The sequence below is a fragment of the Haliotis rufescens genome, unplaced genomic scaffold (genome assembly GCF_023055435.1).
Source record: "Haliotis rufescens isolate VD_foot unplaced genomic scaffold, xgHalRufe1.0.p SCAF_1, whole genome shotgun sequence".
NCBI classification, from domain to species: domain Eukaryota; kingdom Metazoa; phylum Mollusca; class Gastropoda; order Lepetellida; family Haliotidae; genus Haliotis; species Haliotis rufescens.
The window spans coordinates 33,491,233-33,563,321 of NW_025963779.1; the positions used below are offsets into that span (position 1 = coordinate 33,491,233).

A 72,089-nucleotide genomic window follows, 5' to 3' on the forward strand; every position below is an offset into this window, starting at 1 on the left:
AGGTTGTGCAGGTTTAAACCTTTTGGGGGATGAAGGGGGAGGTATATCGTTGTTTTGCCATTGTTTATTGCTTTTCGGTTCAAGTTCAAATACAATTTACACGATATAACGAATACAATCATGATATACGTGTATATAGACTTGCACAAGTCTCTAAGTCAATAATTATATGAATCATAACTTCTAGATTATATAAATAATAAGAACAAGTTGTCCCCATAAGAGAATGGCGCCCTTAGAACTGTGGATTGTACTGGGTTGTTATCCAGACTTGCCTATTTTAAGGCTAGAATTACAATACATCCATGGACTTATCTTTCAGTACAGCCTTGGAGCAAGGCTAACATATATACTAAAACGCATATTACTTGTATATGAAGATGTGTGATCGAAAACAATATAAGAGATGCTCCTTTGATCTGTGGGGGTGGGTAATGCATCTAGTTGGTCGTGACGTGGAAGGTGTTGGGGTGATGCAAGCTTGGCATAGTCGGCCTGGTGTGGAGAGTGAGAGAGAGGGGGGGGGGGGGGGGAGCTTTTTGATGTACCCGTCCTTCACAAGACGTTATGCAACGTCTGTATACGCGCGCACATGGCACCCCCTCCCCTAGGAAGAGGCCAAACAGCCCGGGGAGGGGGACAGGCGGGATTGTCATTTACCTTGTGTCCTAATTAGTGGAATTACGACATGGGATTATATAACTGACACTGTGCCAGAACAATTTTGATAAATTCGACAATAACAGAAGTACACCACTGCCTAAGAATGACATAATTCACTGTAAGACAACGATAACACAATTCGGAGGTTTACTCAAATAAACATACGTTATTTGTATTAATTTTGGTTGTCTCGCCTCCTGAGTAGACATATATATATTTATATGTTTAACTGGCATCTAACAAAATAGCTCATACCTATGTTTTTTATTATCATTATTATTGGTCAGTTTCATTCACCTTGATGAGGACCGATGAGAAAAGATAATGGTCAACATTGCTAGACTTGCACATGGTCTATTATGATTTTTTTTATTACACATTACTTTTTTCTCATCAAAAATATATTTTCTCATGCTCCGTGATACATGCCAACTATTATAATCTAGATTCTTTTCCATCAAACTAGATGTTTTTTTCGGTCATTCTGCGTGCATGGGAAGTTGTTTCTTTCACATTTTATCAAGCAGCATTTCCGTAAGTATTTGAGTTAACTAGAGTTAGGATCAACCTAATGGCATCACTAGAAATAGGTGACCTAGGTCATACTGTCAAAATCACCCTTTCAAAACAAAATAATGACCCCTCTAAAAGAATGGTCAAATTTTGTCGCTGAACCGTTTTCCACCTGTCTCAGCTGAGCTTGAAGTGAAAGTCAAAGTTGGGAAACGTGTATTTTCATCAGTGTAATAAATATAATCTGACATCATTTTCTTCATATATACACTGATGTGCATTGCAATTAACCTAAAAATATGTATAATCATATGTATGGAAAAGGTTTTGTCGATTATGTTTTCATGCTCTCATTTTATGTACTATCATTTGTCATGCTGTTATCACTGCACTGTATAATTGTCCTATTTTTGTACCATGTCCTAAGAGGACGTTATTGGACAATAAAAGTACCGATTTTTTTTATTCTTGCAGTTTATTGCACCACCGAGCTGACGGAACTGGAGACAATGTAACGACATACATCTGTCAGGTTATTGATAGTAGAATTCATCTATTTCACGACCGTCAGTTTAATATCGCCACACATTGATCCAGCATGGAAACAGTGGGACAGGTAGTAGATATCTATGTAGTTATAACGTCACATAAATTCAGTTCATACTACAATGTATCCCCGTTAAACCGGACACCGTTATTCCGGCATATCGCCTGTTGAGCGATTCCCTTTGGGAATGAATATTCAAATAAACGTTGTTACTAACCCATACTTTTCTTTCGTTAATCCGAAATTATGGTATTCTAGACGCTTTCCACAGGGTAAGTACACTCCGAATAAAAGAGATTTCACTTTCTGTTCTTGTAATACAAATTCATTTTATTATCTTCAATTAAACTTGGTTTTAATAGAAGCGACAGAAACCTTTCTATATCCATCTTAAGGCATATCTCTAAAAGTAGAGACTGCGATTCCAACTGTATCGTGATCATGTGTTTATGAATCACTATCAAATAGTGAAGATAGCAGGTCTTCGCGAAAAGATGTTCGTATCATGTGCCACCCACCACAAACACATGCAAAGGCAAGTCAATTATTCTTCTGAAATAAACATGGGAACACGTGGTATAAGTCAAGGAATTGCATAGGGCATCATTTTTGTCACCGATGCGTCAAATTTGGTTTTGTCCTCCATACGTCTACCAAAAAACGTTTTGAAAGCTTTACTGCACGAGGCATTGCATATTTAAACCTTGATCAAACAACTTTTGAAAAGTTGTATGACGCTCTTTGACATTTCCTTAGAAATAGCCACATCATGTTGGCGCAGAATCATATTGATGGATTTTGGCGCAGAATCATATTGATGACTTACTGCTGTCTCCTGTTTTTCGAAAACAAATGATTCTGGAAATCTGATATCTCTTCAATTAAAAAACAACACCATTTTACAAATCTATTTAGTTATTACAGCGTAATAGTCAGCCCTGATACCCATCTACACGGCTGGAACACACAGCTTGACCACTGTATACCGCTGTCTCTTCCTAGACCAACATCCCCCACCCCTACCCACCGCAATGTGTGTGGTAAGGCGATCCCCACCCCTGGAGCTCCCTGTCACAACAGGTTACAGTGGCTCTGGGTGAGACCCTGTTTTAACCCCAACCCTGCATTACTGATCATTAGCTTAGATCATCTCGCTCCTAAAGCCATTTGCACTAATCACGTCCATTTGTTGATGTACATGTCATACTTTAAACATGTGGTCAGATGAAATGTACACACATGCATGCGGTATGGGGTCAAGGTCGGGGCTTGGTGATGGACAATTGATAACGTGCCATTCTTTCTGCATTGTCAGCAACTATTTGCCTGTATACAGACTTGGTCATGTTTCTAAGACAATAATGATTAGTTTAAATAATAATTTCTAGATTATAAAAATAATAAGAACAAGTTATACATGTAAGACCTCCTTTTACTGTCGACTTGCCTATGATCAGGATAGAATTACTTCACATCCTGTATCTTTCAGTACAGCCTTGGAGCAAGGCTAGTCCGCATACACCATGTTGAAATGCCACAAAATACGTTAAAATAAAATTTAAACAAATATTGAACAAGCCACTGGGTGCAATTACGAAATAACCTTAACTATATCCTGAAATTCCTTCCATCTTGATTGAAATGTACAACCACACCTACCTGAGATAAATTAATGAATTTTATGTAAATATAAATTTAAGTAAATAGATTCCGAAGTTTTTTTTATTCATTTTAAACAAAACCATCACTTCAACCTCGATAGTTAGTATTGATAAAAAAAGGGATGAATCGAGGCCAGGGTAGATTATTTAGGTCAGTATCTAAACCTATCTGTTGCCAAAGGTGTATTTATTGTTAGTATAACATATTGATAATAAATAAGTAATATACGCGTGTTCACGTGACACTTGTTTATGTTTGTCTATTGTACAAATATATTAATTTATATGCCTTACATTGTTCACAGTGTGTATACTAAAAACCTATCAAATTGAACCACCAGATGTGATGGGATTCAAAGAGCGTTAGCTGTCACGTTACATTGTGATGTGTGTTTTCTCTAAATAAGAGTGTGGAACCGAGTTCGTACTTCGTGTTCTAAAGATGATCATAACAGTTATAGCTGTTGGTTAAATATATAAAAACCTACTCGCTTCTTTGCTTTCAGACACACTAAAGGGTTTTTCTTCACCAAAGTCGTAGCTCTGCGTGGATGGAAGTCGCGTAATAAAGACGCTGCGAGCAATAAAACGGTGTATTACTTATAAGTTACGATTTCAAATCGAAAAAAGGTAAGTTTGTACATAAACCAGTACAAGTGGGCCAATACTGAAAAAGTTAGTATACTTATTTACATGTGAAACCTCGTTAATCAGGACCCCGAGAGTCCGGAAACCTTGTTTATACAACGAATGTAAGTGGATATATTTACATATGAAGGTGCATACAAAGTGATGTTGAACCGTCTACCAATAAACCCTTGATCCGGAAATGTGTTAATCTAAACGATCTATAAAAATCTCTACCGTCCGGATTAACGAGGTAGAACTTTGTAATTGATTATACTTACCTGTATAATCCAAACAATGTGTTGTACCTCAGATAGTGTTCAGTTTAACATAGTGGCTTCATTTTCAGAATCCCATGCACAAGCCTAAGTGTAAACAGCCCTGGGTCAACGTATACATATCCCACGTATACATTTTAAGATCTATGTTGTTAGTTACCGTGGCAACAAGGTTTCTGCATTCATCAAAACATTGTCTGAAAACATACCTAGATTAACATGACCAGGAACTGAGAAAAAACGTCGATGCTGGCATGAGTTAAGCAGGTCGATGCTGCGTTGGCAGTTTCCTCGCCATGTAGTGATAGCACAATCATCATCGATGAGATGATATATATCTGTAAGGTGTGAATGATACCTATATTCGTGGTACAGTAAACTACGGTTATAACGAACTCAAAGGGACCACTTATTTTAATTCGTTATAACCGTAGTTCGTCATAAACATATGTACAGCATACATACAGCAAATGGACGGGACCAAGAAATAGTTCGTTTTATCCGTCAGTTCGTTGTAAGCGTGTTCGTTATAAACGTAGTTTACTGTAATTATTTTCCATTGAGATTCCTGATTTGTACTTCTGTTTCCATTCCTACTGATTCTATAATATAATTAAACATAATTTAAATCTAAAATGTGTTTTACTCTTATTCGTCCTGTGTGTAATAAAGATATTTTAAAAAACAATATGTGCGATAGTTCAGATAATTATCAAATACATTGTTAGATTTTAGTAGATTAGAATTTTAAAATACCTTGTCCATACAAGCCCCAAAGCAACATTGAAATATGTATGACTTGTGAGTTGGGTTTAACGCCGCTTTTAACAGTATTCCAGTTATATCACGGCGTTTCAGCTTAATGTGGGAGGAAAACCCGAAGTGATGCAGATCTCAGACGTTTACCACTTCGGCGGAACCCACGAGCACGGGTATGGTGCTGACAAACCTAGAAACATAATCGGGGCGAACCAATTTCTGGCGGGCCCAAGGGACGCAACTCTGCACAACGAATTGCGGTGCCTTAGACGACTGGGCCACCCGTGCCCCCGAAATATGTACTCCGAGGAATCATATTCCAATTCCAAGATATTGCCTATTATGCTCCATAACTATCAACTGCAATCTAGCAACTTCGCGGTCAACAATGTGTGTTATGTCGTTAAGTACATTGTCTTTATTTGTACATCATTTTTTTAATGTATCCCCCCTGTGTAAATACCCCGTGGAATGTATCTTGCTTAAAACACATATGTATACCTCTCCATGTGGGCATGCCAAGAAAAATATATTTCACATATACGTTTATGTGCTTGAATATTGATATTCCCACTTGAATGGTGCTATTAAGTTGGACGCCACGCAACTTTCAACAATTGCTTCACGCGTTCTACGCGCAATCGTAGAACACATCAAACATAAGTTCTTGTTTGCATCAATTATTTAACCAAAAGCCATTACAATTGAAATGCCTATAATTAAATGTGTCAGATGTATACAACTACAAGCCTTTCCAACCAGGACATTTAATGACCCATTGTCTTTAAATACCTGAAACATTATCCGATTAAGCTCATCCAGTTTCTAAGAAACAGATTTGCTGTTACAATATCTAAGCCTTTTCATTCCAAATTGAACTGATAATCAGACCTTGTTAGCGTAATTGAAATTAAACGACATTCAACTTGCAAATTCTTTGTGGCACTGACAGAAAAGAAAACATTGAAGGTGTACCAAGTGATATTAACATGATATCAGCACTTCTCTCTGTCGCTATGTATGTATCGTGTTTTAATGAACTGATGGTAATAAACACTACTAATTGTTATCAAATATTTGTTTTTTATTAGATTTCCCCTTTTCCGTTGCCAGCACGTGTCGAACATGGCGTAAATCAAAGTTAACTTGAAACACGTGGCGGCCTCACACCCGGCGATGTCGGTTTCAGGGGGACCTTGCGATCGTGTTGTCAATCAAGGGAACTATGTAGGGTTTGTTGCTACACATAACATCTAGTCTCGTTTTAGATTTAAATAATGGATTTCCTGTAAACCCCCATATCCCATCTGCTCTATTTGCGAGCTTGTAAGGGAACCTCCAGTGAACTATTGCGTCTTAAAGTGCATGGCATCGATGTTGAGTGATTGCTATGTACAACGAATATGCTCGTGTATATTTCATGGACAATTCGAACAGAAAAATTTGACGTATTTTACAAAGTGAATGTACATGTATGCAGCATCTGATGAAACTATTTACTTTGATAAAAGCCTAAGTTATATCTATATCCATACGCCGATTCAAGAACTATGTAACGGAGTGGTGATGAACAAGACGTATGAAGCTGTTAGAAGCAATACACGTTAATAGAAGATGGGAAATATCTATTCTCATTGCTTGACAAATATACAACCTGATTAAGGCAGCTGCGTAATCTGATATCACTGACCTATGATATTGTTATGAATACAAATAATCGATATATGTTCACAGTAGACAGGCGAGTTTCACTTCACGTAGTCAGTGTTTAGGTAAAGCCTATCATGCCTTTGAGTGACGTTACACCGGGGCCTGTGTATTCAACAGGCTCATGTCATTTTCATTGATTGACAGTTATGGCCTCTCACATATCAATATCAGCTTGAAATCAACATCGGCTTGCAGGAACATGCAATGTCTGTTTACACTGTGCGGTTCAATCATAACGCCATAAAATACGTTCTTGAACGTTAATGATACCAGATCGAAAATCGTCTTGTGTGCATGTGGCCTTAATTAATCACACATTGCTGTAGTGAACTGTCTGGCAATGTTAATGAAAAATCAATTCAACTCAATGCTGATGTACCAGCTGTAGAATTTGCAATGTTCATAATAAAAAATGCAATTAAATACAATGTTCTTGATTAATGATCCCAGCGTTCCATGGATGTGAATAAGGTTGGACTTTCATTGATGTTATATTAAATTTGACGACGTATCAGTGACATTGATAACACAGTTTGGTATGCGATCACATTGTATTTACCTCTACGCGTGCTGAATCCGAAGCATGACGCATATCTTTGTATTGGCTTGCACACTAGCAAGTGGGATACAAATGTATTGAACAAGTCGTTGAAAAGGTTCGTGTCGTGAATTTAAAAGAATAATTAATGCTCTAAATGTAAAAAAAAAAATGTGGCGCGTGGAGATTTCATAATGTTGGAGTTTGTTTGGGCTAACGCTAAGGGTCAATGAGTTGTTTATGTTTTATTGTGATTTTAACATTACTGTTGCATAGCAAACGTCACTCCCACATTACGTCAACACACCACACGAAGACCAAACCACGAATGATGTATGCGTTCTTCGAATGTGTGAGGCAATCATTTCACACAAACGAGACCCATGGGTTTCCAGAAATGGAAACAGTCACCTGAGAATGAAACCAACACGTCAAACACAACCCAAAGCCGAAGACAATGGCCCAAGTCATTCGCAAAGCGCCGTAACGAAAGAATCACACACATAACACACCTCTAGAATACAAGAAAAAAACTTTATTCAAAATCATATCGAATTTTTTTTTTTTGGAAAATGGGAAGCTGTCTACTGTAGAGTATAGGTAAAAATGTAATTAGTATATATCACGTCAAAAAAACAGAAACGCACAGCACTCTCGCTTACCTAATCGTTCAATAAAACAATCCTTATACAAATATCTTTGATAAATATCTATCCCAAAATAATCTTCCTCTAAGACATCGTGAAGATTGGTAACGATCCGTGAAAGAAAACGCCAAAGGCCTCCATAATGTGAAATTGTGAAAAAATGTTAGGTTCAGACAGGCTGAATGTCATGGCAAGGACGTTGTAGAGACGTCAAGTTTTTCACATGCAAAATGTGTTGATAAGGGTCGGTCTACCCCAACGTGGCTTTGGACCGTCGGTACGGAGCGCCATCTTGAAGCTGATCTGTCCCCGTACAGAAACAACTACGACAATTTTGACACATAGTTTGAAGGCCCGCTTAACAATGATTTGGCAGCCTTCCAAAACATAAGTTTAGCAGCTTATGTTTTCCATGTAGCTAAAATCCACACCTTCCGACCAAGAGAAAATACTGCTCTCTAGATGGCGCAAACTTTGATATTTTCTCTTCACCCTCTCCAGACGGAATAAATGGAATTCCATTCAGAGCACCACCATAGCACATCCTCGCAAAAATCTCCCTTTTTCCCATGCCCTGTCGTTCTCCAAACGCACAACAGAACTCTTGCAGATAATACGAAACGATATCGCAAGCGGCTTATCGGGCGGAGCTAGTTGGAGGCGGAGCTACTGCACGTGATTGTAATGTATGCACAGTGGGCGGAGCTTAGCTGAGCTGCTCTGATCGGGACCAAGCGTACAAATACACGTCCAGGTAGAGTAGCTAGCATTGACAATTTGGAAGGTCAGTCACTCGGAATAGCGAAGGAGTAACTGTCCATCTACCGTCCAACCTTACTAGTCGTTTGTTCATAGTATCTCGGACTTTGCTGTGTTTATTTCTCTATACTTCTGTCTGTCTCTCTCTCTCTTGTATTATATCATGGCGACTACCACCCCCACTACTGGCGTGCAGCAAAAGGATACCACTTTCACTAAAATATTCGTCGGAGGGCTACCATACCATACGACTGATCAATCGCTGAGAGAATACTTCGATAAGTTCGGCGATATTGAAGAGGCTGTGGTAATTACTGACAGACAAACAGGAAAAAGCAGAGGATACGGATTTGTAAGTATATTTGGTTCGTCACATGCTTGTTGATAACACGTAGGATGAGATCCACATATGAACTATAGCAGTCGTCGGGTTGTATCACTCCAGAACGGATACCAGTTTGTGAACCTGTTTATTCATTACACCCTGTCTTTGTTTATTTGTTCTGAACACTCGCCACTTCCTAACTATGTACGTTAGAGTAAAGATTGTGTAATCTCGCGTGTTAAACTCAAACTGTTTTTAGCCTTCCGTGTGGAGCTTCATATCTCAATTTGAAATCTCTCTTTCTAAGATCGTATCGGACATGTGTAACTTGAACCTTAAAACACGTTTCCAGGAGTTATCAGTGAAATGAGGTTTTAACAGAGCAGTGACGTTGGGACGTTCCCTGGGTTTCGGCTGTACTTTATTTGGGCCTGTCATGACACATTTTGTCCCGTCTGAAATTGACATGAAATTAGCAAGATCCATTCGGTGTAAATTTCACGAAAATATAAAAACAGAAAAAAACAGAATGATGCAAGTTATATCTCGTGCCCTCACAAACTGATGATAAATTGGACATTTTATGACTTCAGACAGATAAGAGTAATAAAGCTCCCTCACTCTGATAAGCAGGGCTCTGGCATGCTGTCAGTAGCATGCGTAGCGGCGCTTTACACCGTCATCAATTGCTTTGGTTCACAAGAGACAATACCAACTAATGTATCAGCGTTCGTAGTATTGTAATACGCAGATGCTGATCGATATCAAGTCAATCATGTTTTATTTCAATGCCATCCCGTTACTCATTGTCAGGTGCTCAAACAACTGGTATAATCAATTTCTGTCGGTTCAACTACACATGGGCCCTTAAAGCTCTATAAAGGAAAATGTTCCTTAATTCTCTCGCCTAGTTTCCCTTTACATCTGTCATATATACCTCTCGTTGTCTTTATCTTGTCAATTTCATTGTCCCCAAAGTACTTTCAGCTGCTTGTGCTTAATGAGGCGTTGCTGTCCCATGTAACTGCATTGTTGATTTCATGTATGAAATAGACATTCTAGGACAATAGAGAACGTACATATGTCACATCCAGACCCAAATAACCCCCTCGAGACGCCCCTCCAGGGTCCATTATACTGGTCACTGCTTTGAAAATAGAATTCGATTCGTTTCCATGGTGACAGCGCAACGAACTGTCCAAGCGTTATTACTTCTGAACATAGAGCTGCTGCAATCAGTATTTACAAGGGTGTTAATTAATATTAGATGTCGGGAGCATGTACGACAGCCCCCTGTTAATGAACGAGCCATGTGTTTATGATCAGACGAACAATCCTGACACGTCCCGTGATGTGCTAGACCGAATAGCGTATTCACTGGAGTTGAAAGCAATTTGAAATATGCACTTGATGGTCCGAGTGAATGTTGGCGAAGAAAGTGGGGCACCATTGTTCTAAAACATGTATGAATTTTCGCCTTTTAGTGACAGTGGTATTACGTTATCAATCATATGATTTTGACAGTAAACTCTTAAATGCACGTGTTTTCTATCTTGATATGGGTTGCTGTATAACAACAACAACAACCAGTTGTTCATTTCACATATGTATAGCACACGTGAATCTCAACTGAGTACTTGATGAATATTACATGTAGATTTCCAATGCTGTGTTTCGCTCGGTTGCAGGTGACAATGGCTGACAGAGCGGCGGCAGAGCGTGCTTGCAAGGACCCCAATCCCATCATTGATGGCAGAAAAGCCAACGTGAATCTTGCTTATCTGGGGGCGAAACCTAGGGGGAACCTCACATCAGGTAAGTTCCTCTCCCCCATACCCCACCACCACCACCAACTCAATACACTGCACGGTCATGTTAAGCCATCGTTCACGCCGGTCAAATCTCCATACACCATCTACACGTTGAAAGGAATCAATTGTTTACACGCAGTGTTATAAGTAGCAAGGAATGACCATGCATAATTCAGGAGCATGCATTACTGGCTGTGCATTCTGCCTGGTAAGTTGAACATGATATAACACATAACCAAATTTTGAAACATTGCACATAATGTAAAGATATTTTATTTATTTATTTATTTATGCTGGTATATCATATATCACTGCGCCAGCTGAATATCAACAGACGTGTGTGTATTGGTGGTTCGAAATTGAGTGGATCGAATTGCAACGTCTATATTACCATCATAGACACTAGTTCAATGCCATGGCTGAATTTATAACCCGATACACGTCACACATTCATATACACTGACAACAGGACAGTATGGCGTACTTTAACATGGGCGGCACACCCACTTAAGTAATAATTCATTTACGGCACAACTATAAGAAAACAATACTTCAAATAATAGACAAAAGGCTATGACGTCATTCAGAAATCCAAATGTATGGCCATCTCTGGCGTTTTTATATTTGGGTAGCCCCCCACCCGAGGTAAGGAATGTGAGAACCGTTATCCGTTGACCCGATCCACTTGGGTGATTCTCTATTGACGCGCGTTGCGAGTAATATATAGCTGACAGGAAAATAGTATGAACTTGAAGCTGTTCTAAACCAAGCCACTGTGACCGACCGTCTCTTTGGGAATGTTCTCAACGACGTTAATCCTCTCCATAAACGGCCGTCAAGTCTGGGTAAACAGGCATATATGGAAAGGAATGAATTGGCCATATAAACCTAATTAAACGTATCATAGAATCTTCACAGTCACTAACTGCTTGATGGTCCAAATAGTTATTAATGGAATCAGAGTTTTGATAAGACCGCTGCTTCACATAGTTGTTTATATTGAATTGTGTTGACGACTTTTTAGTGCACTTTCTTTACCGAAGTCATTATTAATACACTTACAGAAGTGATTAAATGTGATTAAATCTTTGACCTCTATTATATCTCTGTGTGAATCAGCTTATTAAACTGGCAACGTGAATGCAATTCAAAGTTTGTTAACTCATTTAATACCTCCTCGAAGTTCCAAAGCCAACGTCAGTTACCGTAGGAAATGCGAACGGTAGTAGATTTGTCCAACTTAATGAAGTTTGGTAAGGTAAAATGTCTTAATAACACTGCACTGAAGGTAACTTTTCTGACGTTGAAACGTCTAGTCGGTGGTATTGAACAACGACCGTAGCTTAGGGAAAACTGTCTGGGTGGGTTTCCTAACCTCGTTATCAGTTAATGCGAGCAAGTAATTAAACGTTCTACCAAAAGCAATTTCTACTTAGCGAGATTGGACGAGGACGCGTCGATGGCATATCTTGATGCTACTGCCGCGAAAGGCCAACGTCCAGTAGGGTAGCTCGTGACAGAACCCGGATGAAGCAACATGGCGCCGACACATGTATCCATAATTATGAGCTTTTCAATACACGTGCTTTTGATACTCCGTATCGTAAGAATTCACAAGTATACTAATGTGCACATCAAAACTACTATGTGGGATGTTATTTATAGGCACCATAACATCGTGTTAAGCGTGGAACCCGACATAAGCCAATAAACATGTCTACACTGTTTCTTATAGCTGGAGTCATGGAAATTAAATTTAGTAATTTAGCAAATGATGTCATGTGAAATCAAACGTGGCGCCTGCCTAGCTGATTTAGCGTTTTAATTCACACGATCTCACGTTCTGGGAAAATATTTGATTCCATGTTTGTTGCAACTAGTAGTGTGCTTACCGTAGGGAAGCGGTAGGAGAAACAGGCAAACTGCGCCGAAAGCAGCTGGCAGATTTCTCTCGTTTGCCATCTGGCCATAGCCTTTGGGTTAATGGTACCAGTCATCTCCCTCGGTCTCATCCAGCGCCAAGACAGCTACCAGATTCTATTTCCTAACAAAATACGTGATGAAAAAAGAAACGGAAAACGGAATGTGATTATTGACTGCCCAGGCACCCGCCGTCATAGCAGTAAATCCCAAACTCTGAAAGACTCCTGCTTGTTTTCCAAATACTTTTACGTATGTGTCCCAGATACTACTTATTTTACGATGTGTTTATATTTACGTTCCGTGTTTTCTTTCCTATAGAACCTATTCACTTATTGGCCAATTTCTTCCATTGTTTATATCCGTGATCAGTAATTAGGCCAATTTGCGGGGTTATCTCCCCTCCTACCCTCTAACCTCCTTCTGGTATTTGTTATATGGATCTCCTCGATTTATTCTTGGCTGTTATAAACTTGATGACATGCGTCTGTCGGTGCACTGAAGATGGTCATTTCTACATACTTCAAAGACAACGAATAAATATTTACACAGTTATCCGTTCTCATCTTCCTATTTGCGTATCCTTCCACGAGGCTAGACTTGAACCCAGAAACATGGCGTCATCTTCACAACAAACGTTATATTTGCGAACAATGTTCAGCATATTTTCATAAACAGATGGCGTCTGGTTTATGGCTGCAAACATATCGTATTAAATTTATCTATCACAGTGAGAAATGCTATAATATTCACCACGTCTGTAAATCAAATGTGATTCATGTATGTGTTGTATTTATGTTCAAAATAGAATAAATAAAGATCGATTCCCAAAAGGGTGGACAGAGTGAATATTCTATGCCATCTGATGCACTTGGAATTCGAAATAACTGACAATATTTCATTTTGATCTTTTGTTCATGTAGTATTTCTTATCACACAGTTTAATGATAGTGTAGTTTATTTTATCACACTATTTAATGATAATGTGGTTTATTTTATCACACTATTTAAAATTAATTCTAATGTATTGATTGTTTTCATTTCAGCGAGTTTACCGTTTGCAATAAAGACAGGCATTCCTATGCTTCCGGGACAATATGGGTGAGTTTTATAGTCTTTTCAAGCACTTCAACTCTCAACAGGAAACGCTATGCTCGGCGTACAAGGTTCCCTAACCCTTCTCTTATATGGTCAGGCTGCTAATTGATCCCCAGATATGTTTTGTTATAAGAGTGAATCTGGTTTTCATATGCGCTAGACGTTTCTCCAACCTCTGATATTTGAAAATGTAAACTCCCACCCCATGCGCGTGAGCGGCTGACGTCACAACATGTCTTCCCTTTCCCTGATGTTTCAAAATATTGGCCACCAGATGGCGCTGAGGATCAGATTCATTGTAGGAAAACATCCTGTGAATCCTTTGCCTCAAAAGTCTTGGTGCAGTGCGAAAAACATTTCAGAGGTGGGTGGGAACAAGATGGCGGCTATGACAAAGGGAAAGCGGGAGGTGTTAAGTTTTGGATTTTTTTTACAGTAAAACAAAAACGAATTAAAGTTTTCTGTTGAAGGAACTTTATCAATATTGAAATTTATAAAGAGATAGTTCTTGTAATGTAAGACTAGATAGTTTAGCCCTTATAAGAAAAAAATGTAAGATGTATTCCTTTTTATCCCATAGCGACAAACTGAGATGAGGGTAGCTGGCATAACGCATAACACTTCATCTAGGTCAGAAGACTTGACCTTAGGAGGTCACGTGGTGACCAGTGCTCGAACAAACGAGAACAGGGTACCTGGTGTTCTTGTGTTTTGTGCGAGATCCGATTTCGTTTTAACGTGGTTTGACTTTTTTCATTTTGCTTGCCGCGTGTGGTGAGGGCCTGATTCCTACTTTGTGTGACGCCGAATCCCCCGACGTTATTTTTTTCATTTTAAAGCCCGTGTGTTTGTAACTGGACTGTGTTGTTCCTTTAGTCTGCCGCTGTTGTGATCTACTAACAACACTGAGTCAGGTGACAGCAAGATATGAGACCTAACACCTGCATACACACTTAGTCTTTCACCGCCTAAAGGCTTACAGTAGGATCTCGTCGAGGACAATCAGTACTGAGGCTCCAATGTTAAGTCTTAGAACATCGTTTGTTGTATATATTGGCGTTTAATATCGTGAAAGTTCAAAGCTGGCCTTTACAATCAAGTATTTATAATTATCTGTAGGATTTTTTTTATAATCAACATCAAAGGTCGAGTAGGGTCAAGGTTAAAGGTCATTGGTTCCGTTATTCTTAGGTAATACAAGTAAAACGTTAAGTAAGTTTATTAGGTATCCCTGCATTGTGCAAGTTTGACCCAGGTGAAGTTCTATCACAGTTGCCCTGTTAGACTCCCGAGTTCCCAACAGTGGCGTGGTTAGTGTGATAGCCGGGACTTATCGGCCATATCTCTTAGCTCTGATAACCGCCATTAAGTTAGATTGTATTCTTCGTGTCACAGTCAATTGTGTTTCTCTTCATCCGACAAAGATAACTGTTCCTTCTCTCACCAGACTCCAGACTCAAAGGTCAAGGGTGAACACTCCTGATTCCGACAATGTCCACAGAACGAATATGAGATATCACTCGCTGCTTCCCCCATGTGTTCATTTGCCTCAAGCTGCCGGAGAGCAGATGCACGTTATGGCCAAACTGGTCTCCCATACATGTATCAGTTAGAGCGATAACGCGTTTCCTTTGTCCAGTTCAAACTTCGATAGCGAGTATGTACAAGAGATTAAATCTCCCTGCCAAGCTGGTGGGTGGGGAAGAGACGTGGTGATCGTTTCAAGGTGGTGAAATTCCTTCTGGACTGCTTAAATTAACTAATTTTATGGGTGTAATTTGGCTATTAGAAAGGGCCGCTTCTCGACTGACATTGATGTATAGTATTTCGTCATGGAGCCATCTAGCGAGGGGTTTTACTCGATTCTGACGCGCCCGCCTCTATTCTTATCCCCTCATACCTATTTCCAGACCCGTGACTTTACTTTACCGGAAACCCAAGGTTTTCTCAATATTAAGTGCAGTTATGGAAATACGGGATTACCCCTCAAATCCTTAAATGAAACTTACTAATTAGAACCTCCCTATCAAATCGGAAACAAATTCGTAAGGTCTGTTTAACCTTATAATTCTTTCAGTCTCAACGTGGGTAAACTTTCAACCATGAAACTCTCATACATGCTTGTTTCAAATGGGTTGCATTCCTATGTTAGGTTTATTGCGAATTTACGCATTTCAATTCGGCTACTTTCCTTGTTTGGGAGATTTCTGAGGCAGAAGCAATAATGCCTGTTGCGCTCTCGTGAGCAGCTGTTGAATATATACGATTCCCGTTCCCAGTTGTCTAGATCGCTGCGTGTTTAATTAAAGTTCGCGATGAGTAGTGCTTGGACTGTGTGTCTGTAGATTCGACATTAAGTGATTTTCTCTGTGTATGTAAAGGAAAACGGCTTCTCATCACAAATAGTTGCTTGAAGACAGAGATTAACTCTAGCTTCTCAGAGCATGTAGGGCATCCATAGTACATACGAAATAAAACAGATCTCCACACGTAATTGTTGGGACGAGTTCAGTGAAACCACAATACCATCCACCTGCTTGAATCTTCAGCCATTATTCCGCTCGGGTCATGCAAAACATATAAATCCCAACCCAACCCCTCTCCGTTACAATCCGTTGTACGAATACAACAACCGCCGCGCTCTCGTGAACACGGCTTCTCATAAGGCATTCAAAATTACTGCATAATAAAGTGGCGACAGCACTGCAGTGAGACCATTGCGTCCGCATGATTGATCAGGTACCCTGACCTCCATTTGTCTGTGACCCCACTGTGTATACCCACCCGTTACCCCGAACCCCGTTCCTCAGTCAACATACACATTTATTTACCGTTGAACCCCAGCCGCCATAGCTAGCCGATAACGTATATTCTCGTGGGGAATACAAAAACACGACCACAGCTTGCGTAATATCATGGCGCGGAGACGGATTTATTTCAGTTCCGCTAAATCGTTCTGTTTTTTAGATTTGTAAATACTGTTCTAATCATTTTGTTTGAACGGAAATTGTAATCGCTGGCATGACACACAGGATCACAGCGGCCATTAAACACGACCATCGCAAGCCCCTGACTGTACAGCAAAGAAGACTGGGAGGCTATCTCGTTATCTGTTTCGTGATCTATAGTCAGATCTAGGTTGTCGGGTTTTCTAACATGGGCTAACCTATATCGGGTAGAGCATTTTCCTGTTGGTATCCGAGGTGTAATCAGAGTGACGTGCTGTAAAACCTGTCGGCGGGACGTGTGCATAGTCTGAAGCGCTGTCGCTGTCATTCGGTACACATGTTTCCCGCCAACACTCTAAAGCAGACGATCAGTTATGGCGACGCAGACGCGTTGTCTATGTATAGCAGCACATGCTTCTGACCCGTCAGTAACTACCATGCCGTTATTTTGTGCATCGGTATCAATATCGCGATTGCTTATTAATAATGCATTTCCTTGATACTTAGTCATGTTTAAGTGATATTATGCCTTCGCTCTACAATGAATCTATTCAATAGCTGTACATGCCTATTTGCACTGTTTATGATCCAGCATCATTTAAAGATCAAACGTATACCTGTACTTGACAATAGGATATGATCTACTGTGTGGTAATTTTACGATAAGTTTTCGGCATAGATATTACGACATACTGTGAACGTTTCACCTGTGTCTGACCTCCTTGTCGAGGTCGGCATGACATAAGCAATACATTCTGATGTCAACGGTTTCTGGTTAAAAACCCTCACAGCAATTGCTCTGTTGATGGAATCCGGTAACTCGACCCATCTTCCAATAACGACCTCCGTTGACAAATTTGACTTTACTTACAACAATGGCAGAAAAAAACCGGAAGAACACCCCACCACGCAAATAATTTACCCCCTCGATGTAAATTGAACCATCAAAGCTTGAGCGTGATATGTATGAGTTATTATACAAACAAAACGTAAATCCTTAAGGATCGTGTTCACCATCGCTAATGTGTTTCATAAGCAGACTGTTGACTCCAACGAATAGCTAAAGAATCACGAAACGTTCAACGCCACAACCATCATGTAATGAAATTTTGGCTGCCAGACGATAGAATATGCTTTAACTTCAAGTAAGGGTGTGTAAGACTGAAGCCTTTGTTCTGGTCACGACACGCACAGGGGCTGTTGAAGATTGCTGAAGTCTCGAATACTCCAAACCACACGAGCGTATTCAATGTAATTACGTTGGCTGTATTCACACCAGATATACGACTTGTATTACTCCTGTCTAGTAGAAATCATCTAACTTGATTATCGCTATTGAAATGCAGGCAAGATGAGAACACCTGGACTTATTTAACGCACAATTCGCTCATAAATCTCGGCACAGTTCGGATCAATTTCTCCAGACACCTTCTCCGCATCTGCAACCACTTACAGATTATCGACTATTGTGTAATACGTACCTGGCGCAGAAAACCTCCTTGACTCACACGTGGATGTGATATTCTTCATTTGCAACGTTGAGCGCAACCTTGACCTGTTTCAGTTGCAAGATCGCGATTCCGGATTGTTTTTTTCAAACGTATCAGCAACTCAAGAAATACCAACGTATTTCAACCAGAACTAAAAAATAGTGTTATCTTGGCAAACGCGTGGGCCAAAAATCTATCATCGAATACACTCTAAGTGTGAACAGGATTTTAACAAAAACGAAACTTCTGTCAAGTTGTGGATTCATTGTACCTAAGGCTATACTTAGTGCATCTGTGGCTCTTTGTCAGATTAGCTGGTAAATTTGACCTTGACTTGAGATGACCCTTCGTATGTCATGACTTGAACCGACACCTGATTCAGTCTTCATCGCTTATCGTCACAATCGGAACTGTCAAAAGAAGGCTCTGATTTACCTCTTTAAAAAGCCGAGAGGATCCGATTTACCAATCCCACAGATCACACGCGCCCTAAACATTACCGCGACAGCTCTTGTAAGTAAAAGTCGCTTTTTAATACACCGGAGCAATTTATTTAAAATTAGGAACACTTCACATACGGCCAAAGAAAATTGAAACAATTGCCTAGACGCCAAGCATAGACTCAGACATTAATTCAGCATCTATCTTGAATCATTTGTAGTTTTACCTGATATGCATTTGAATTAGTCTGAATTCTTGCTGTGTAGCGATCACATCTTATATATTTGTAGAAGAACATATTCATTATGTTTAATTCCAACAGATGGCGATGCCTGTTTGCTGACGAACCAATAATTTTCACGTCCTCGTCTTTTGAGATAATTCATTGCTATGGTGGTACCTCAGCATGTAGAACGAGCTCGCTGCCTCTAGGAGTCAAGTTGCAGGATGAAAACTGAATGTCTTATTGTCGGAGTACGAGCTTGCAGACACACAGAATTAGTTTCCCTATCCAGTTCTTTCCCAACCATTTAGCATTCCTTTTCGTCTTCAGAATGGGTGTTCTATCTTATAATGTAAACCAATTGTCACACTATTTGACCAAATCACTGTAGGTAACCAGGATCTGAATTAAACGTGACTTTGAAATATTGCATTAATCTGCCGTAAACCATCCCAAACAGGTAAGTAATTCGGGCAGCTAATTTGAATGCGTTCTTTCGAACTGAGTAACTTCGGTAGACATCAATAGCACTATATGTTTATTTTCTGAGTTCATATTGACAGGAAACAAAGCAACAAATACTATTTCCCGACAGACTATACTTCTTTGTTCTATAACGAGGCTTAGTGCAGTGGTAAATAACAAGGGTCAATTACAGCTCAAAGGAATCAGTTTCGGACAATTGATTTCAAATTATTGGAGCGTTCCTTTAGGAAGGCTGCTGTTTTGACATGTAGATAACAGATAGGTGGATATGTCTGTCTATGTCTTGTCACAACACAGATATTTCATGCTGCTTTTTCATTTACCCGGGTTGTTAAAACCGTACGAAATTTCACCCTTGAGCAGACTGAAGGCAGAACCCCTCATTTGAGTCTCTATTGAGGTGCAGCTCAACTCCACCAGTAATGTGTTTCTCTAGCAACTGGTCTATTTCCTTCCATTGTTTGTTATGGTCGTAAAGAACACTGTCTACAGCTGTACAGGCGTTGTATATTTCAACCTAAGTGAAATTGAAATCATTCATCGTAGATCTTCATCCTCGTATCCAGTTTCGGGTATGTGAAGTGCGACCTTATCTGGAACGGTAATCCAGACAAGCACGACTATGCTTTTGAACTAATTTGCTCCGTGTATCGAGCGACTGTTATTCTAGTATTTACTTACCCTGACATTATTTTGGACAAGCGTATCGCTTATTTGTTATCAACAAGTTACATAACTATGTCAAATTTGAAATAGCTGATTTGGGTATCGCTGATCAGATTAAATTGTTTGAACTTTGCTAACGGTGAATAGCTTTTGAAATAAAGCAAATGCGGGGAGTTTAGATATGAGGCATTTGTATAGCTTGAAATGTATACAAAGATGGCAGATAGGCTTCTAACGACAGAATAATAAAACACGTTGTAAAACTATGTTGTAATTCGAGCCCCGAGCGGCGAGCCGCGTGGTCCGCCATTCATCTGTATCATGCACGGGTAATTTTTGCTGTGTGTCGAAAGATAAGCGCCCTAGTAGTCGAAATCTTAACATCTAGCTCTCTCTTTCGCCTTCTTGTAACACTGAAAGCGAATTTCCAGGCACCTTGAGTCAAACATAAGAAAATTCAAAATATATTGCTGCTTTTACAATAATGACGTTTGCGATGCGTTCAACTTAAGAAGAAAAAAATCAAGTCGCCCCCCATCGTTCTTGTTTTCTGCACTGCCATAACTAAAGAATATATTATGTTTTAGTTATTGATTATACTGGGACTTTATGACGTCACGACGTTGGCCTATTGCCCCAACATTCAGTCAGGAAGTACGTCTATTGCAAATTTCAAAGGATCTGAAGATCAATGAAGAATTGCCGATTAATAGCCTATGACTGCTGGTTTTCTTCAAGTCCGTGTCAGTTTTATACAGCGCCTAGATTGTATGATACCTTTCTTTCAGTAAAAGCACTAAGGCTGGTTTGTTTTGACTTCGAGGCTTTCACCCGAACTAGGACTGTTATAGGCACCGTTGTTTGTTGTGATAACACAAGTCAGATAGTTCTTGTCATAATAGGATTAAGCTGAAGGAAGTCGAAGTGCGCATGTCCGTTGACCCTAAGGCAGAAAGGTTCTACGTTCCAGGCGCCTATGCATATGTACACCTGTCCTGTATCCCTATAGCTATAACACAACAGTATTGACCTGTGTACCCGCCGCGTTTACCTTTCGGATAAAGGAACTACGTATCCTGATCAACTTGACAACAACTTAACTACACTAAAATTCGCATAGTCAGTCTATAAAGTTGACTTGCATCTTTGGCCAATTCATCTTCATCTTTTCTTGGTGACGAATCCTTTTTGTTGTGTTTGACATTATGGCAATTATTGTTGTGTGGTTATTTCCATTTAGAAGCTGTTTTTTGTTGTCACTATATACATTTTCTGCTCACTCTGTTGATCTTGCTTGCTTTGGCCACGCGGGTTGTAGACACGACCTAACGCCGGAGATGGCACCGTATTCACTGCTCCGGAGACCTGACTTCCATTTCCCATAGAATAGCGTACTTTTTACTACACGAGTGTTGAATAACGGTTTATCTTTGTGTGTTTTGTGTTTGAATTGAATAATGGGTTTTTGTTCAGCTCTTAATCGTCTCTGAGAATAGTTGTAGTGAGATGACCAAATTCCGCACTAATTGTAACATGTTGTTTATTCAAAGTAGAGAGAAGATATAAAAACCATTCACGCTGCCGTTGTCAAGATACTGAGCTATGAGCGTATACAGGGCATGAAATCTGGCGAAACAGAAATCAGCGTTCCTTTGAGATTATGATAAGGCATGAAAGAATGTTGTAGTTATACTCTGCCAAATTTTCAGTTATTTTCGTATACAAAACCTAATTATGTTTTACCCTCTTAAATGTAGATTATTGAAATGTTTATTTACAAACCACGTTTGACTGAATGTTACGAGTGAAAATCTAAATATCTCATTTTCTGTTTCAGCTTTCCACAGTACGTGTATCCTTCCGCCTACTTGGCCTCGCCAGGAGTTTTGGCAATGCCCCACTCACCGCTGTCTCCCACAACCGGAACTACATCCGCCCAATACATCGCGGACTATTCCACGGCCGCTTACACCGGACAGTTTAACGGGGGGTTTGATGCCTACCCCTACACGACGACAGCTAACGGATACGGAGTACCCGCAGCCTATACATACGCCGTCCCACAACAAATAGCGAATGGAAATGGCACACACTTCGCCCACTACCAACAACAACAAATTCAAGAGCGAATGCAGTAAAAGAGGACTGAACCTAGGAATCTCCACATAATTATGAATGGACACGGACTCTAAATCTAGACAGTCCACTCGAATATTCTGAAAGTCCGAGAATATCTGACCATGTGACGTACCCTCTGCCTGTAAGCCCACCCAGGTGGCGCCACCATTGTCTCTTCTATGCAAGGGATACGTACCTTGATTAATGAGCGTATGGAACTATTTGACAGTGCGGAAGTATTATTGGAATGAATTGTTCTATTCCGGTTTACTGCGGATGGATACAACCCAGAAAGTGTATATACGTCCACATGTCGTAATGCTTATCAAAATATGACGTCAGCATTTTATGTGTAATATGCAAATGTTGTTATGTTCACGTGTCGTCCTAGTTTCCGTCCAGATCGCTTTGACTTGCCGCGAAAAGCGTCAACAACATGGCGACCTTAATGTTGTAAGGTCTCATATATGTCTCATCTCGCTGTAGATAGATACCACTGTAGATAACAGAACTTGTAGCTATTGTAGAATCACTAGTTAGACATTAACCTGGTTTTAGGATAAGATGGCGGAGCTGCCAAATGAATTATTACACCATAATATGAATGAAATCCAGATGCATTTTGACAGAAGTGCTAGAAATGATAAATTTGATATTATCAACAACCGCCAAGTCTTTCTACGTCATAAATCCCTTACGTCATCGTAGCGACAGTTTCGTATCTTTATTCTCATCCGTAGTTTCGCATTTTACCCGTTAACCCATTTTATCATTATTGTGTATTATGTCCCCGGACGTCCAACTCTCGTCTTCTTAGTGCCTTATAAAACACACTCTGCTTTAATATATATGTTGGGAGCATGAATGAGTACTGGCGTACGTCTGAGAATATGTGTCTTGAGCAGGATATTATACAAAGTTACAAGTCTGTATGTTTTGACTTGTCTAGAGATGTACGTCTCATTTTCAATCAGTATTTATTATATCTTGTTGAACTTATAATATAGACTTGGCTCCTGTATCCGAAGCTGCCATCTCACAATTGTTGTTATCAATATTTTATCTATGGCATGCCATAGGGGACACATTTCGACATTATTACTATTTATAGTTCATATTTATGGGTGGTTTTGGATACAGGAGAAACAGTCATTATATTGTTACCTCCTTTTGTACATTTTGAACATACCGAACAAGCAAAGTGAAATCCGTCTAATTTATTCAATTTGCGCGTGATCCATTTTCCCAAGGCAACAGAAGTCTTGCGGCGAAGAGCCGAGCACAGGGACTACTTGCACTGTTTTTCCGATTAAACACATGGTAATGTGCCTTAAGGTTATGTATTCCTACGCCAGTTGTATTAATGGCGGATAGATATGTGGGCAGTGAACGCGTTCTCACTCATCGCTGGTCTTTTTTTTATTTCGTCATGAATTTTATTTTTGTATCAAATTTGTTAAATCATTCTCATTCACTATGCTGCATTCCATGCACAATTTATAAGGTTCCTTTTTAACGTATATTTTTATCTAAATTTGTATTTATTGTTTTACTTGTTTTCAAACGTAGTGGGTTTCGTAATACTAACTTTAAGCTTTACTCTGGACTGTTAGGCAAGCTATTCTATCGAACACGCAGAAAAGAATTCAACAAATCCATTGGTATTTAATCAGAAAAATAGTGCACGTAGTATTTCCTGTCAAACCGGAAGTCACCAGTTATTTGTCAGGGACTATTTCCGGCCATTTACATCACATTTGTTTTAATGTCGTTGCGCTAACTAAGAGGACAAAGTTTTTTGTATTATTTATTGACAATCTTTGGCAAAGATTGCCATTTAATATTTAATGTAAATGTTGAAGTATTTTACATCAGTTACTCTGTATTGTTGAGGTGTAGTGGCCCCAACATGACGAAGTTTTTGTAAATTTCTGTCGTTTTTAGCTAACTTATAAACCGAATATGCAGACTAACCGTCATCACTGTAAGATAATCATAGATACATGTATTTAATTTTATTGCCATTAATTATAAGGAGAGGTTGGGACATGATGAAGATGCATAATGATGCCACATGCAATATGTGTGCATTGTAAACCAACTTGTACCTATGTTATAATCATGAAAATAAACAAAAACATGTTAAATATATATCCTTTGTTGTTGTATTTACCTTTATGCCATCAACATCCTTTATTGCCCTAGAGGAGCGATGAATGTGATGCCCAGCCAAACGATTTAACCCCTGGATAATTTAAGATAATTTGTTGGAGTGGCGGCACCTGTTTTTATATGAACCAGATTCGACCATCATTGAGAAATGCTTAACATTGTAGGATTATCGATTTGACAAATCCCATTCACGTGAATATCTTTTTTCGCCTTTGTAACCATGAACAACAGATCCAAGTGACAAAGAAAAGGTTAATCCAATAATGTTTATCCCCATCTGATCACTTACCTTTTATGGTTGAGATACTGACGACTATACCCACCCTCTCCCTCATGGGACCATCAAGCTTACGATGGCATGCGAGGCAATATAGATCAGGGTAGCTTAGTACATGTAGCCTATATACGCATTGATTTTTGGATAATGATACCGCTCTAAATCAATACGATTGTGAGGAGCGACGGACTCGAAGCAAGGCATGCAGTGTCCATCACTGCTCTGATATCCGTCGTTGTCACACACATACATTATTTACCAGTGCACTTGTATTGAGACATGTTCTTGAACTCGACCCTACACTAACATGGCTCTGATGTGAGGTCACAGGTCGGTCTCACTGTTTGTCACTGCAACACATAAGGTCAAGAACATCGACCAGAAAGTTAGTTCGAGGTTCGAATTCAATATTGGCCGGTCGGGTAGACTTGAGGTTTAAAGCACTCGCTATTCAGGCTGAAAGTAACGGGTTCGATTCCCAATATTGGTACAATGTGTGAAGTCCATTCTTGGTGTCCCCTACCGTATGATTGGAATTTTGACAAAAGCGGCGTAATACCTTACTCGCTCACTTTGTAATATGTAACTGGTAAAATAACATTTCTGTCCCCGCTCTTTCAGTTTTATGTATGTGTACTTATATATGAAACATTACTGGGTATTTGATAGTTTTAGTTTTCTTTTGCTTTACAAAAATATATAGCAACCAAACCGAATAGGGATACTCTCTTGACGAGATTCAAATACCACACATAAATGTTGCTTTCAGAGCAATCGAGAGATGAGGAATGTGGGCTGTTACTGTTTAAGAATACTTCAACGTAACATGAATAGTTCAGTATGCCTAATTCTCGCTTTTATAAAGGTAAACGTAGCTCCAGTTATCTTTTATACTTTCTTTTTGCCAAAATTCCTAAACCGATAGCAATAGTGTCTGACATACAGACTATCAATGTGCCTTATTGCAGACCTCATCACGTACTAAACTGCCGGCCAAAACAAAGTATAAACCCATGTTTGATTGTGGCTAAACATGAAAAAAACAAGACATGGTTATTCGATGGTGATGTATTTTATACGAGCATCACAGATGCTCTATGGACGTCAGGTATGCAGTTTTCGGCCTAGTAACGTTTTGATGACGTTTGAAAAAATTTTGAGGTCAAATCCAATTATCAAGTGTATACTTTTTTCCCAGCAGTCTAATATATATTCCAGTATACAGCGATGGCAATAATCAAACATTTGCTTAAAAGACCATTTTGATGCATACCGGGATATATTTCTGATATTCATGTAAATAATGAGAACATGAGATTGTACTTTGTTGCCCGGTGATCTCCCTTTGTGGGATAACATTAGGAATGGTCAAATTTGTGGTGTATCAGTATCAATTCTATACTTCTTTGCTAATAAATGCATAAATAAATAAACGAAAGAATTGAACGGATGAAAGTCTTACTGAAGAAGGAAAAGGAAAAGATAAATTAATTCATGAATTGATGGATGGATAAATGAATGAATAAACATTTCGTCGTTGAATGAATGTGTAAATAAATGATTAAATAAAATAAATGAAATTAACGTTTTGCATTGAAATGAATGAATGAATGAATGAATGAATGAATGAATGAATAATAATAAAAATTGACGTTTTGCCGTACTTCCTAGCCCCCTACACAACAATGCTCATTATATGAGAGTCTGTGTCAAATGACATCGTGGGAATTGGAGCACCCGGCTTCTACCCTGCACACGGTGTTGGCCAGGGGTCAACGACGGGTGTGTTCAGATATATGATTGTATCGTGTAGTTATGCAAAGACCTTGTGTTCTTATCACTAAACAAACAACTAAATGCATATTCCATGCAGCATTATGCAGTCACTGCATTCTGTCATATTTCAACAGGCCTATCAAGTTTGTGTCCATATTGAAATTGTAGCAATCTTTGTGAAGTCAACCTAACTTTTATAGATTTCTACATCTTTGAAATGTATATATTACTGTCAATGAAAATGTTATAAACAGTCGGACAAAAAGTATACACCAATATTTGATGGTCGCTAAATATGAAACAAACAAGAAATGGTTATTCTATGGTGATGTATTTTATACGGGTTTCATAGTTGTGTTTTTGGACCTTAAGTTTGCATTGTGTCGGCGACTGTTTTCCGCTTAGTAAAGTTTGATCACGTTTGTAATGTTTTGGTCAAATCCAGTATTCAAGTGTATACTTTCTTTGGCCCGGCAGTTTATACCTGTCAACATATTAACTAAAAACATAAAACATACGTTCTGTATCCACAGTAGGAAGCAAAGGAACCAAAAATCGGTAAATGATTCAACAGTATGACGTAAGGCGTGCTATTATAATTCTCTTAATATCGTAGAATAACTAAATATAAAACCCAGCAAGATATAATTATCAAATAACATTTCGGCATTTTTCGTGTCGTATATATTTTCACGTCGTGGTAATTACGTTTTATGTTTTAAATTGCACCGTGGACCTTATACCCCAGAGTAAAGCCATCTATCATATCTGAAGTGTCATGTCTGTGTCTTTAGTTAGAAAAAAGGAGGACAAATCATTATTTGTCTACTCACTCTGACAATAACATATTGTGTGCCAATACCACATGTTTCAAATCAATCCCCATCAAACATAGCCTGGTTTCAGAAGCCGTTATTTATGAAAATGATACATAAAGCATACCGCTTGGCGTGAAAAGAAGACTAGAAAGGGTTATATGACCCTCCTTGCCATGTAATTATGCGAGTACCAAACACCAGACACCTCGCGATCTAGAACATATTTAAATTCAAATCTGGTACAGCCCGTGATTCAACGGGTAGGTGGTCGTATTGACCGCAGAGCTATGAGTCACCCGACCCCCCTACCCCGCAACCCCCCACCCCTGATTTAAAGAGTCTCCCCGCACGGTCTAAGTACCCCCAATAGAAGCCCTGCTCTCGGGTAGCTCAGAAATACCCGCCATCTCCACCCTGCCCCCCTAAACACCAAGGAGACGGGAGATCTAAATCAACAGCGGGACCCCTTGGCGCGGCAGGACCCCTATCCGAGACACAGCCGGCCCCTTTCTCGTTCACCCGGACTTTGAAAGAACTAAGAAATGTTGAAACCATTTGCTTATGTCGCGACTGTATTGTGGTGGGAGAAGGTGGGTAACGGGCGCTGATAGACTATAGATATCGACTCGGGAGCGACATGAGCTGATTTTGCTTGCTATCACTACGTGATAAAAATGCCCAAATTCAACGACTCTCAAAGTCCAATATTTGCTTTTGTTAGAAACCAGGTCTTGTGAGTGAGATTGAATACCTTGGAAATCCTATACCCTTAGCAAGCAATATCGAGCCGGATATTATGCAAGTCTATTTCTATATTTCCAGAAGTCTTTATTAAACAAACTAATGAATATGTCAAAAGCAGTATTAATAATAAGCTGTTTACTGAAGGGTTTATCTGTGATCCCAATTTGGTTAGTTTAACAATCCGGTTTTTGTAAAATCATATTAATTAGGTGCTTGATAAACGATTTCATTTTCACGTGATGCACCCGTCTGGGACTGTGTCGGACCGGCTTGTCTGAGTCAGTACACGTGGCGCAGTGTCTGATTACTTCTGAGTACCTAGGCTTCTATATCTGCATATGTGACTTATGAAAGTTGACATCTTGTGTAACTGTATTGTCCAGTTCTTTGTGAGCAATTTTATCTGTCTACACGTCTTTGTCTGTGTCTGTAGCTGTCCATAGACAGATGCAGACACAGACTTGTAGACAGATAAAATGTCTGTAGGTATCTTCATCTGTGTCGGTAGCTGTCTCAGTCTGTGTCGGTAGCTGTCTGTAAGTGTCTACATGTGTCTGTGAAGGCTTAGATCTGTGCCTGTAGTTGTCATACATCTGTGTCTGTAGCTGTCCACGTTTGTATTTGTATTTGACTCTCTACATGTAAGGTGCATCTATCTATATTTGTATCTGAATCTGTCTGTCCACTTAGGTATGAATCTGCATATTCGGTAGCACTCTTCGTCCGTGTCGATATCCACTATAGCAGTCAGTAAATGTCTACGCCTGTGTCTGAAGAGGGCTGTCGGTATCTACGTCTTTAGCGGTCTACGTCTGTGTCTGTAGATGTCTGTAGGTATCTACGTCTGTGTCTACAGATGTCTGTAGGTATCTTCGTCTGTGTCTATATATGTCTGTAGGTGTCTACGTCTTTAGCGGTCTACGTCTGTGTCTGTAGATGTCTGTAGGTATCTACATCTGTGTCTATAGATGTCTGTAGGTATCTACGTCTTTAGCAGTCTACGTCTGTGTCTGGAGATGTCTGTAGGTATCTACGTCTGTGTCTACAGATGTCTGTAGGTATCTTCGTCTGTGTCTATATATGTCTGTAGGTGTCTACGTCTTTAGCGGTCTACGTCTGTGTCTGGAGATGTCTGTAGGTATCTACGTCTTTAGCAGTCTACGTCTGTGTCTGGAGATGTCTGTAGGTATCTACATCTGTGTCTATAGATGTCTGTAGGTGTCTACGTCTTTAGCGGTCTACGTCTGTGTCTATAGATGTCTGTAGGTATCTACGTCTGTGTCTGTAGATGTCTGTAGGCATCTACGTCTATAGCGGTCTACGTCTGTGTCTATAAGTGTCTGCAGGTATCTACATCTGTGTCTATAGATGTCTGTAGGTGTCTACGTCTTTAGCGGTCTACGTCTGTGTCTGGAGATGTCTGTAGGTATCTACATCTGTGTCTATAGATGTCTGTAGGTGTCTACGTCTTTAGCGGTCTACGTCTGTGTCTGGAGATGTCTGTAGGTATCTACATCTGTGTCTATAGATGTCTGTAGGTGTCTACGTCTTTAGCGGTCTACGTCTGTGTCTGGAGATGTCTGTAGGTATCTACGTCTGTGTCTACAGATGTCTGTAGGTATCTACGTCTGTGTCTGTAGATGTCTGTAGGTATCTACGTCTATAGCGGTCTACGTCTGTGTCTGTAGATGTCTGTAGGCATCTACGTCTATAGCGGTCTACGTCTGTGTCTGTAGATGTCTGTAGGTATCTACGTCTGTGTCTACAGATGTCTGTAGGTGTCTACGTCTATAGCGGTCTACGTCTGTGTCTGGAGATGTCTGTAGGTATCTACGTCTGTGTCTATAGATGTCTGTAGGTGTCTACGTCTTTAGCGGTCTACGTCTGTGTCTGTAGATGTCTGTAGGCATCTAAGTCTATAGCGATCTACGTCTGTGTCTGTAGATGTCTGTAGGTATCTACGTCTGTGTCTACATATGTCTGTAGGTGTCTACGTCTGTGTCTGTAGATGTCTGTAGGTATCTTCGTCCATAGCGGTCTACGTCTGTGTCTATAGATGTCTGTGGGTATCCACGTCTTTAGCGGTCTACGTCTGTGTCTGTAGATGTCTGTAGGTATCTACGTCTATAGCGGTCTACGTCTGTGTCTATAGATGTCTGTAGGTATCGACGTCTTTAGCGGTCTACGTCTCTTTTTATAGATGTCTTTAGGTATCTACGTCTATAGCGGTCGACGTCTGTGTCTATACATGTCTGGAGGTATCTACGTCTATAGCGGTCTACGTCTGTGTCTACAGATGTCTACATCTACATCTGTATCTGCATCTGTGTTTGAAGGTGTCTAGATCTGTGTCTGCTTCTGTGTCGAGGTGTCTACATCTGTGTCTGCTTCTGTGTCTGTATACGTGCGTCTGTTCATATCAGTATCCGTGTCTGTATACGTGCGTCTGTTCATATCGGTATCTGTGTATGTTCATATCTGTGTCTGTATACGTACGTCTGTTCATATCAGTATCTGTGTCTGTATCCGTGCGTCTTTTCATATCAGTATCCGTGTTTGTATACGTGTGTCTGTTCATATCAGTCTCCGTGTCTGTATACGTGTGTCTGTTCATATCAGTATCCGTGTCTGTATCCGTGCGTCTGTTCATATCAGTATCCGTGTCTGTATCCGTGCGTCTGTTCATATCAGTATCTGTGTCTGTATCCGTGCGTCTGTTCATATCAGTATCCGTGTCTGTATCCGTGCGTCTGTTCATATCAGTATCCGTGTCTGTATCCGTGCGTCTGTTCATATCAGTATCCGTGTCTGTATCCGTGCGTCTGTCCATATCAGTATCTGTGTCTGTATCCGTGCGTCTGTTCATATCAGTATCCGTGTCTGTATCCGTGCGTCTGTTCATATCAGTATCTGTGTCTGTATCCGTGCGTCTGTTCATATCAGTATCCGTGTCTGTATCCGTGCGTCTGTCCATATCAGTATCTGTGTCTGTATCCGTGCGTCTGTTCATATCAGTATCCGTGTCTGTATACGTGTGTCTGTTCATATCAGTCTCCGTGTCTGTATATGTGCGTCTGTTCATATCAGCCTCCGTGTCTGTATACGTGTGTCTGTTCATATCAGTATCTGTGTCTGTATAAGTGTGTCTGTTCATATCAGTATCTGTGTCTGTATACGTGTGTCTGTTCATATCAGTATCTGTGTCTGTATACGTGTGTCTGTTCATATCAGTCTCCGTGTCTGTATACGTGTGTCTGTTCATATCAGTCTCCGTGTCTGTATACGTGTGTCTGTTCATATCAGCCTCCGTGTCTGTATACGTGTGTCTGTTCATATCAGTATCCGTGTCTGCACGTGTCTGTGTATATCGGTATGTGTTTGGGTTTGTTTATATCAGAGTCTGTCCCTATTTACATGTTGTCTATTTATATCAGTACACGTGCCCATATATGCGTTTCTGTTTACTTCAGTCTCTGTTACATCTTCATCTGTGTTGTTTTTTAATACCACTTTAGTGTGTGAAGATATCGTCTTTCGCGGTCTCATCGATTAAGATATATTAGATGAAGACATTGGAAACCCGGGTATTCAATTTGGGCTCTGGGACGTGCCCATTGAGTCGGCAATATTCTCTTCTCATTTTCGCGTGTTTTCTTTGTATATGGCGATGGCGCTTTGTCTTGGTAATATTGAAGGCACTGATGTCGGCTAGAAAAAACAAACAACTATATCGTGAGCATAACTTTCCCCTTCGCATTCTATTTTGGAAATTCCTGCCAACAAATATAACCACAAAGAAACATTTTGCCTTGACTTCCTGTCAGCCATAGGCCCTGATAAGCCATTTTTGTTTGTATCGTTTTCTGAATGTTTTGTCTGTTTTGTTTGTTTTTACACAATGGACTGACGTTACTTTTGTTACTCTTTTCATGTTTCTTCATGTACGCAGCTGTGTATGACCGAGGTAATCTGTTGTGGTCATTGCCATAAGTCATTATGCAAAACAAAATATACCCCTCCATACGTCACAGTTCCCGTTTCCTGCTTAATGATTGGTTGAATGTTTAGTTCACTTGTTTTAAAGGCCATTAAATTGTAACCATACACCTGGAAGAGTGAGTTGTGTATGGGTATGGTGCTGACAAACCTAGAAACATAATCGAGGCGAACCGGGATTCGAACCCACAATCATAGGTTTCAGGAGTTCCCAAGGGACGCAGCTCTGCACATCGAATCGCGGCGCCTTAGACGACTGGGCCACCCGTGCCCCCTTACACCACAGATTATCGCTTACTATATATTACCATACAAGAAGTCATTCATTTATATCGCATCCATTTATATGTCATCCATTTGCATGTTAGCTACACACTATACTCAAGGGCAAAGGAAATTTTACATGTGTGCAACAAATATCAGTTGTATCAAACCAAAATGTAATGTGACGGAAATTGTGTTTGCAATTGTTACGTAAATCAAATACAAAGATCGTTCAACACAAGCTTAAGATTCAACACAAGCTGTAAGATTCAACACAAGCTGTAAGATTCAACACAAGCTGTAGGTTACTATAACTGAGACGTAAAGACCGAAAAGTCACACAAGGGTTCTAAAATGGAATTTTCATAACGAAATGTCCAACACTGAAGTCAATAAAAAGTCAATTCTCAACATGAAAAATGTCTGCGATGTCGTGTGTGACCACCTCAGCATGAATAAAAGTGAAGACACGATTTAGAATCGATGTAGTGAATCTTCTGGTGACATCATTTGGGATGCCTTGCTGTTCCTTTGACAGACCTTGTGCCAAGTGATGTGTGTTGAGAGGTGGCTGCTGTCTCAATCGAATCTGGAGGCCAAGGTGGCCCTACACACGCTCGAGGGGTGCCTGTCTGGAGAGCGTACAGGCCCTGGCAAGACGTTGACGTTATTCTGGTTGAAGAAATCCTGACACACTCGTAATGATGGGTCTGGTGTTATCATTTTGGAAAAGGGCTCCTGTGGATGTTGTTTAGGACTCCATCCCTGTATCTCAGAGCAGATAGGTTACCATTAATGACGAGTCTGGTTGTCCTGTCGTCCGAGATGTCACCCACATCATGACGCTGCCACTTCGGTTGGACTCATTTTCTTGAAAGCAACGAGCTGTGCGTTCCCCTGTACGTCTGTAAACTCTCGCCCTTCCATCAGTCTTGGGGAGGCAGAACCTTCTCCCGTCCGAGAAGATCCTTCGCCAATCGCATAATTGCCAACGCCTAACACGTCTAGCCCATGATAATCTTGCCTAACGACGTCTGTTGGTCAATGTTGCCCCTCTATAAGGTTTGTCGACTTTGATACCAGCAGCATGCAGTCGTCTTGTTGCTGTCTCTTGACTCACACGATTCGCTGATGACGTCACCGTAAAAAAACGTCCATAGATATCGGTCTTCATGCGGACTTGTGGGCTTGGTCTGCCTGTTCTAGGACTGTCAGAAGTCAGAAGTCTGTGTGAAGCGATTCATCAAGTTACCAACTGCAACAGCCAAAGGCTAATGTAACGTGGGGTTGGATGCCCCTAGCTGGAGTATTCCAGTTGTTCGATCGCGTTGTTCTGCAGCGAGCGGTGCCACTATGTGGGGTGTTTTCTATTGATGTGCATGCTCTAGTGATGTTTGGGTTCATTGTTATAGCCAAAGTGCACGTACAGTTTTTGTAGGTAGTAAAACACGGGATTTTACCCATTCAGACACTTCATGATGTCATGTTGCTCCCTTTGTTTATGCATGTGCTTGTTGGATATGGTCGTTTGTTTATGCATGTGCTTGTTGGGTTTAGTCGATTGTTTATGCATGTGCTTGTTGGGTTTAGTCGATTGTTTGTGCATGTGCTTGTTGGGTTTAGTCGATTGTTTATGCATGTGCTTGTTGGGTTTAGTCGATTGTTTATGCATGTGCTTGTTGGGTTTAGTCGATTGTTTATGCATGTGCTTGTTGAGTTTAGTCGATTGTTTATGCATATGGTTGCGTCATAATATTTATGATCTCCTAAACATCGTTTCCATGTGTTACGTTTCTTATGGACTTGAGTATATTTCGAAAATAGGTTGTAAGAAGTATTCTTGACAAAAACGTAATCTCAGGCGCATTCGGATTGGTTCGTCGTGTTTTTCGCACATAACACTGATCGATAAGAGGACTTATTTTCTTTGCAGGTTTCGGAAAGGGGCGAGAGGTGACGAATAATACTGCAGCTGAAATCGAGCAACTGACCGACCATGAATGGTAATATAGTTATTAACACTTGGTTAGGTGTGTGACGGGTCGTTGTGAGTTAATTTGTCCCCTGCGAACTCTCACACAGCATATGCTGACCGAGTACATGCAGAAGGAAAGGTGTACATCAGTGGCAAGTTATTAAACAACTAGAATAGTATTTGATAACACACAAGTCTATTTCCGTCTCATGACTTTCTTATAAATACCATCTCATGTAAGCTGAACGTATGATCAATCACCATACACCTCGTTGACGGGATGCGTGTGGTAAATGAGTGTGAAAGGATCCTCATTATGCGTGTGTGGAACACCTCTCGAGGCCAAGTGACTATCTCGAGAGCTGCCCTAAACAAGCTACTGACATCATTGTTACGGGGTAGGGGAGTAGTGATGAGATTCCTGGGTCGGACTTAATCCATGCTCCATATCTCCTTACACCAGCATTGGAAGCCGGCTTAGTGTCGAATTTTATGGAGATCAGTTGACGTGTAAACTCCCTCCACTTCCTCTCTTTCTCTAATTTTTCACTCCCCTCTTCCTCTTTCACTCATTCTTCACTCCCCTCTTCTTCCTTCTCTCATTCTTCACCCCCTCTTCTTCTTTCTCTCATTCTTCACTCCCCTCTTCTTCTTTCTCTCATTCTTCACTCCCCTCTTCTTCTTTCTCTCATTCTTCACTCCCTCTCTCATTCTTCACTCCCCTCTTTCTCTTTCTCTCATTCTTCACTCCCCTCTTCTGCTTTCTTTCATTCTTCACTCTCCTTTTCCTCTTTCACTCATTCTTCACTCCCCTCTTCTTCTTTCTCTCAGTCTTCACTCCCCTCTTCTTCTTTGTCTCATTCTTCACTCCCCTCTTCTTCTTTCTCTCATTCTTCACTCCCCTTTTTCTTTCTCTCATTCTTCACTCCCCTCTTCTTCTTTCTCTCATTCTTCACTCCCCTCTTCTTCTTTCTCTTATTCTTCACTCCCCTCTTTTTCTTTCTCTGATTCTTCACTCCCCTCTTCTTCTTTCTCTCATTCTTCACTCCCCTCTTCTTCTTTCTCTCATTCTTCACTCCCCTCTTCTTCTTTCTCTCATTCTTCACTCCCCTCTTCTTCTTTCTCTCATTCTTCACTCCCCTCTTTTTCTTTCTCTTATTCTTCACTCCCCTCTTTTTCTTTCTCTCATTCTTCACTCCCCTCTTCTTCTTTATCTCATTCTTCACTCCCCTCTTCTTCTTTCTCTCATTCTTCACTCCCCTCTTCTTCTTTCTCTTATTCTTCACTCCCCTCTTCTTCTTTCTCTTATTCTTCACTCTCCTTTTCCTCTTTCTCTCATTCCTCACTCCCCTCATCCTCTTTGTCTCATTCCTCACTCCCCTTTTCCTCTCTCTCTCTCTCTCTCCCTCTCTCTCTCTCTCTCTCTCTCTCTCTCTCTCGCTCGCTCGCTCTCTCTCTCTCTCTCTCTCTCTCTCTCTCTCTCTCTCTCTCTTGATCTTCACTGTTCTTTTCCGCTCTCTTTTCCCAATATCAGTCCGTTCATTTCTGATAATCTTGAAATATTGCTGAAAGCGGTGTACATTGACACTCCCTCAATCACCCACTGGCCAGTGAATCGGGCTCTCAGAGACAAACGTGACATCCGGGATACCATATTTAAGGGGGGCTAACTCTGAATCATGCGAAAGGATAAGGTCGAACGACAGTGTGGGGGTGTAATTCGCGTGTCACATTCCAGTTATTGTCATGGAACAGTGGCAATGAAGTTAAAACGTTTCATTCCGTTGCATTTCATGTTACTTTATCAATGGGTTATACATGAACAAGCATCAGTAAAAGATGCATGGATTCTTCAACACAGCCGTTTTTCCTATCAATGTGTTGTTCCACGGAGACCGTGTTGGCAGTACACGGTGCGGGGACAGGGGCGGTGCGGGGACAGAGACGGTGCGGGGGAAAGAGGCGTTGCGGGAACGTGAGACGGTGCGGGGATAGAGACGGTGCGGGGACAGGGACGGTGCGGGGACGTGAGACGGTGCGGGGACAGAGACGGTACGGGACATGCAGTGCGGGGATAGAGACGATGCGGGGACAGAGACGGTGCGGGGACAGGGACGGTGCGGGGACGTGAGACGGTGCGGGGACAGAGACGGTACGGGACAGGCAGTGCGGGGATAGAGACGGTGCGGAGACGTGAGACGGTGCGGGGACAGAGACGGTGCGAGGACAGAGGCGGTGCGGGGACGCGAGACGGTGCGAGGACATAGACAGTGCGGGGACAGGGGCGGTGCGAGGACAGGCGGTGCAGGGACAGAGGCGGTGCGGGGACGAGAGACGGTGCGAGGACAGAGACGGTGCGGGGACGTAAGACGGTGCGTGGACAGAGACGGTGCGAGGACAGAGACGGTGCGGGGACAGAGACGGTGCGAGGACAGAGACGGTGCGGGGGACAGATGCGGTGCGAGGACAGAGACAGTGCGGGGGACAGAGGCGGTGCGGGGACGTGAGACGGTGCGAGGACAGAGGCGGTGTGGGAACAGAGGCAGTGTTGGGACGTGAGACGGTGCGAGGACAGAGACGGTGCGGGGACAGGGGCGGTGCGGGGACAGGGGCGGTGCGAGGACAGAGACGGTGCGAGGACAGAGACGGTGCGAGGACAGAGACGGTGCGAGGACAGAGACGGTGCGGGGACAGGGGCGGGGCGGGGATAGAGGCAGTGTGGGGACGTGAGACGGTGCGAGGACAGAGACGGTGCGGGGACAGAGGCGGAGCGGGGACAGATGGGGTTCAAGGGCAGGGGGTGCACGACAGGAGACGGGGCGATATTAAAGATGGTGCAACGGTAGGAAACGGTGCGGGGACAGGAGGTGCACTGCCAGTCTCATTAATATCACACCATTTCCTCCGTTACCATACCTCTGTGTGTGAAGATTTGAGCACCCCCGCGGTAGCACCATCTACACCAAAAGGGGTTCTTATGGAGGGTATATTTGTGTTATGGTGGTTTTATATTTTGGCCTGGAAACCTGTTATCTGATTAGCTCTAGAACCCACTCATCCTTCAGACTTCAGACTTCATTACTTCGAATTTTCTTCACAAATTAAGCCGAAACGTGGCGATATTACTCAGTTCTGGAATCCAACCCAATTCCATATCATTCTTACGTGACTTTCAATACCGTGACCCAGCGGGAGTGACTTGGACGTGACGTCGTTGTTCGCTTTCCGGTAGTGGCGACGGCGTGAGAGGTTGCTGAACTCACACTTCGGCAGCGATAACGAGAGCTGATTTCCCAGAAGAATGCCCCGAAATGTGGCCGTTTGTGCTCCATCACATGGAACGGATGAATCGATGGATTGGGTGCATCGTTGGTTCTTGAATTACGGAAGCTCATCTGCAAACTTGATGACATTTTCTGCTGAATTAACTCTGAACAGTCTCATTTATTTGCTTCTTGGTATACATAAAATGAGATTTTAATTGCTATTATTGATGGTAATTGATAAAAAGCCATACGTAGCAGTCGCCCAATGCGAACATACTCAGAAAAAGGCAATACTTTAATTTCATACAGGATACATGTTGATTATTCATTACGATACAAATGAAATTTTAATAACTATCATGGCAAACAATGCCTAGTATTTGCATTGTTTCTATACACTAAATAAATGAATAAACCATGCTTTCAAGCACTTAAAAAAAATATGTCTAATAGGCTCTTGAAATAAAACACATGGAGTCGACCTGGGAGTTTGTATCAAGATTAGAATGTTTCAGCTACTGCTACAAAACCAATATCTTTTTATTTAAACCTATGAGCCTGATTTGTTTAAAAGATAATTGCTTGCAACAATGTATTTTTTATGCAGGCAATTTCTTTTTTTTTCAACAGTCGATACAATCCCAATGGCTTATATGGGGAGTGATGGCTCAGTCGCCTAAGGTGCCGCATTTCACTGTGCTGAGTTACGCCCCTGTGTGCCAGAAACCTATGAACGTGGGTTTCAATCCCGGTTCACCCTGATTGTTTCTAGGTTTGTTAGCATTAACCCGTGCTCTTGGATTTCACCATAGTGCTAAACATTTAAGTGAGTAAGTGAGTGAGTGAGATGGGTTTAACGCCACTTTTAACAGTATTCCAGTTACATCGCGGCGTGTCAGCTTAATTTTGGAGGAAAGCCCGAAGTGATGCAGGTCTCAGACGTTTACCACTTCGGTGAAACCCACGAGCACGGGTATGGTGCTGACAAACCTAGAAAAATAATCGGGGGGAACCGGGATTCGAACCCACAATCATAGGTTTCTGGCGTGCCCAAGGGACGCAACTCTGCACAGCGAATCGCGGCGCCTTAGACGACTGGGCCACCCGTGCCCCCCTAAATGTTTAAGACCATCATAACTTCGGGCTATCATTCACAGCAAGCTGATATAACTGAAATACAGTTCAAAGCGACGTTAACACAAATCACTCAGTATTTGAGCACGTAGTATTCCAATAGGTCACAGGGCAGGGCAGTTCAGCAGTAACAACCAAGATTGCTTAATGCATATGATAAGTTTACCTATTACCATTAGTCGTTCTCGTAATAATTCGGCAATAAGTCTATCGTGATATCTTTGGGATTATTTCTTTTCTGGACCAACAGTTTCAATCCTTCTTCCAATCCTTCTTGTTGGCCACGCTGACCGCGACAACTGAAGGAGGAGAGTATATACAACCCACGCCTCTGGAGTACATTCGTTTTTTGAATTCTTGCAAAACAACGAAACATCATTTTCTCACTTCGTTTACACACAAAGCGTGTGGGTGTTTTGTTCAACCCACACATACGTACACATACGGCGTAATCCAGGAGAAAATGTGTGAACACAATTATGACATTCCCGGTGCATTGTTAATGAGTAGTCATAGAGAAACTATGTAACTAGACCCATGCTACGATCTATCTGTGCTCCACATCCCAACCTTCCTAAACCCCTACCCCACCCCACCCCAACCTCCCAACCCCCAAACCTCGAATCTCCCAACCCCCTAACATGCTCAGCCTGCCTACCACCTCTCGTAAAACAGTCTCCTGCCTATCACTCCATTAGATAAACAGAGCCATGTCTGATCTTTACAACACGTCCCATGAGTATATTATATATTTATCGGCATGTCTCTAGCTAATTGGCGGGCATAGATTGGCATATGGCGGTACACCAGAAGAGGCATCTACATTGATAGGAGGTTATGAAGTGTGAAGTTGCTCCTGGATGCTATCGATCGCTCATTATTCACGAATGGCTTTGTCTAATTATTTATCTCGCGAGAAGCAACGAGACTTGGAAAACGTATTTCGGCGAGATATGTCGACAAGATGGTAACTGAAGATTAACGAAGCCTAACTCGATCTGGCGCTACTGTGTGTGTGAGTGAAACGAGACAAACCCGGAGATTAAATTCCATACCGTGACGACGAAATTAAAGAAAAACAAAATTTTCAAAGAGCTCACCTACCGTCAAATATAATTCGAAAACAACTCGTCTATTTAAAGATTCACATTATCCCAACGGCTACGATCAATGGCTTTGTTGACCAACTAACGTTAAACTACGTCAGACATCTGTGAACCTTTAAAATGGTACTTTCATGTGTTGTCTGTCGTTTGTTAACGAGTGCCGGTGCAGTGTGAAAATTGTACACTTTGGCTGCACCGGGGGAGGCGGAGGGTGGGTGGGTGGGGGGAGGTGGGGCGTGGGAGACAGATAGAGATAGCGGTGGAAGCTTAAAAAGATGTGGGTGCTGACTGTTATGACTCCAACGACGCCCCTTTCAGTAAATCACCCCAGGAATTCATACAAACAGCAAATATGTAGCCGACGTTTTAATGTCAGGTGTTGCTGCCGTTTCGTACCAAAGGTCAAACCGTCTAGCGCGGTTAGCCGACGGTCAGTTCCGGACAATGGTCTGGTATTCTACTGAAAGGGTTGTATATAACTGTATAAAAATATGAATGTATGGGTTCTAAGCATTATATCTTATTCCTTTGATTATATGTGTATAAATAATATTGTATGTGCCAAATTGATATTATTGCATAGTTTGTAGTTTATCCCGAGTGGGCGTTTTCTCCTTGCATTTTTCTTCTTCCTCTGGGGGCACGGACGGCCCTGTCGCAATTCGCAGTGCAGAGTAGCGTCCTTTGGACATACCAGAAACCTATGATTGTGGGTTTGAAGCACGGTTCACCCCGATTATGTTTGTCAGCACCAAAACAATGTTCGTGGGTTTAACCAAAGTGGTAAACGTCTGACGCCTGCATCACTGTGCGCTTTCCTACGACAATAAACTGACACTCCATGATGTAACTGAAGTGAGTGAGTGAGTATGGTTTTACGCCGCTTTTAGCAGTATTCCAGCAATATCACGGCGGGGGACACCAGAAATGGACTTCACACATTGTACCCATGTCGGGAATCGCTACCGGGTCTTCGGCGTGACGAGCGAACGCTTTAACCACTAGGCTACCCGGTCGCCCCTGTAACTGAAGCTATGTTCAAAGCGGGGTTACACACAACTCACTCACTTACCTTTCTTCTTCTTCTTCTTCTTCTTCTTCTTTTAATCACTTCCCTTTTACTCTCATGTAGTATATTCCCATCATCTTTTCAGCACTAAAATTAAGAGACTTTAGAGTTCCTTTATAGAAGTAGCTTATTATACCTAACAGGGGACTTTATTTCGGTGATCATATCTATGTCACTTTCTCTTATTAGGGTTTTTGTTCTCAGAATATGGCCATGCCCCAAACAGAAATACATGTTGCACATGTGGTGTCTCCTTTGGAAAGCGACTTTGTTCGAAATGTGCCCCTGTCCACCTAAAAGTCAATGGGCATCCGTCAGGATGAGATGGTAATGTGACTGTTGTATACTCCCCAGGGAGTTGAGAAAGAAAATGGAGTGACACTGATCCACTAATCATCATCATTATTATTATTGAAACCTAATACTTTCACGTTATTGCCAAGATGATTTTTTGAATGAAGGGGAAAAAGTTTTCAAGTTTGAAAGAGCAAATAAGGCACAACCGCACATATGTTTTCTTTAAAGATGGAATAGTTTCAGTGTTATCATAGCGGAAACTTTAAACTCCACTCACACGAGGGAAGTAAAGGCACTTCTTTGTCGTTACGGACAGCCGCCGGCGTATCACGTGATCTTTGAAACACCACGTGACTTTGCGTATGGTTTTCAGGCTCGCCGTTAGCGCGCGTATGAAGTTATTTTCAGAAACAACAAAATTAAAAGAAAAAGTCCATTTTCGGCGTACGATGATGACAAAAACACATTTTGCGATAATCTTGTGGTATCTGTTTGGCATATTGAAAGTCACCGGTTATAGTGTTAAATGCATGTGTTGGGAAGAATCTTCTTGGGGTTGGGGTATTTTTATTTGTTGATGTTCCTCGCCGGTGGACCGTGATATGTTTACATGTTTACAAACAGATGCCCGTGTGACCCGAGTTGGGGAAACAAAGCCTCGGAGAGCCTCATGAAGCCTCTCATCTACACACGGTCAGCTTGGTGGAAATAAACTGGCGCTGAGACGATGATGTACTAAATTATTTAGTCCGTCAGATGTTTTCGTCTAGACTTGGGGGTGGGAGTGATCATCTACTTCTACTTAGGTGTCGAAACCTACCAGGAATAGCCCGGGAACCTTTTATATGTGAACGAGTTGAGTCTCTCCGCATGCGCGCGTGTCGTTGATGGCCGTATGTACTTTCTTTGTCTTCATCACCAGTGTAATATTGTCATCTATCTCTGCCAAGCTTTGTCTTCACCTCCAGTGTAATATTGTCATCCATCTCTGCCAAGCTATGTCTTAATCTCCAGTGTAATATTGTCATCCATCTCTGCCAAGCTTTGTCTTCATCTCCAGTGCTTTATTGACACCCATCACTACCAAGCTTTGTCTTCACCTAAAGTGTAATATTGTCACCCATCTCTGCCAAGATTTGTCTTCACCTAAAGTTTAATATTGTTACCCCTCTCTGCCAAGCTTTGTCTTCACCTAAAGTTTAATATTGTCACCCCTCTCTGCCAAGCTTTTGTCTTCATCTCCAGTGCTATATTGTCACCCATCACTACCAAGCTTTGTCTTCACCTAAAGTGTAATATTGTCACCCATCTCTACCAAGCTTTGTCTTCAGTGTAATGTTTTCACCCATCTCTGCCAAGCTTTGTCTTCACCTCCAGTGCTATATTGTCACCCATCTCTACCAAGCTTTGTCTTCATCTCCAGTGTAATATTGTCACCCATCTCTACCAAGCTTTGTCTTCATCTCCAGTGTATGGTTGTCACCCATCTCTGCCAAGCTTTGTCTTCACCTCCAGTGCTATATTGTCACCCATCTCTACCAAGCTTTGTCTTCATCTCCAGTGCTATATTGTCACCCATCTCTACCAAGCTTTGTCTTCATCTCATGTGTAATATTGTCACCCATCTCTACCAAGCTTTGTCTTCATCTCATGTGTAATATTGTCACCCATCTCTACCAAGCTTTGTCTTCATCTCCAGTGTAATATTGTCACCCATCTCTACCAAGCTTTGTCTTCATCTCCAGTGCTATATTGTCACCCATCTCTACCAAGCTTTGTCTTCATCTCCAGTGCCATATTGTCACCCATCTCTACCAAGCTTTGTCTTCACCTCCAGTGCTATATTGTCACCCATCACTACCAAGCTTTGTCTTCACCTAAAGTGTAATATTGTCACCCATCTCTGCCAAGCTTTGTCTTCACCTCCAGTGCTATATTGTCACCCATCTCTACCAAGCTTTGTCTTCATCTCATGTGTAATATTGTCACCCATCTCTACCAAGCTTTGTCTTCATCTCCAGTGTAATATTGTCACCCATCTCTACCAAGCTTTGTCTTCATCTCCAGTGTAATGTTGTCACCCATCTCTACCAAGCTTTGTCTTCATCTCCAGTGCAATATTGTCACCCATCTCTACCAAGCTTTGTCTTCACCTCCAGTGCTATATTGTCACCCATCTCTACCAAGCTTTGTCTTCATCTCATGTGTAATATTGTCACCCATCTCTACCAAGCTTTGTCTTCATCTCCAGTGTAATGTTGTCACCCATCTCTACCAAGCTTTGTCTTCACCTCCAGTGCAATATTGTCACCCATCTCTACCAAGTTCTACCACAACCTATCCTCGTTACGTCAACTACCCTACCCGTTCACCACCCACCACTCCTTGTGGTCACCGAAAGTATCCCGCATATAACCCTCCACCCAGCACTCACGCACACGCACGTTTTTAAGTCCTCCAGAGCGTGCCGTATCTCTGTGCTGAGAAAGCTGTTGCTCTTAAAAGCAGTTTACCCCGCTAGTAAACAAAACAGGTCAAGTTTCTTGAATTTATAGACTACAATTCAATGTCTTTAGTGTGATATTTCGGCTGTTTGTGTTTGTTTAACAATTGATGAGGCCATAGATTATGTCTTCAAACACATTACATATGGTGGATTTTTTCATGTGAATGATTTGTAGCTGCTCCTGTTCGTAAACCCTGGAGTGATACCAAGTCATATCCCTTAACCAGCGATAAATGTTGGATCTCACAGTGCTTAAATACGCAGTATAACTGTAATGAAAGGTACGAAATCTTTTTCACTGTATTCAACTAAACGCCTTTACTAATTTGTGTCTGATTGAAAAAAAATATTTTAAACAATGTTTTCAGTTTTGAGAGTTTGTTTTTAACGTCGCCTTCAGCAATATTCCAGCTATACGACGTTTTATGGCGGACAAGCGGAAGACATGTCCAAATTTGACGCATCAGTGACAAAAACAGTGTCCGATGCAATTCCCTATTTTGATTTGAATCATATGTGTCAGGTGAAGAATTGACTTGCCTTTGCATGTGTTTGCGAAGGGTGTCACCGTTTGGTCAGAACACGCTCACCTTTTCGTGAACACCTGGTATCATCACTGTTAGATAGTCATTCATAAACACATGCTTTAAATATAGCCGGAATCGTACACCGGACAGTAGGCTTTCATATGCTAAAGTCACAACAGGGAATTGCATCGGACTTCATTTTGGTCACAGGCGCATCAAATTTGTTACTGTCCTCCACATGTCTACCATATAACTTTTTGAAAGCTACACTATGTCCTTGACAACGCAACCCTGATCAAGTTACTTTTTAGCAAGAGTGGTATGACATTGCTTTTTAGAAAGGTGAACCATATGTCACTGTAAGACCTCACTAGTTCCGTTCGCCCTTAAAATTTGGTATTTTTGAACGAGAAACTATTTTTTACTAAAAAAGCGACCGGTTTTTACATGCTGATTAAAGTGTGTCCGTCGACCGGTCTGAAAACTGGGACGGTTTTGATTTAGTTTGTCATAAACCTTGTCATCATCTGAAGCCCATAAAACCCTGGGAGGATTGCATCTCAGGAAGACATTGCCTGCAACAATCATTGGTGTATATTGGATGTTATCTGCACTATTTATAGAGAGGGCAGAGGGTGAGGTGTGATAAGAGCCCTTTTTGCCTACAGGATCCGCATTATTTGGGAAGTAAGCAAACTTTTAGAATTCCTTACGAAATTGAACAGATGTGTTCATAATTTGTATTTTATTTCAACACATGTGTTGGACTTAAAATTACATCACCTGTACAATATGTCAAAGAAGGGCTGATTTAAGAGATTTTTTAGGAAGTGTATTTTCTCATATTTGAACATGAGCAAATGGTGACCCAAGCTAAGACGTTGTAGGTCAAGACAATCGAACACATGGGGACATTTTAAGTCACGGTCCTACAGTTAGATCACATTTTGAAGAATCAATCGGGTTTTTTTACATTCAGGACACATTTATTCATTTGATTTGAACTTGGTTTGAGGACATTTAAATGAATACCATATGAAGATACAGTAGAGCCATTGGTTTTAGGGCAATAAATGACAATAACATTTAGGCTGCTACAAAAATAGTTAAGCACATTCATTTGCAGGCAATCAGATGCACAAGAAGCAGACTGCTAGAAGTACATTTAAGCACATTAGTTTCCAACATTAGTGTTTCTTTTAACACTTCCATCTTTGTTTGAGAATCTGTTTTCGTTGCGTGGTCCGTGGCAGGGGTGCCATAGAGAATTACCCTAAAGACTCCCATCTCTTTAAATTGATATTTCAGATCAGTTGCAGATTCTATTTGGGTGTTCCGTTTAAGGAAACACACCCATTTCAGTCTCTTTATACGCCTATTTTGTAATTTCAGAGGTTTGACAGATAATATATAGAAATGCAACGTCGCCTGTTTGGTCTCCACGCGAACAGGATATGGCTGTTCCGTAGTAAGCAGCCATATTTCTGTGTCCCATTTCACTGGTATAAATCATTTATGTTTGTATTCTAACCGCACTTTTCCTATTTTTCGCCAAATAAATGCAAAAATAGAATCTAATGGCAAAAACTCGCACGTATTTATTTTCTTACACATTCACGAAACTGTTTTGTTTTGAAAGTGAAAGACTGCTTAAGGGGAAAGCAGAGTTGTGTGAGCAGATAGTTTAAAAACTGGAACAAAAGTATTTAATATCATTGCCTGATACTACAGACTCAAAACCAATGAGTTCAAATGCAAATTAGGAGAGAAAAATAATAGTTTTAGAAAGAGGGAAAAGTATAATAACGTTAAAAATTCGAACCAGTAATAACATTTATACAGCTGAAACGGACGCTAGAATAAATAACATCAATGTATAAGATTCGCTCCTTTTCTCGTCTTATGTGAAAGACCCTTATCAAAATAAAAGTGAAAGCTTGACATTTGACCGAAGACGTCAATGTTAGTTCGCGATCCCAACATCAAGCCTGTGAGTGATCCCACTTCAGCACCCGTGAACGTTCTGTAGAATCGGGCTTTGAACTGATGGATAAGCATTTTGAACAATCTCTTTGCCTGAAGTAAAAAAGGATGAGAGAATGAGAGGGAAGTGAGAACACGAGAAGGTTAGATTTTCGCGTTTAGCCTGACCTTGGCTTCTCACCAGCGCGCACCTGGCGGTGAGATCAAAGAGTTTAATCGACATTGTGTGTCAACAAAACGTCAGTGTTCCTATCTGTATGGGTGTCAACAGCATGTATGTCTTTGGGACAAGTAGTCTGATTTACTGTTATTCACGTTGTGTAAACAGTATAGGTAATCGCTTAGTTAGAATGAGTGAGTTAAGGTGTCAATAGTACTTCAGCTGTATGATGGGATGTCAGCTAATTTCAGTGAAAACCGAAGGTGGAACACGGATATGATGCTTACGACATATTCACGTCATATCCACATATTCACATTACCACATATCATAGTCACGCGGATATGATGCTTACGACATATTCACATCATATTCACATCAACACATATTCACATCAACATATGTCATAGTCAAGCGGATATGATGCTTACGACATACTCACATCATATTCGCATCAACACATATTCACATCAACACATATCATAGTCACGCGGATATGATGCTTACGACATATTCACATTATATCCACATCAACACATATTCACATCAACACATATCATAGTTACGCGGATATGATGCTTACGACATATTCACATCATATTCACATCAACACATATTCACATCAACACATATCATAGTCACGCGGATATGATGCTTACGACATATTCACATCATATTCACATCAACACATATTCACATCAACACATATCATAGTCACGCGGATATGATGCTTACGACATATTCACATCATATTCACATCAACACATATTCACATCAACACATATCATAGTCATGCGGATATGATGCTTACGACATATTCACATAATATTCACATCAACACATATTCACATCAACACATATCATAGTCACGCGGATATGATGCTTACGACATATTCACATCATATTCACATCAACACATATTCACATCAACACATATTCACATCAACATATATCATAGTCACGCGGATATGATGCTTACGACATATTCACATCATATTCACATCAACACATTCACATCAACACATATCATAGTCACGCGGATATGATGCTTACGACATATTCACATCATATTCACATCAACACATATTCACATCAACACATATTCACATCAACACATATCATAGTCACGCGGATTTGATGCTTACGACATACGACTCTTGCTCGGAGGTTGTTTGATTAGGACTGCACCATTCTTGGCCTCGGTGGAGCTATCAGGGGGTTTGTGTTGGACATGTGGAGGACATTTCCCGAATCTGACGCCTCGGTGGAGCTATCAGGGGGTTTTGTGTTGGACATGTGGAGGACATTTCCCGAATCTGACGCCTCGGTGGAGCTATCAGGGGGTTTGTGTTGGATATGTGGAGGACATTTCCCGAATCTGACGCCTCGGTGGAGCTATCAGGGGGTTTGTGTTGGACATGTGGAGGACATTTCCCGAATCTGACGCCTCGGTGGAGCTATCAGGGGGTTTTGTGTTGGACATGTGGAGGACATTTCCCGAATCTGACGCCTCGGTGGAGCTATCAGGGGGTTTGTGTTGGACATGTGGAGGACATTTCACGAATCTGACGCCTCGGTGGAGCTATCAGGGGGTTTTGTGTTGGACATGTGGAGGACATTTCCCGAATCTGACGCCTCGGCGACATGAGTGGTGTCTGATTTGGGCTTGTGCAATATATTACGGGGTTTTTTTCAAATGAACAATTGACTTGTATTTGCATGTGTTTGTGACGGGTGAGATCGGTGGGGCAGGATACGATTACCTTTTCGCGAACACCTGGTGGAGTCACTATTTGATAGTGATTCATAAACACTTATGATTTATTGATTTAGTCGGAATCATACAATTGACTCTGCTGTTAGAGGAGACTTTTCATTTACAAACCAAAGTTCACAACCGGATCAATGAGCCGATTCTTGTGTCGATAAGGGACAAGACTGTTCACGTTTTCGTTCTAATGATCTACTGTTACTTTCATTGTCTCTAGGGTGCACGGGTAAGTCATGTTCAAGCTTTGTAGTGTTCCCCTGTGGGTGTTTATGAACAATACAGTCTTATTTCAACTGTTGTTCGTATTTGTAAGTGTCGGAATTAATGCCAAAATACTGTTGACAGTGCTGGTAACAGTTTTTACTGTAAAACAAATACAAGGGGAAAATATGGCTGACTGAAGCCGGTTACCTGAAGTTTTAAAAACTGTTTAAGTGATGGAATTACAGCTGCATCTCTAAACACTTTTCAATAGTCGGTCTGGAAAAGGGTCATCCCAGATAAATTGATGCTGTCGGGAGTCAGATTAAAGATTCTTCACAGTAATTGAACGGGACAGAGAGATTGAACGATAATGAAAACGGATGTATGATCGCATAAGAGATTGGGGTAATATGAGTGAATGGGGCACTTTGGCAGGGGAATTGTGTTAGATAAAGCAAGTTGGGAGGCAGCTTCCTAAACACAGGTAGGTGATGAAATATACAATATCATAGGTTATATCACTATACATCCGGATACAGATGAAAGCCCAAAGAGACCTCACACAGGGAGAGGCGAAACAAGGAAGAAATACAAAGAAGGAGGTCAACTGGTTGTTAAATGTAGGTCAAAGTGAAAGAGAACCGGATGGAGAGAGAGAGAGAAAGAGAGAACAAGACATAACTATACACCAAAAAACTACATGTCGGAAGATCAAGACAAAGGAGAGAGAGAGAGAGAGAGAGAGAGAGAGAGAGAGAGAGAGAGAGAGAGAGAGAGAGAGAGATGATAGTAATATTCGGCAAGACATAGAGATGACACAAAGGACAGGGACAAGACAAAGGAGAACAAACGATACAACCAATAGTAGAGAGGGAGAGGAGAGAAGAGAGTTAAAGGACAAGACAAAGATGGAGAACACTAGATACAACCAATTGTAGAGAGAGTGGAGAGAAGAGACTAGACAAAGTTAGAGAACACAAAAGAAAACAAGATACAACAAATAGTACACGGGGGGGCGCAGCAAAGACAAAGACACAAAAACATTAAGCGAGTTAGATGAGGGACTGCCTGAGAGAGAGGGGAGGGAGATAAAGAGACAGACTCAGAGAGGAAGAGCGTGAGAGACACATATGCGAAAAAAATTTGGAGATGACCTGTAAGTTGAATAGGAGCACGAGACATATGAGAGACAAGCAGACAGACTGAGCTCACAACAGGACAACCACAGGCGGATGTGGAGAACGGCACAGGAATGGAAGAACCACGACGGCAATCTCTCCAGGGAGGAGGAAACAGACAAAAAGTGCGTTACTCTAGACGAGGAAAGTGATCGTAAAACAGACAACGTCACCAGAAGACGACAGATACGGACAATTATACAAAGAGAAAAACACACGAATTTCTTTTCGGGGCTTGGAGAGATACAGCAGACTTTATTTACGCCAGGAACGCAGACAAATTAGTTGCACAATGAATTCTGACGGAACGGAGTATGCATTTACAATATCTGAAGCTTAATCAAATTGCACGATCCTCCAAACGTTGGTGTACAAAGTTCATGAAATGTCGATAAAATGTTTGTGTCTCCACTCGCCGATTCAGCCAATCAATCAGAAACACCCGACAAAAGAAATACTGGTCTCGCCGAGGTACGAAATGTACACCCGGACATACGAAATGTACAACCTGCCATATCCCGGCTTGTAATAACAACGTTGCAATCCACCTGCTATCGACAAGGTTGTGTTACACCTAGCTGCAATGTACCCGTAAGTCGCACCTAAAACATGACAACAGATTAAAATTGACAGGTGTCGTTCTCATGGCGGCTTCACCGACCTGGACGTGATGAATCGTGGGTTATACTGAGCGCAATGTTGTTAAGAGAGATTAACAAGTTATTGACTTCGGTTTTTAAAAATATAACTAGCACAAGGAAGCTTGTTAACTATTCAGTCATTCTACGTAAAGCTATACATAACAAAGTATGTGCATGCATTGGTTAGAATATCAAACTAAACTGACGGGTTTAAGAAAGTACACACTTGAAAAAATGGATTTTACCAAATAAATACAAACGATATCAAAACGTTACAAGGCTGAATGCAGTCGCCAACACATAACCATGATACCCGTAAAAAATACATTACAACCGAACAACCACTCCTTGTTTGTGTCATTTTAGCCACAACCAAACATGTATACTTTCTTTTGTCCGACAGTATATTAGATGTTTTTTCATGACGTAATTTTTTTTAAAGATCAATATGCTGATGTGACGTTTTAACATCCACCGTAACAAAAGATAACGCTTGTCAAAGGATGTTTACCCATCCCCCCCACTTAGTGAATCCCTAGACAATGTTAAAGTGCGTTCTCGTCTGGGATAATACATAAACAACTTTAATGTTCACATATTATTTCATATGTCATTTCCGACGTGAAAGAGTTAGAATATTGCCAATAGTTGTATAAAGCCAACTCATTCACTAACTCATCTCATCAGCTCGCGTTATCTCTAATCTCGCTTTGTGCCAATCTCGTATCATTACATGTCATCTCGCGTTACATATAATCATAACTTATAATTGTATATGGTCATCTCGTAGTGTATCATATTATTATTAAGCGCTATATCGTATTATCATGTCGCGTTATTTCATATCATCTTGCGTTCTTACATTACCTCATTCTACAAATTCGCATTATTGCAATTCCTTATTTTCAAAACCCTCATGGTGTCATGTCTACAAAGAAATTGAATCAAGACATTTACCTACAAATTACGACCCGTGAACATCCGGGGTAGAACAGGTCTTCAGCAACCCATGTTTGCCGTACAAGGCTTATGCTGGTCGTAACGGCGACTAACGGGATCGGGTGGTCAGGCTCGCAGACTTGGTTGATGCATGTCATCGATCTCAATTGCGTGGATCGATGCTCGTAATATCAATCACTGGATCCAGACTCGATTATTTACAGACAGCGGTCATATAGCTGGAATATTGCTGAGTGCGGCGTAAAACAACAAACCAACCAACCAACCAACAAATTACAGTCAAAAGGTGTAAAGCATCATGGTGTTATCGCTCACGTGGATAAATAGCATCTGGGGGCAATGTGAATGTTTGTTTCAACGAAAGCATCCCCCTTTCTGTAGATTCAGATCCAAGGAATGGTGCCCACCAAAGCAGTGTTTACAGACAAAGTAAGATCCTATGTAATCAGCTTGACGATCGGCTTTCATCAGTTGAGATGCGTTTTCGCGAACTGATCCAAAGGGATTAGACCATGAACCTGTCATTGTGTAAAGTCATGACCATTTTTTAACCAACCAGATCAGATTATGCCCGAAAAGAAACTATTCAAAAACACACAGAATCATTGATGACATAATAAAGTGTAGCCATGTTTGTGTAAAACAAACGCATTTGTAAGACCCAAAAGGATGTTTTGGCGTAACAGGAATATTAAAGCTATATATCACGTTGTTTGTAAACAATCAAGACAAACGAATGATAAAATATGCAACAATCAACGTCGTTGTTGCACGATGACATATGATCATACATTTTAACCAACCAATCCCCTTTTTAGTGAGGTCATTCTGTGCCGTCGCCCTATGGGATCATCACGTTAACATTGAACATTAGCTTGTACTTTCTGCTGTACAAATAACGGCCGCGTGTGGATTCTGGGTTCACATAGGTCCCAATGCTTGCTTGTCGTATGAGGTGACTTAATCGATGGGGTGAGTGAGTGAGTATGATTTTACGCCGCTTTTAGCAATATTCCAGCAATATCACGGCGAGGGACACCAGAAATTGGCTTCACACATTGTACCCATGTCGGGAATCGAACCCGGGTCTTCGGTGTGACGCTTTAACCACTAGGCTATCCGACCGCCTCTGGGTGGGGGGAGAGACTCGGTGACACACAGAGATGTTTAAACAGTGAGTGAGTATTGCTTAACGCCGCATCAGCAATGTTGCTGCTATTCGCGAGGATGAGGATGTTTAAACAAAGAAAAGAAAGATCATTAAATGAATAGAGAAACGTTTGGTATTCACGCACGCGCGCACGCACGCACACCCTCCCGTTCCCAGAAACCTGCACTTGTCGTTAGAGACGAATCGGGTGGTCAGACTTGATTCATTGCGTGTCATCGTGCCCCCGACGGTGTGGATTGTTATTCATTACATCAATCACTGGATTGGTCCAGGGTCGATTATTTACAGGCCACCGTCATATTGCTGGAACATTGCTAGCAACTAGCAACAAGACTAGCAACAAAAACAATAAACCGATATCATTATATTTCTTGTGCCATCAAACTAACCAGAAGTGGACATCCCGACCGGACATAAAGCACGGGCTGTACACATTTCACTCGTGTAAAGAATCAAACCCAGACATTCAGCATGACGAGCGAGTGAGTTTTGTTTTACACCGCGAGTAGCAGATTTTACAGATTCAAATGAATAAATCAACAAAGAGGGTGTGGTGATCCTGGCACAGTCAGGCTGGTTAGGCTCATCGTCAGCTCAAGGCCCTTGCCCCATCTACACGCGGCCCAGACCGCGAATGGGACTTCTCCCAGGAAGCGCTGCCTAGTCAAACCCACCAAGAACTTTTCGGAGAATGTAGCGACTCAGCCTTCACTCAGCCAACACTGCAGCCTTCTACCCAGATTGTCAGAAGGGCTGTATTCCTGGCAGCAAACCCGGGTACTCTCCCAATGTCAGTCAGCAGATTGGGAGGTACCAAATCTAAGGCACCGAAATAAATGGGGAGTTGGACAACTTGGTACTTGGGATGCAAGAGTGTCATTTCTCAAGCGAGGTCCGCATATTTGCCATGTTTTTCGCGAATCTTTTCAATTACATCAAAAAGGAAAGATTTTAATTATATAAATGGTTTCATTGGATTTATCAAAAATGCCAATGTTAGGTTTATTGGCCCGTTATTCCATGACGCCCTCTACATGCTCCGGGTCGTACCATGGATGGTAAAATGTCGCTTGAGATACTGTGTCTGTGCCAAGGCTGGGCATCCACTGACAATGTGTTGGACAGTTTCATTAAATTCATTGCATAATCTTCATTTCCTATTTACATTTTAATGCAAAATCGTACACTGACGGTTTCGACTTGAAAGTGACTGGTCCTGTGCAGCACTTTTCAGCATCCGTCACAAACACATGCAAAGGCAAGTCAATTGTTCACACACAAAAAACACGGGAACATGTCTTCATTAAAACTTTTTGAAAGCTTTATTTAGGCCTTGAATGTTGTAACCCTGATCAAACGACTTCTGGGCAAGAGCCGTACGACGCTCTTTGAAATCTTGGTATAAAGAGTATGCTCGACTATAGCAAAAACCTGTGAAATGTAAACACCAAAGGCCTGAACTGCTGAAATATTGATCGACATGAAGGGAAAGTTGACTTGTCATATAGTCTTATGGAGAGTGTTTAGTCACTCCGAATCTTTATGCATAGATTTATATAAGAAAAGACGAGCCGGCCTCACTGGTCTCTTTTATTTTAACGTTAGTCCTTTCACTCATGCGTCCGGATTCACGAGGTTTTTACGTATGTATCTGTTGATGGACAGACTCGCAGATACGCATCTAACATCTGAATGCACGAGAGCTCACATGGCGATATTCACAGCACGTTCACCACCAGGACACACATTCAGGGCATAGTGTCTGAAGAAACGGAGTTGAACCGTACGTTTTGTTGTTGTTTTGACAATGGCCGAAACAGGAATGTGGAAGATAAACATTCGCTGATAAATACCATAAGGATATATGGTGGGAAATATTTCAATAGTCGTCTTGACGCCCAACACGAGACCGACTCATTTTGCAATTTTCTGGATCATTTGAGACTTATAACGTGTTCTCTCCCCTCCGTTCAACACAAATCTTGTACTTTAGCTTGAGGACGAATTGCGGCAGGCAGCGCCTAGCCTAGTAAACTTTAACCGAGGATCTTTCGTTTGAAATGTGGTATTAAGTGCCATCCGGTTAGAAGCTTAGTGGATGAATACTCCACCAGAAGGAAACGTCTCTTAAAACCCTGCAAATGCAGGAATATTCCCTTTTCCGATGTTGCAAACTGTTTTAACAATATTTTGATGGCGCAATAATGCTTCATTTAGCAAATGACGCCCGACATTGATGCGGAGAAAGGCTTATTGTTTCGAGATTTGAAACAACAATGGCCTCCATTTTTCAATTTCACATCCAAAGCGCACGTGAACCGCGCACTACGGACATGCGCAGTGATGCTACCCTAAGGACTTGCAGCAAAATAGGGTTTTCTTGAAGTCAGGTACTGTATGCCCTTTAGAACGGATCACAGCAAGAGATGAGGAGTTTGACATTACTGCCAATTTGGCATGCGCAGACGGATCTGTAATAGTACTTATTTGAAAAAAACAAACAAACAAAAAATACTAATGATTTTAAAGAGGAATGTTAAACATTTTTCGATAGGCTGTACCTACTTTGATACTTATTTTCTCCAATGTACAGCTCTCTCTATTCGGTCATATTTCTACTTGGTTCTTGAAGAGCACAACTTATAAGTAAACAGACACATTTGTACAGAGGTAATAGCACCCTTTTCGCTATCATTGCATTCGTTCAATACTTTTCTCAAATGGACTTATAAAGACGTCAGTGTCGTTAAAAAGGTAAAACTGAGAACCAGAAAGTAAAAAAAAATGTCCAAGGACAAGTTAAACGAAAGTAAAGTAAATTGGAAAACGGTTTGTTTGCAGCATCATTGTTTTACAAAGTTGTTTAACAAAAAGTATAAAATATGTGTTAACGCATAAAAAGTCGTCAGTCAAGTAGCTTTTGTTTTACCATAACTTACATAAAACATTCAGCTAATGTAATTTGTGTCTCATAAACACAAATCTTATATAAATATAGGATGCATTGTGCAAACGAAATTGAATACTAGAATCTGAAATAACGAAATCCGTTTGGAATGGCCAGTCGTAGAGTATAATGTGTTTTATGGATACAGAAAACATATTTCCTCGGTGACCAAACCCTTGAAGTTATACATGTGTATGTTGTACATTAGTGCTTTAACTCCTCAGAATATTTTACACAGACTGGTCAGTGTTCATTAGAGTATAGAGTTCGTTTCCAGACTGACCGCCTGCCCAGTGTACAGGATGGTCATGAATGAAGATGAACGTATAGAATGTCTTTGTTTTGAAGACCACTCGGTAGCGAATTTCTGTCCTGACCGATCCGCCATATGTATGATTTATGAGATGCTTGTCCCCCTCCCCCCTCCCAAGCCCCTTATCCCACTGATGGGATTCAGACATCCTATCCAGTGGACCCTTCCTTTGATGCTTGTTTTGCATGGCTGATATGCAACCCTGCGGAGCAGCCACGGCCATAGTAGACAGTGGTCAAAGAGGATGACCGCTCCTTGTTTACCCCCTGTCCCAGTCTCCTGGCGTTCGGTCGGTGCTCAATATCAACTCTAATAGGTTAACGTATCACATATTACTGCCAACATGGGCGAACTACAGTTTGGACACCACATGGTAAACATGGGTTGTATGTTTTTATGGAGAGTTGGGGTTGCAGTTATTTTTGTTCCACACCCTACCTTCCCACCCCACCTCATTGCAACTCCTGAAGTAAAACGTTAACTCTATTATAGAACGCTTTAAATACCAAATCTCTCCCGACCCGTATGAACCTGTCTCTGAATATGTCGTAATGTTTGATTTACGATGACCGCAATGCCGCTTCACCCCACGCAAACAGATCATCGCTTCCAGGCCTTTGCCCCCGTCGTGGTGCTGTCAGCTGGGACTCTGGCCGACCCAAGGAGTGACGGTCCCCTAAATGACTCCGCACCAAACCACCCCATTAATTCCCCACCGTTGTCCCCATAGTATCACACACCGACCACGTATCATGGCCATCACCCACCCGGCCCTCTGTCCAGACATGTTCCCCATCTATGAGATGAGATGCTCCCACGGTCCACATCTCCAACCAAGCGTCCTTCAACAACAAACTGTCCCTCGGTCAGTGGTCAGTCCTTCACGGACTGCCTAGGACTGACCATATCACTCGTCCAGGGCACAGCGCCACCGGTTAATTTCTAACACATGTGGAGATGAAATAAACTTTGCTCCTCAGCATGAGATGAATTAGGTATTCTCTTTGTTGGAGAATGTGGGTTCATACAGTTTTATTGCTGAAAGAGGTAGTGTGTGTAACCTCCAATAAATGACGGTTTACGGCAACTGAGCAAAGAAGGCGTTCTGTTCCCCTGCCTGCGTGTAATAAGCCGGAACTTAGCGGGTTTCTCTCATTTTCCGTACCATTGAATTGTCACCGAAACCAAACATTCTTACCACCGTTCCCCGCTCTCCGACAAAAACACTCTATTTTCTCGGCTACAGTCGTTTTACAAAGTAAATTACGAAATATACACAGAACGTTTTTTGGCGATTGCGACAACCGAAAATAGGTTCACTGATAACGACATTGGTACGATATCATGACGAATGTGTAGATGGATCATTAAAACTATCACAACAGACGTGGAAACATTTGTCATGTAAATTAGCGGTAATGTACGTGTTTGTCGGTGTAGTATTCAACGGGTAATGTACTCAGAGTGCTGTAATTTACTTCGCTGCCAACACTCAGAACTCATCGGACATCTCACTGTGGAGATGCACTTTACGGAAATAGGTTTGCCGATTGTACTGGAATCTGTGTGACGTCACAGTCTCTTTGTGTTAACTGGTCCCAACACAAATATGCGCTTTGTACATGGACGTGACCTGTACTTGTACCTTACATCATGGAGCATGAGTGCATGGGATGACGGGATGACGAATCTGACAGTAATGGTTTCAGGGAATTTTCAAAAATAGTACATGCGGTCCATTTACTAATTATCGTTGACTCCATACCACGCGTGAAGTCACTGGTAGGGTAGTATGACGTACTGTTTCAATTAACAATATCCCGGTCACACCACGTCTTGGGACCACAAGAATGGTCTTCATCCTTATGGGGACCTGGCAAACACTTTAACCGTATCTACCAATACCGGAGAGCGGGCTATGCAACATATACGATCAGGGGCATAATCGAGAGCACCATGTCTGTCCGTAACATCGATGTCGTACAGAGGACCAGAATCGAGAACACCGTTACTGTCCGCATCATCGACGATGGGGAGCACGGGCATAATTGACGTAGCCGTACATGTTTGTCCAAAACCGGAAATATTTTTGTGTGAGATCAATGAAGTACACTTCAGCAACAGCAACACATTTCAAGAGCATCATGTCATACCATCCCATAGAAATTACCCTTACAGAAAATGCACCACAGATGTGAATGACGACGCACCCCCACCTATCAACAACAACCCCAATCCCTCCCCCCTCTCCCCCCCCCCCCCCCCCCCCCCTCCGAGTGACCAGTGTCCAACTAGTGATGTCCAGTGCCAGCAGTGCAAACACTTCAGGTATGCTTGTCCACTTTCACGGAGTGGCTCAACTATGCACTGACGTGTCCACATCGCCGCTGTGGATGGACCTGAGTAGAATGTCGTTTCCATCCCCTGTATCATAACAACTGTCCGCCACTTGAAACTTTCCTGGTATTCGAAACCTGTCGAGGAGAACCAGATCACTTCCAACGTTAGGAGATGTTTTTGTCTGGAACCCCCTAAAGCTGCATGTTATCATATGGCAGAAGCCTACGCTCACGGCTGCTTCGCCAAGGAGATATATTCTCTTTGTTCCCCCTCCCCCCTCCCCCCCCCCCCCCCTCCCTTCGGGCACATCTGGTCAGGGTGGAACCGTTCTTCATTTTGTGTATACAAACCCTGTTGTATCTGTAGAAATTCCTCCTATATATCAGGATATCTACATCTCGGGACTAGGTGTGAGGATGGGTTTTGGGAACTGACGTAGCTGACGCTGATGGGTGACGTTCATGAAATATCCGCAGTATTATCATCAATCTTACGCCTCAGGAGACACTGAGTGCATACCCGTCATAGAAATTAGTCCAAGTCATTATAAATGAGACATCACACGAGTTTCAGATGTTATCTCAGTACAGTGAGAACACATAGTTCTAGTTCACACATCTCACAGAGTGACTTAAGAGCAAAACATTTCACCCAAGTAACCCGTCGTTTTAAAGCAAGTTGACTGAATTGAGAATCGGATGGTTACAATGCATTTCCTCTGGGTGTCGTCTTTGCAATCCGAAGGCGTTGATTTATATCATATTATCAACCAGTGTCTGTTTCAGATTCGATTATAGACATGAGCGTTGTTTTAAGCTTTTTAAGTGTAAAACAATAGTCACTTTCACGCCCACAAGTGCATATAGAGCAGGTCTATGCGGTTGCATAAGATTGTGCAACACATGAAACATGCATTCTTATGTTTTCTTGAAACAACTGCATCATTCTTGTGCATTGTTCTCCACATCTTTTCATGATATCGATGCATTATTCTCTACATCTTCTCACAATATCCATGCATTATTCTCTACATCTTCTCACAATATCCATGCATTATTCTCTGTATCTTCTCACAATATCCATGCATTATTCTCTACATCTTCGCACAATATCCATGCATTATTCTCTACATCTTCTCACAATATCCATGCATTATTCTCTACATCTTCTCACAATATCCATGCATTATTCTCTACATCTTCTCACAATATCGGCGTATTCTTGCATTGTTCTCAACATCTCACAATACCAATGCATAGTTCTTTACATATTCTCACAATATCGTCGCATTGTTCTTTACATATTCTCACAATATCGATGCATTGTTCTTAACATATTCTCACAATATCGATGCATTGTTCTTTACATTTTCTCACAATATCGATGCATTGTTCTCTACATCTTTTCACAACGGTGAACTTTCAATCAGTCAACTTGACAAACGGACAAATGTCACCACGCTTCTTGTTTTGGGGGGTTTGGATGTATTGCAAATTCCCGTTTTATTTTTGTTTTATTTTCGATTTTTGTTAACATGACAGCTTTTAATATGTGGTATATGTTGCGTTTCCTTCGTGAGTGAATATAGTTTTACACCTCTTCGAGCAATATTCCAGTCATATCATGGCGATAGGAGGACACACAGATTGTGTTTACATTGTACCCATATTAAGAATCGAACCTGGATATTCGGTGGGACGAGCCAATACTTGAACCACAATGCTAGTCTCACTATTCCGTTGCCTCGGTGGGCATTCCGGTACTCATAAGACCCCCAGCACCCAAAGATTTTCGTCAGAGCCGACTTAAATGAGGATCGGGTGGTCACAATCCAAGATCTGGCTGGTTGTGGGTTACTGCTGTCCATTATATCAACCACCGGTCTGCCAAGCCACGTTCAAGTACTTACAAGCCTCGTGATGATGGTGTATATAGCTGACTGCTGCGTTAAACAACATTTACTCACTTTCCGAGATGAATATAATCGAGAATATGCCATTTATAAAACAATGAATTTTCTCCTCTATTTCTACCACTAACGATATGGAAGAGAACTAGCTGGACTTGCCTTTTGATAATCTAGAATTGTTTTGGTTTCATAAAATACAATAACATATTCCACAGTCTTGGTGCGGGACAACAGTCACATATCGCCTTCTTGGCAATAAACTTTTTTTATTAGATTTGACTAAAATATTGCATAAGTTTCAAAACGTTACTTGGCTGGAAAAAAATTGTCCGAGTGTCCTAGACACAACAATGATACCCGTATAAAATACATCACCATCGATTAATCATCCTTTATTTGGTTCATTTATAGCCACCGTGGGAATATTCTTTCTCTTGACATGCAGTTAAGTATTTAGCAGCGCATGAATTTGAATGAATTGCCCAAACACCAATATCACCTGTAATTGGGAATCCATCCTTGTTTTTTTATGTATTTGTTCACAAACTAACCTTTTTAGTTACTGCTCTTTAACCTGAATTATTCATATTTATTGAACAATTTGTTAAATTGTTAATACCCTCGTGTTATCCATGTTGGATGTTTAATGGTAAGAAAATATTATTTATTACAAATCTTCATATCACTGATGACAAGCAGAGCGCAACGAAGGGCAATAGTGGATTAGAAATACCAGTCAAAATAATATGACCATTTGATGTAATGGTAGTTCACGACCAGAATTGAGTAAATCACTAAGGTTTATTTTCATAAGTCAGCAGTCAATCACGAAAGTTCGTTATGCAGTTTAATATCCAGAGTTACATTTCTGGCAAATAGGTTTTGTGGTTGGTTCGTAGTCCGTGAGATTATGAATGATCAATTTTCCGCATCGGTGTGTATCTCCTACACGCCAATTTACCACGTGGTCTGCAGGGATCTGCGCGTACTACCCTCCCGCGGAGTGCTGCCCCCACGTCACTACAACGCTCTCATTTCAACAACACAGCACCAATTACAGTCGAACCAGATGCAGAGTAAGACTGTTGTTGGTGTACTTTGAAAAACTGGCAAGACACCATAGCCTCATGAACTGTTCTCATTAGAATAGTTATTGGAGTTTCAAGTCTTTGAAATTCAATCTGTAATTCTTTCTATTTCGAACCTGTAGTAAAATATTTTAAGTTCGTGGAAGTGTTGAAAGCAAGTAACAAAGACAAAATGATGATTGACATGAGCGTGCGCGGAGCTAAAAAATCCTTCATGGTTTTCATCACTTGTAATTGAAGGGTTTTGTTATTTTAGCTCCGTTTTCAATAATTCACGGTTGTAAATTAATGCGAATAGCAACGGTCACCCTGCTTACGACATTGACCATTTTTTTTCCCAAACATCTCATAAGCTTATTTTTGTCTAAAATTTGAATCATATGGAGGCAACTGGATAAACATATCTTCGAAACAGCTTAAAGTAAATCAAAGAAACTTTTTACGATTTGCCGTATGTCGACATCCTATACCTATTTTCGGCAGTCATGTCAATGAAGATCTTAAACATGGGCGTCGTGTGAAAGCTTACAACTATTATGTGGCTCATATTCATTTCAAGAAAGATTTATGAAGTAATATCTTAAGGAATCCAAGAGGTTTCAGAAAGAATTTGAACGGACACCTTTCCAAAGATTCCCGAATAGCTCGCGAGACGACGGGTTCCAGTGACCCCTGTGTATTATGTAGAGTTGTTGACATACGGAGATTGATTCTCATGTTTTCTTTCTGCTCCAGTCGGAATCCTCACTTACAGATGATGATATTACCAAATCGACGATGCAAGTAGCGTTACTTGCCTTTGAAAGGGAATCCTTATATTTGAAGGCACAGTAATACCGGTAAATTGATTTGCTATGTACATATGTTTACGTGGAACCCAGATGAAAGGTGACGTATGGCAGAACGCTGGAGTGTTGCTGTCAGGCGTGTGGTCGGGCGTGTGTCTCGCATCAAAAGTTATTGACAGCAATAATTGACAGTTATAGACATCACACGTGATGTCCGTTACGCCGTTAATTTCTTACCTAATCGAAAAAAGAGTGAAATTAGCATCAATGTCGGTGGTAAGGATTATGTTAGCTTTTTCTTTCACACCTCATCAGTCCTGAGATTTTCGGAAGAACTCTTCAAATTAGAATGTTTCCAATGTCTGAAAATGTGTGAACTGAACTTATGTTGCCAATATTTTCTTTAAGTATGCCTTCACATTCATATGCATGTTCTAATTTAGGCCATTAGCGTCAACCAGCAGCGGATCCTGCCACGGGTTAGGAACACAAACCTGCGGAATAAATTGCGGCACATTCTAGTCCTTGTCCTCGTACACATTCTAGCGATGCATATGAAATGGAAAGGCTTGTGGCGTCACTACCCATGGCTTCTTTCACTCGGCAAAATGAGTTTTGAGAAAAACACATGACAATAGAGATATGAGAGAAAGGGAATGGCTTTAAAGCAGCGGCTGCAAAGTCAAACTCATGCGGAGACCATACCATCATATAAATTCACGATTACATTGAATGTTATACGAAACACATAGATGCGAGTGCTCGCATTATTTTTATTATCCCATTTCATTCCTGCTGCTTTTTGTACAGAGAAAGGTGTTTGGTAGTTTAAGAACATACACTTTCATTATCAGAACTCCGGATTCCTGTCGTGAGAACTGACTGACGATGTGTCATACTGTATCTCGAGGAGCATGACGTTATGGAACAAAAGCCACAAGTCACCGAACAAAGGCATTCGGCTCGCTTCAGTCCTATTTATAGTTCATCTCGGCGTTGGGAGGAATCCATATTGCAACTGGCTTCATTGGTGCCACTACTGCACGCTATTTTGTTACACAACATAATCTTACGGCAGTATTGACCGTTGCACGACATTGAATCGTTTACCTTATTTCTATTAGCCTTATTTTACAAAAGAAAATCACAAAATCGGCCGTCATGTTGACTGTACCGCGAAATCACCCACTATCACGAACTCCATTGGTGCCCGAGTGACAGTCATGTAACGGAATAAACCGAGTCGACCCGAATGTGAGCGAAGGGTGTCATTGCAACTGTGCTGACGTTTTTTTGTAAATTTGAAGATAAAGCCAACGTTTTGTTGCGGTTCTTTTAAAAAATCGAACGTTTCGTTAATGTTGTCAACAACATGTATATCTTATCTTAGTCCTGGCAAAGCAGATATTCACGTTTCTGCTGCACCATCACGGAACGCGTCTGTTTTGTGAAAGCACTGTTCTTTGACAAAACACCTGTATATGTGCTCCGTGAAATTCACGGGTCATCAGCTCCTCCCTGTTCCTACTAACTCCTTTTATTTACACATAGCTCCTACAAATGTTTCACAGCCTACTTTGAAGAGTGGCCATCCGTTCTTCGCCGCCATTCCGAATGTCATCGCGAACATGAGCCATTGTTTTTACAGCAGAAAATATGAAAATCCCAGAAGAGTTCAAACACCATGCATAATTAAAAGAACACCCACGATGGAAACAGGGAACATTGCACTGCCAATTCTTCTAGAACGATGGCGATCGTCCTTAAATTGCCAGTTACTTCTTAACGCAGGGCTTTGATTTTTGGAACTACTTTTTGCCACCGACATGGCGGAAGAATGTTGGGGTTATTAGGCTTTATTATGTGGATAGGTAGTGTTGCCGATCCATAGACAGTTTTATCACTTGCATGCAATTCTGTTGCCCTTATCTCTCTGAAGTTTGTCTCGACACAAGATTTCTTTACAAGCCGGCTACACACTTCGTTTGTTTAATATACTTTGATACCCAACTATCCGCCCACAGGTTTCATCATGTCTGCCAGTGGTGTTAGATTGACACGACCTACGTACTGCTTATTTATCAATTAAATACAAATGTACATTATCTGTGGCAATTTCTTCGTCTTCTTATATAAAACTAAGTTACATTCCTTAAAACGTTAAGTGTCACGACTCTTGGAATCTAGGAACTCCTGGATTTACCGACGCTATCGTCGATCAAAAAAGGGTTTATGTTGCACGCAGCCAAATGCAAGATAAGGGATTCTGAGACTTTGACGTCACAGTAAACATGATGCCTACTTTCGGTTTGTGGCCGTAACATTCTCAGTGGAATATATCATCATGTACAACTGTACTGTAGTGTAGGGAATGTACATATATTTCAATGAGTAATTCGAATCGACGAGAACGCCCAAAGGCCTCCGGGCATAATTCGGAAAGATGTTCAGATAAAAATAGCTGACCCAAAGTTCATACAGAAGTATCCTTGTTGAATCTGTGGTTTTGAAACTATTCTAATGGTAATGGAATTTTCGGGATTTTTTGTAGCAAGAGAGAATTAAGAATAGTGATGGTCTAGTGGTATAGCGTCTGTCTGGGAGTGGAAGGTCCGTGGTTCGAGTCCCGGTCGCGTCATACCAAAAGACGTCAAAAGACGCCCTGCCTGGAGCGCCGCATTAAGAGGCTTAAACAAGGACTGGTCGGCACGGAGTCAGTATTCTGTGTTTGATTGGGGTATGGGGCATAGTATCTCAGTGGGCTAGCACTATAAAAATCGGCATTAGTCTGGACTAGTACAAGCTCGTCGCTATATCACTTGACACCAATGAATAGGTCTTCAGCAACCCAGGCTTGCCATATGAGGCAACTATGCTTGTCGTAAGAGGCGAATAACGGGTTCGGGTGGTCAGGCTCGCTGATTCGGTTGATGCATGTCATCGTATCCCAATTGCGTAGATCGATGCTCATTATGTCACTCATTGGATTGTCCATACCCGATTAATTACAGACCGCCGACATATAGCTTAAATTTTGCTGAGTGCGGCGTTAAACAACACAAACAAAGACTTAACCTCACCTCATCTCATCTTAATCGAGGTTAAGGGTCAGTGAAGATTAGAACTCGGGGCCAGGACCCTGATGCATAACGGTTAAATAACCTGTTATACACAGTATCCCTGACTCTCCCAGCCTCCCCATCTCCACCCCCAATTACTACCGTTTTCCATTGTGCTTAACACATTGACTAAAATATGTCGGTTTGATAATAATATCTTTCACCAAAATCAGGCACCGTTTTCTGTGTTTTTGGCAATGATTCATATTCTTTACGCTAAAGTGAAGTTTCAGGTGAGGTGGAATGTTCTTTCAAACAGCACCTTTGTTGTAAAATTGCTGAAAGTTTTAAAACACTTAACAAACATAATGGTAGCTGCGAGATGATTTCATCATACTCAGTATCCACACACGTCTCGCTCGGTTGAAACTTGGAACACGAACCGAAACGGTTAAAATCGTAATTCCAAGATTCTTGTGTTTGCTTTATTTTCCGTTTTTGTTGATTGAAGGTGTTTTTGCATTCTGCCTTGTGCGTCGCTCACCCATTGTGTTTGCGTGTCGGTAGTGTTTTTTCTGCCTGTTATCTTAAGGTGTGCATCTTATGTGGCCTGAAGTATATCCCAAAGTTATCCCCCGAGTTGTGTTAGTTATCCATCTTTTGTTATCTCCAAATAATCTTCCCATCGTTAAGTCCTCTTTTTTTCATCATATATCAACAACAAATCTTGATGGGGCTTTTTACTTCATGTACGAAAATAGGCATTTTACTGGCTATTATAGCCTAGTACTTTATCCAGTTAAAACCTCAACAAAAGGCTTTGTGAAAGCACATATGGCCATGCACTCAAAACTACCAATTTCCTCGCGTTCCTAGCCTTGCTCCAAGGCTGTGCTGAATGATATGTCCATAGGTGTGTAGTAATTCTATCCTTATATTAAAAAAGTCTAGATAAACGGACAGTTGTAAGGTGGCCAGTCTTTTATTGTTCATATTTTTTTAATCTAGATGTTATGGTTTAAACTAATAACGTTTGACTTATAAACATGTGCAAGTCTATCGCGTATCATACCCTGCTGGGAATACAAACTTTGAACCGCTTGGTGAGTTCGAAAACGTATGAAATCGTTGAATTTCAAACAGCATGACGCATAACCAGGACATAAATCTTGTACGCGTGCGGGGTTTTCCCGAGGGTGGGGACTTTTGGACCTATCATCGGCGTCCTCATAAACATCCCAGACGGCAACAGGGTCGACAGTACCGCACCGACTACAGCACGGGCTATCGTGGACCACGCGCGGCCGTCTTTCATCGGAAGTGTTTCTCCCTGAAACAGAAAGAATGCAAATGAGAAAAATGCTTGGACTTCCAATACCGTTGAGAAAAAAACAACAAACATAAATCGCTTTGTCCTGCCATCTGGGGGGTTTATGACCATGATGGTGTTTTGTACCTCACGCTCTGCGCACGTTGTTCGGCCCATCTCGTGGCGATAGACCTATTTGCCTCTTTATCCATATGGCTTGGTTGATTAGCCGAGTCTTAATATCTTCAAACGTCACGGTGATGGTTTGTACACACACGTGAATTGATATATGCAGGTTACTGTCTATGGACAAGAACTGACACCAGCCCTGGGCTCTATGGGAATATAGTGATAGACATATGTACTCGTCGCCAAATGAAACGCGAACAATAGAAACATATTGATTGGTTGGTTTATTGTTTTACGCCGCACTCAGCAATATCCCAGCTATATGACGGCGGTCTGTAAACAATCTAGTCTGAACCAGACAATCAAGTGATTGATATCATGAGCATCGATCCAATCAATTGGGATCGATGACATTCTTCAACCAAGTCAGCGAGCCTGACCACCCGATCCCGTTAGTCGCCTCTTACGACAAGCATAGTCGCCTTTTACGGCAAGCATAGTCGCCTTTTACGGCAAGCATAGAGGTGAGGGGATATGGGGTTTAACGTCGCGTCCAAGATTATTGCACTTATATAGCGACGTGCATGCACGTGTATGTGTGTGTGTGTGTGGCTGCTTGTACTAGTCCGGACTGATGCCGATTCATAGTGCTAGCACACTGAGATACCATGCCGCAGATTAACATGAATACCCCACTCAGACACAGTATACTGACTCCGAGCCGACCAGTCCTTGTTTTAGCCCCTTAATGCCGAGCGGAAGACAGGGTAACAACAAGTACCATCTTTTAACGTCTTTTAGTATGACGCGGCTGGGGATCGATACCCGGACCTTCCGCTCTCCGGGCGGACGCTCTACCATTAGACCACGGAGGCGGTCGGCAAGCGTAGAAACATAGAGAGGTATGTACGTTAAGAAGAGATTTTCCAATGTGTACCACTAAATGACAAAAGAAACAATCAGCCAAGAGTTACCACAGTGTCTTTGTTCTCATCACGATATGCTACATGTAATTTCTAAACTTTAAACACTAATCCTGCACGAGACAAATGGAGAATCCTGAGTCATGGACCTGTGACGTCACATGTGATGTGTTCGTGAGCGTCTGTTCACACAACATACCAGTATGTTCGTTTGTGCATCTAACTAATCTATCATCTCTTGAATATGAGTAAGTCTTCATATAAATAGGATTTCCTTTCATCGATATCAGGGATAGAAGTGGTCTCATATTGAAGGTGGCCGATTTGTTGTGTAGAGTTGTGTCCCTTAATTGTGCCAGGATCCATTGCCGGTTATATTCTCGGGTTCGCACCTTTATTAGATTACGATCATTGATCTGCCAGCTCCTTTCTCGGTCGTCTCACGGATGTGTTAAATCTCCATTATCCCCGCCCCTTCGGCCGTCCTCCGAGGTCAAGCTGTCACGTGATGAAATACAGTTCAGGGTGGCGTACCATCCAACTCTCTCACCTAGATCGAACGTGAAGATCCGGGTATCAGCAACACATGCTTGCCGCGAGAAGTGACTATGCTTGTCGTAAGAGGCGACTAACGGGATCGGGTGGTCAGGCTCGCTGACTTTGGTGTATATCATTGTATCCCAGATTCGCATACCGATGCTCATGATGTCAATCACTGGATTAACTGGTAGAGATCAGATCATTTACATACCGCCGTCATATATCTGGAATATTACTGAGTGCGGCGTTAAACAATAAACAATCAAAATCTCCTAGATTGGTACAAAAGGTTGCCTACACGAATATGTTATCAAGGGGAAATGTGTACCTCGCGAACGTTTGGTCTCAATGAGACTGACGCTGAAGCATGGCCTGTATGTCAAATAACTGAAAACGTCTAACAGTGCAAGATCCCAGTAACGCAAAAAAACACCTCCGTAAGGAAGTACTGTGAAAGTAGGATCACCCGCGATAAACCCATCTCCACTCTGACGCATGCGCAGGACGTCGACCTTCTAAAAAACATGTATGCACAGGTCAACTGCGGTGTCGCTTTGATGTCGGCCTGTTGCTTGATATCGACACCGCCGTTGTATTTGGATAACACTCTTTACTGATAAGAATCATGTGATATTGGCGAACCCTAATCATAGTCTATATAATGTTACAAGATACCTAGTAAGAGATGAATGTTCAACACCATAAAATGACTGCATCAGCTATTTGAACACAACCGTACACTAGCATCATAGTAAACACAGTCCTAAATTTGATATTATTTGAAATAATCCCCCGGGTTGAAATACTTAGCCATGGGTGGCGATTGGCTGGCAAACTGGTTAACGTATTATGTCGTCACGTCGAAAGTCCGGTTTCGATTCCATACAATGTGTTTCTCGCCGTGATAGTGCTGAGATATTGCTAAAAACGGCGTATAATCAAAGTCTATATTGTGATAAAACGGTTCTTACTTCGCGAAGTGCATCAAATCACGTGAGCACCTTAATTAAAAAAATGAAAAGATTTGGAAAATATCTGTTGACGCAGAGTTGCACTTGCTTGTGCATGACAGTTTACGAACCGGATGTCAATTTCGTTAAGCTATTTTGATTGGACTATGCATAGACTCGTTAGTCCAGCCAAACTTCCAGCTTCCAATACTTCCAGCCTCGTTCTGCAAGGGTGGAAACTGGACTTTTATGGTCAGTTAACTTCCTTGCCTGGGGAAGATTGAACCCTGTGAGCACGGGTATATGGTGCTGACTGATTAAATAAGACTTTATGAATGATAAGTTGTGATGCGATTTTATTTTCATTTAAACACTCGTGTGTTCTAATGATAATCGCGAATACTGCCGATGCTATCTTTACTCCATGATCGTAATCAAGAATGAACCCAACCGGATTTACATCTTGGGGTCACACGCTGAAATACCTCGTCGCCCTAATCCGCCAGAAATACATATAAGCAGACATTGACCAATACATCCTCACTTTTTCAACCGATTTTAGTCTTGGAAAACAATGTGCCCTGTGCCCTGTGCCCTGTGCCCTGTTCCCCGTTCCCCGTCCTCTGTCCCCTATCCCCTATCCCCTGTCCTCTGTCCCCTGTGCCCTATCCCCAATCCCCTGTGCTCTGTCCCCTGTCCCCTGTCCCGTTTATAGACCCTATCATCACTAGTGGCTAGGTAACGGTAAACAACCCCTTCTCTTCTGTCCACTAATCCACTGTTCCATTCGGTCAACCATTTAACAAGTACCAACGCTTCCATCCGCACGTATTAGTGAACCATTCAACAAGAACCAACACGTGTCATATACACACGCCAGTCACCAATTCAACAACAACAAACGCGTACCATCCACCCCAGTCAGTCATTCAAGAACAAACCCATACCATCCAAACCAGTCAGTCAACCATTCTGCGGCAACCGACCCGTACCACCCACACCAGTCTTGTCAAACATTCAACAAAAACAAACGCGTATCATCCACACTAGTCAGTCAAACATTCAACAAGAATCAACACGTACCATCCACACACGTCAGTCAAACATTCAATAAGTAACAACGCGTACCATCCACACAAGTCAGTCACCCATTTAACAACAACCAGTGCGTAACATCATCACACGTCGTTCAAACATTCAACACCAACCAACACGTACCACCCACACAAGTCAGTCAACCATTCAGCATCAACCAACACGTACCACCCACACAAGTCAGTCAACCATTCAACTCCAACCAACACGTACCACCCACACATGTCAGTCAAAACTTATCCAACAACCAACGCATACCATCCGCCAAAGTCATTCAACAACAACTAACGCGTACCATAAACACACGCCAGTCAACCATTCAAACAGCAACCAACCCATACCACCCACACAAGTCAGTTAAACATTCAACAACAACCAACGCATACCATTCACCAAAGTCATTCAACAACAACTAACGCGTACCATAAACACACGTCAGGCAACCATTCAACTGAAGAACCAACACGTACCATACACACAAGTCAGTCAATCATTCAACAACATCACATACCATCCACACAACCCAATAAAAAAATAGCGCCACAGTCGTTGTCGGAGACACCAAAATGTCAAAAAGGTGTTAAACTGAAACCAAGCCTTTGGCTACAAAGTGAGAATTTCAGTAGCGTATCAATGATTAGAGATGAAAGATACACAACCTAATCATCTATGTACGTCAAGGACGCGTGCTTCAATGAAAATGTAATTAAAACTGTTTATCAATAATTATAAGGACAGTTATGATGCACAGTGTGCCCCTTTTGAAAAGGGCGTTGCAAGATGCAGATAGGGCCGTGAGCCGTTCTGTTTAAAAGCGATAATCAGCATGCCCCGAAATGACGCAGAAAGGTATACATACATGCTCAGTCTATTCGCTTGACGATAACCAGAAAGGCATGTTAATGAGAGTGAATCAGGATTTTTACGATGTTTCTCTGAAGTCCAGGAATTTAATGGCTACAAAGACATGTTAAAGCTTATCTGAAGTTGTTGTTAGAAGCATTTTTTTCGTATAAAAATGGATGAAAAAGGTTTAAGTTCGATGTTCAGACATGATAAATGACACTAGTCGGCGTGAGATGGCGATATCATTAGATACGTGCTTACTTACCCACATTTTTGGATCTAGATACGTATATACTATACGTACGAATTCATACGGCTGGAACAAAGTCATAACGTACGGCGTCATTCACCAATACGTACTAACTGATACATATCCACGTGGGATACGCGTCAGGGGACTGAACCACGACGTACCGAGACTGATTTGATAGCCTAGCGTTCCCTCGTCACGTCGAAGACCCGGGTTCGAATCCTACAATAGGCCTCGTGAGTGAAGCCCATCTTTGCGGTGATATTTTAGGAATAGAGCTAAAGTGTAAAACCAAACTCACTAATTAAGTGACGGTGCTGGGATGACGTCACTATTACAAACACACCACACATCTATGTGGGCAAATAATTCCGGTGAAATTTGACCGCTAAACTTATTGTGAGCTCAGCTCACTCACTGACTCACTTAATCATACTAGCACGTCTTCATACGTGTGGCTCTACAGATCCAATGGTGTAAAACAACATGTAGAAACCACGAGCGAGTGAGTTGAACGCCGCCTTGAACAGTATTCCAGTTATATCACGGCGTGTCAGCTTAATGTGGGAGGAAAGCCCGAAGTGATGCAGGTCTTAGGCGTTTACGACTTCGGTGAAACCCACGGGCACGGGTATGGTGCTGACAAACCTAGAAACATAATCGGGGTGAACCGGGATTCGAACCCAAAATCATAGATTTCTGGTGTTCCAAAGGGACGCAACTCTGCACAGCGAATCGCGGCGCCTTAGACGACTGGACCACCCCTGCCCCATGTACAAACCATAAGTCAATCATTGAGATGAGTGAGATCATTTTGCTTCGTATTGAAATGGTAGTGTATGCTTAGTTACCCCGCCGTACTTATTACCCTATCCACTCAATGTGCAATGTGTTAGTCATCAATAGGTACTGACTGATTCAGGGCGTGGGTAGACTTCTGGTTAGAGCATTCGTTAGTCACACCAAAGGCTAGCTGGGTACACACTGTGAAGTCCCATTCGTCACCACTCGCCTCTTTCCGTAACCTGCAAGAAGGCTCGTCCCCCTATCGATGAATGTTATGTGCGAAAATACGACAAACCAATCAGAATGCGCGTATGGTTTCAAGTTCTTCGTCAAAGAATCCCTCAGAAATAATTTTTGATTTTACATATGTCTTGCATCTAAAAATATACCCAATACACAGTTAAATGTGTCCAATGATACTGTATAATTCTGCATGTCCCGATGTGCTTTGAATTGCATCTGAAATATATATAATATATGGGGAAATATATGTGAACCATTACGCAACTAGTTGACAATTGTTTTAGGTATGCCCGTTTGCGCTAAGACGGAACCCGGTCACAAAAATGGCCACGACAGGGGCACGAGTCGCTA

The 72,089-nt window shown here is 41.5% G+C and overlaps 3 protein-coding genes across 3 annotated transcripts; 1 reads left to right on the forward strand and 2 right to left on the reverse strand.

Annotated features, from left to right (window-relative positions):
• The first annotated feature begins 8,671 nt into the window (after positions 1 to 8,671).
• Positions 8,672 to 24,379, forward strand: LOC124139434 (RNA-binding protein 24-A-like). The gene is made up of 4 exons (XM_046506480.2): positions 8,672 to 9,054; positions 10,716 to 10,842; positions 13,805 to 13,859; positions 21,948 to 24,379. The coding sequence occupies exons 1-4, from the start codon at positions 8,866 to 8,868 to the stop codon at positions 22,246 to 22,248; spliced, it is 672 nt and encodes a 223-aa protein (XP_046362436.1). The 5' UTR covers positions 8,672 to 8,865; the 3' UTR covers positions 22,249 to 24,379.
• A 10,758-nt stretch (positions 24,380 to 35,137) lies between these two features.
• On the reverse strand, positions 35,138 to 35,605 carry LOC125371730 (protein PXR1-like). Its single transcript, XM_048380409.1, has one exon. The coding sequence runs from the start codon at positions 35,603 to 35,605 to the stop codon at positions 35,138 to 35,140; it is 468 nt and encodes a 155-aa protein (XP_048236366.1).
• A 518-nt stretch (positions 35,606 to 36,123) lies between these two features.
• LOC125371731 (vegetative cell wall protein gp1-like) lies at positions 36,124 to 37,663 on the reverse strand. Its single transcript, XM_048380417.1, has 2 exons — positions 37,514 to 37,663; positions 36,124 to 37,122 (listed from the first exon to the last, which is right to left on the reverse strand). Exons 1-2 carry the CDS (start codon positions 37,661 to 37,663, stop codon positions 36,124 to 36,126), a joined length of 1,149 nt encoding a protein of 382 aa, XP_048236374.1.
• Between the last annotated feature and the right edge of the window lie 34,426 nt (positions 37,664 to 72,089).

What these genes read in the sequence shown, in the direction of transcription:
- LOC124139434 (XM_046506480.2), top strand. Translation starts at nt 8,866, where the DNA reads ATGGCGACTACCACCCCCACTACTGGCGTGCAGCAAAAGGATACCACT. An exon ending in AAAGCAGAGGATACGGATTT is followed by an intron (nt 9,055 to 10,715) that starts GTAAGTATATTT and finishes GCTCGGTTGCAG; the next exon opens with GTGACAATGGCTGACAGAGC. An exon ending in TAGGGGGAACCTCACATCAG is followed by an intron (nt 10,843 to 13,804) that starts GTAAGTTCCTCT and finishes TTTTCATTTCAG; the next exon opens with CGAGTTTACCGTTTGCAATA.
- LOC125371730 (XM_048380409.1), bottom strand. Translation starts at nt 35,605, where the DNA reads ATGAGGGGAGTGAGGAATGAGAGAAAGAGGAAAAGGAGAGTGAAGAAT.
- LOC125371731 (XM_048380417.1), bottom strand. Translation starts at nt 37,663, where the DNA reads ATGTCATCAAGTTTGCAGATGAGCTTCCGTAATTCAAGAACCAACGAT. An exon ending in CTCGTTATCGCTGCCGAAGT is followed by an intron (nt 37,123 to 37,513) that starts GTGAGTTCAGCA and finishes TGAGACTGGCAG; the next exon opens with TGCACCTCCTGTCCCCGCAC.